Source organism: Microtus oregoni, unplaced genomic scaffold (assembly GCF_018167655.1).
Source record: "Microtus oregoni isolate MIOR12 unplaced genomic scaffold, Mior012 000013F_ref0000133, whole genome shotgun sequence".
NCBI classification, from domain to species: Eukaryota; Metazoa; Chordata; class Mammalia; order Rodentia; family Cricetidae; genus Microtus; species Microtus oregoni.
The window spans coordinates 8,878,856-8,949,553 of NW_024543072.1; the positions used below are offsets into that span (position 1 = coordinate 8,878,856).

The 70,698-nt window shown below is 47.2% G+C and overlaps 2 protein-coding genes across 7 annotated transcripts; one reads left to right on the forward strand and one right to left on the reverse strand.

The window, feature by feature from the left end:
* Positions 1-846: 846 nt before the first annotated feature.
* Positions 847-6,347, forward strand: Ppp2r3b (protein phosphatase 2 regulatory subunit B''beta). 3 transcript variants are annotated; one of them, XM_041662642.1, is made up of 13 exons: positions 847-1,244; positions 1,370-1,555; positions 1,759-1,862; positions 2,104-2,206; positions 2,482-2,556; positions 2,809-2,895; positions 2,977-3,133; positions 3,570-3,618; positions 3,932-4,021; positions 4,283-4,458; positions 5,010-5,128; positions 5,211-5,317; positions 5,642-6,347. In XM_041662642.1, exons 1-13 carry the CDS (start codon positions 978-980, stop codon positions 5,778-5,780), a joined length of 1,659 nt encoding a protein of 552 aa, XP_041518576.1. In that variant the 5' UTR covers positions 847-977; the 3' UTR covers positions 5,781-6,347. The 3 variants fall into 3 exon arrangements, with proteins under 3 accessions (XP_041518576.1, XP_041518577.1, XP_041518578.1); XM_041662643.1 differs by lacking the exon at positions 2,809-2,895; XM_041662644.1 differs by lacking the exons at positions 5,010-5,128; positions 5,211-5,317; positions 5,642-6,347 and adding an exon at positions 4,547-4,967.
* Positions 6,348-12,647: 6,300 nt separating this feature from the next.
* Positions 12,648-53,441, reverse strand: Galnt15 (polypeptide N-acetylgalactosaminyltransferase 15). Of its 4 annotated transcripts, XM_041662238.1 has the most exons (10): positions 52,368-53,441; positions 44,019-44,185; positions 43,054-43,258; positions 36,594-36,761; positions 33,392-33,509; positions 31,976-32,170; positions 30,387-30,518; positions 29,904-30,008; positions 26,824-26,967; positions 12,648-14,609 (listed from the first exon to the last, which is right to left on the reverse strand). In XM_041662238.1, exons 1-10 carry the CDS (start codon positions 52,889-52,891, stop codon positions 14,466-14,468), a joined length of 1,902 nt encoding a protein of 633 aa, XP_041518172.1. In that variant the 5' UTR covers positions 52,892-53,441; the 3' UTR covers positions 12,648-14,465. The 4 variants fall into 4 exon arrangements, with proteins under 4 accessions (XP_041518172.1, XP_041518175.1, XP_041518173.1 ...); XM_041662241.1 differs by lacking the exons at positions 44,019-44,185; positions 52,368-53,441 and adding an exon at positions 43,506-43,556; XM_041662240.1 differs by lacking the exon at positions 12,648-14,609 and having other exon boundaries at positions 26,833-26,967; positions 30,400-30,518.
* Positions 53,442-70,698: the final 17,257 nt, after the last annotated feature.

The window sequence follows — 70,698 nt, forward strand, 5'->3', positions numbered from 1 at the left end:
GCATGGATATGTGCTTACCTTGTATAACTTGGCCACAAATATTAGATTTTTAAATGCAGGCAGATGTTCTCATCCCCTGAACTCACTCTGAAACAAGCCTGTACAGATGTGGATGTAATTATGAAGATGCCCGTGGTGGACTTAACTTAGAAAAGAAAATGGCTAGAAAGTACATAGTGTTGGAGGCTACAATAAGTCCTGTCGTGGTGAAGGAGATCTGTGTGTTTGGATATGGGAAAATGTTCAGAGATAATGTCAAATAAGAAAGTGCAGCGTTGACGCTGAATGCATCTTCTCTATAAAAAGACTGGGAGATGCAGTTTATAAATTGAGATGCATGTTTGTATGCACCGATGTGTATTTTCCAGAAGCTGTAAGCAGCAGTTTTCTTTGGAAGGCAGAGTGATCGCCTTGGGAGGGAAAAAGACCTCGCTTCTATGACTTATTTCACTCTCTAGACCTTTATGAAGGCGACACGCTAGGTGGATGGAGCAGAGATGACGAATGTCTCTGTGGACGCGGATGACGGCTACTGATGACGCGCACGCTAGGTGGGCGGCGCGGGGAGATGACGCATGGCTCTACTTGCCCGGAGCACCTGGTTTGAAGCCTGCTCGCACAGCAGGCGTGATCGCGTACGCCGTCGCCATGGAAACGGTCGGCGCCTTCTGATGACGCATAAGAATGTGGCCAGCGCCGCAGACGAGACAGTTCTGAAACGGCACTGCATAGGGGGCGTGTCCGCGCGTCAGTCACCGCCACCAGGGCCCGCCATGTTGTTGACCGGCGCGCTGTGATGACGCAATCCTCTGTATTCCCGCTGTGATGACGTAGTTCTCCCGCGCCGTGGATGCGCCCGTCCTAAAGCAACGCAGCAGGCGTGTCCGCGCTTCTGCTACCGCTGCCCCCGTCCGTCTGCTTTTCCGGTTCGCGTGTTCGTTGCCCTCCCGGTCCGTCCACGCGCACTTCCGCCCGTCATGCCGCCGCTGCAGCCCGTCCTCAAGCGGAAGGTGGATGAGCTCTTCCTGCGCTGGCTCAGCGACCCCAACACCCAGCGCGCGCTGCACGACGGCCTGCGCCGCATCCGGGACGCACCAGGGAGCTATGACGTCACCCGCGGGGGCCCGGGAACACCCCCTGACGTCACCAGCTACAGACCGGAGCCACCTGATGTCACCTGTGTGCTGCCCCTCGCCTGCTCCCGCCCTGTGCGTGCCTCCTGCAGGAGCCCGGGACACAGGAAGGTGAGTGCACAGGACGGGGACCCCGGGGACATGCCTGCAGACGTGTTCACACGTGCAGAAACACACACATGTTCACCGTGCTCGTGTGTGCTCACCCTGTGCTTACCATGACCCCCGATCCCCAGGTGCAGCCTCCCCAGGAGGACCCGCCCCCACCGGCCTCCAGTCGCTGCATCCCCGCTTTCTACTTCCCACATGGGCGACCGCCTGAGACACTAGACGTGGACGCTGTCCTTAACCGTATCAAGCGAGTCTTCGCGGAGTTTCCGCAAGAGCGGGCCACCGTAGAGGACATGGGTCGCGTGGCCAAGGTGGGTGTTGGGGGTGCATGGGAACCACAGGATATGCCATGGCAAGGGACATGGGATGAATGACCAAGGTGGGGATGGAGGCCATGGGTACTAGCCAGCCATGGATGGGAAAGTTGCCCCTCCCACCAACCCCACCCCTTGACAGCCCTACTCCTCCTGCCAGCCCCACCCACCAATCCTCCCGCTCTTCCCCCCCCCCCCAGGCCTGCGGCTGCCCACTCTACTGGAAGGGGCCACTGTTCTACAGCGCAGGCGGGGAGCGCACGGGCTCCGTGTCCGTGCACAAGTTTGTGGTCATGTGGAGGAAGTGAGTGAGAGCGTGGCTGGAAGTGGGGGCGGTGACATCGTCGGAATGGGCGTGACTGGAAGCAGGGGGCATGGCCGGGAGCAGGGCTGGTGACATCATTGGCGGGGGGCGTGGCCAGGATCCATGTCCCTGCACACTTTCGTTGCCCATGGCCCACTGTGAAGGGAGTGCGGCGAGGTTCATGGTCACGTCTGGAAGCGGGGTGGGCGTGTGACATCGTTGGATTGGGCGTGCCCCCCAGGATCCTCCTCACGTGCCACGATGAGGCCGCCAGGTTCGTGCAGCTGCTGATGGCGCCGGGGAGCGAGGGGCTGGTGCAGGAGGATTTTGTGCCACTGCTGCAGGTGCGGGGGACTGGGGAACACAGATGTGTGGACAGGGGAACACATGGACAGAAACGTGGACAGACAGACAGGCAGGCACACAGTTACCCAGGCAGGCACAGACATGCACATACGGACAGACGGGCACAGAAGTGGAAGGACAGGCAGACAGACTCACAGAGGGAGATTTGCACGCGGACATAGACACGGACGGACACGCAGACTGATACAGAACTGACAGACGCACACGCACACGGTCCCTCCCCCAACCATCAGGGCCCCTCCATGTTCCCCAGGACGTGGTGAACACGCATCCTGGCCTGTCTTTCCTGAAGGAGGCGCCCGAGTTCCATTCCCGCTATATCACCACGGTGAGTAATGGCCACGACTGCATGATCCCCGTGACCCCCTCCCCATGATCATCACTGTGGGGTTGGTGGACGGGCCTAACATTGGCTGTCACTCAAAGTACGTCACCATGGAGAGTCACGTATCCGTGACTCCATGCCAACACCGCCACCCCACACAGACACCATAACCCCCACCCTGACCCCAGACCGACCCCGTGACCCCCTGACCCCTGTGCTGACTCCCTGACCCCACATTGAACACGCAACCCGCAGGTCATCCAGAGGATTTTCTACACAGTGAACAGGTCGTGGTCTGGTCGGATCACGAGCACCGAGCTGCGGAGGAGCAGCTTCCTGCAGGTGGGGGCGGGGCCTGGAGCCAGTGGGCAGGGCCTGGAGCCAGTGGGTGGGGCCTCCGTGACCTCACCCATAAATCCCCAGAACGTGAAGCTGCTGGAGGTGGAGCCTGACATCAACCAGCTGACTGAGTTCTTCTCCTATGAACATTTCTACGTCATCTACTGCAAGTTCTGGGAGCTGGATACGGACCATGACCTGCAGGTGGACGCGTGGGACCTGGGTCACCACTCCGACCATGGTGAGGGGCGGGATGGGAGGGGCTGGACCTGAGTGGGAGGAGCTTCAGGTGGTGTGAGACCTGGGTGGGGTGTCTTCAGATGGTTCGGGATCTGGGGGTGTGGGTGGGGCTTGAGTGGGAAGAGCTTCGTATGGTTATGGGGTCTACAGGTGGATGAGCAAGACCACAGTGAGGGGGAAGAGGATGAGGCCTGGGGGGTTGGGCGGGGCCTGGATGGGAGGGACTTGAGTATGTGGGAGGGACCTGCAGGTGGGCACCCAGAACCTAATGTGCCAAGGCCACAACAGTCAGCTGTGGAGGAGGGGCAGCTACTGCATTGGGGCTGAGTGGGGGTGGGGCATTGGATGGGGCGAGGCCTGCAGTACAGGGGCGTGGCTGACCCAGGCCTGTGAGTCATCAGCCGTGACCCTCCAGCCCTGCCTGCTTTCTCCCACAGCCATCTCCTCCCGGATGATTGACAGGATCTTCTCAGGTGCCGTGACGCGGTATGTGTGGGGTGGAGAAGGGTGTGGGGGAGCAGCAGGTGGGTCCCTGGGTGTGGGCGGCACTGCTCATGGTCTTCATCACATGACCAAGGTTGTGACATCCATGGGTTTAGGTGTGGCCACTGGGCTGTGATGTTGCTGGGATGTGGGCATGGCCACATGGTGATGTCACTGGGAGTGTGTGAACTGGGATGCCACTCATAGGTGGGCGTGGCCCCATCTCACATTGCTATCACTGGGTGGGCGTGGCCGCTCCACCAGCTGTGACCCACCCCCACGCGAGGCCCCTGTCCTGCCTACCCCTCCCCCCCAGAGACCGAAAGTTGCAGAAGGACGGGAAGATCAGCTACGCAGACTTTGTGTGGTTCTTGCTTTCCGAAGAGGACAAGAAGACTCCAACCAGGTGGGCATAGCCCCATGCTGGTTCCTCCATGGCCTGTGGGACCCTTGTGTCCCATGTCCGTGACCCATGTGCGGTGCATGTGCTTGTCACCCTGTGCCCCATTGAGGGTCGCTGCATGTCTCATGCCGTGGGCCCACATGTCCGTGTGTATGGGAACCCTGTTCCATGTCTATAAACCGTGGGTGCATGTATCTGTTTGTGTTCCTGTTGCCGTGTCCCTTGTCCGTGTCCAGGCTGACAAGGCCCCCCTACTCCCCACAGCATTGAATACTGGTTCCGCTGCATGGACTTGGACGGTGATGGCGTGCTCTCCCTTTATGAGCTCGAGTATTTCTACAAGGAGCAGATGCAGCGCCTGGAAGCCCGGGCCATCGAGCCGCTGCCTTTAGAGGACTGTGTGTGCCAGATGCTGGACCTGGTGCAGCCACGGATCCCAGGTGAGTGTGATGCGCGTGACTGGGTGCTGTGCTCTGTGGGCATAACCTGTCATTCATGGTCTCCTCTCCCGTGTCTGTGTGATTCCAGGTGAGTATCACACGTGTAGCTGGGTGTCATTCCCCGAGGCTGTGGACCCGTCACACTTGGTCACCCCTCCTGTGTCTGTGTGATCCTGGGTGACTGCCACACGAGTGGCTATGTGTCGTTCCTCATGGCTGTGACTCCCACCACATGTGGTCAACCCTCACGTGTCTGTGTGGTCCTGGGCGAGCAGGATACGAGTGGGTGGCTTTCCACATGGACTGATCCCTCTACATGGCTCGGATTCATGCTGTGTGGCCACGCCTCCCACGGGGCTACTTCCACCTACCTTTCCGTGAAACCCAGTCATGAACCCCATGACCTCCACAGTCCCACTGCCCCCTCCCCCTGTCACTCCGTGGCCCTACCCTCCTTCCCCCGTGATTCCAAAGCCCCACCTTCCTTCCCCTGAAACACCACAGCCCCACCCTCCCGCTCCCATCACCCCACGGCCCACCCACCCCCGCAGGGAAGATCACACTGCCTGACCTGAAGCGCTGCAAGCTCGCCCACGTGTTCTTCGACACGTTTTTCAATGTGGACAAGTACCTGGACTACGAGCAGCGAGAGCAGGCGTCCCTGCTGCGGGTGCGTGTCCTGTGTCCCCCTTGTGTTCCCGTGCGAACCCCCACACTCCTCCATCTCTCACGGATTCTCTTGCACCTCGCAGGAGAGCGACCCCGATGGGCCTGAGCTCTCAGACTGGGAGAAGTATGCGGCGGAGGAGTATGACTTCCTTGTGGCTGAGGAGGTGTCCGGGGACCCGTGGGATGATGAGTGAGCACGTGGGCTTGGGTAGACACCTGGTGATGGGTGTGGGCATGGGGTTCTTGGGTGGGCACCAGGTGATGGTTGTGAATGGGTCTCAGGTGGATGCATGGGCAGGGTTTGGCTGGACAAGGGGTGAGCATGTGTGACTGTCTGTCCTTGGTCATGGTGTTGCTCCAGTGAGCCCTGCAGCATGTGGTGTCTGTATCACGTGTCTTGGGAGCCCCAACACCCTGCCAGGAGACTTCCAGGAACAGCGGGTGACTGGGCTCCTCTGCTCCCACCCGACACTCTAGCCCTGCCCACAGCCCTGACCCTGTCGCCTCCCCACAGCCTCCCCTCTGAGCTCAGCCCCATGGAGCAGAAACTGAACACACTGTGGTCCCCGCTGGCCCAGAGGTCGATCGTCCAGACACTCCCCTCGTCGGGAAATGTGGACCTGTATGCATGTGTGGACAGGGACCACGTGTGACTGGGGAGACCACATGACATGGGAGACACCGAAGATTGCCTGCTGCTGCCCTGCCCGCATGGTCACATGACACTGGAGGCAGATGACTGCTGCCCGCCCTGTCTGCGTGATCACTTGACATGATGGGACTGGCCCAGGTGGCCACATGTGGGTCTTTGTGGACAGACTTGTTTCATAAACTGCTATTTATTTGACATGGAATTTTTCTGTGCCTCCCTTGTGCCCGAGGACATCATGGGATCCTCTGTGTGTATCCTGGTGGGTACTGTTCTGTGTGTCGGCGTGGACTGTGGCCCTTGTGGCACTATCGTGTGACTATGTGGATAATGGCCCGTGTGACCACGTGGACCACAAATGTCATGTGGCCGCGTCCACACAGCTGTGTGCATGTGGGACAGTGTCAACGCGGACACATGATAATGCCACACAGGACACAGTCCACACGGTCACATGGGCCAACAATCTGCCATGCTCTTGGGTCAGTAGGATCAACATAATAAAAATGGCAATCCTACCAAAAGCAGTCTGTAGATTCAATCCAATCCCCATCAAAATCCCAACACAATTCTTCACAATCAACTTTATATGGAAAAACAAAAAACCCAGGATAGACAAAACAATCCTATACGATAAAGGAACTGCCTGAGGCATTACCATCCCTGACATCAAGCTCTATTACAGAGCTACAGTGATGAAAACAGCTTGGTATTGGCATAAAAACAGATGTTGACCAATGGAATAGAATCGAAGACCTGGATATTAATCCACAAACCTATGAACACCTGATTTTTTGACAAAGAAGCTAAAATTGTTCAATGGAAAAAAAGCATCTTCAATAAATGGTGCTGGCATAACTGGATGTCAACATGTAGAAGAATGAAAATAGATCCATATCTATTACCATGCACAAAACTGAAGTCCAAATGGATTAAAGACCTCAATGTAAGGTCTGACCACAATGAACCAGAAAGAAGAGAAAATGGGAAGTAGCCTGCAATGCATGGGCACAGGAAACCACTTCCTACATATAACCCCAGTAGCACAGACAATAAGAGCAACAATGAATAAATGGGACCTCCTGAAACTGAGAAGCTTCTGTAAAGCAAAGGACACAGTCAATAAGACAAAAGGGCAGCCTACTGACTGGGAGAAGATCTTCACCAACCCCGCAACAGACAAATGTTGCCCTTAATGTCTGTGCTGCTGGGCTTATACGTAGGAAGCGATCTCCTGTGCCCATATGTTGTAGGGTACTTCCCACTTTCTCTTCTATCAGGTTCAGTGTGTTCAGATTGATATTGAGGTCTTTGATCCATTTGGACTTGAGTTTTGTGTATGGTGATAGATATGGGTCTATTTTCATTCTTCTACAGGTTGACATCCAGTTGTGCCAGCACCATTTGTTGAAGATGCTTTCTTTCTTCCATTGTATACTTTTAGCTCCTTTATCGAAAATAAGGTGTTCATAGGTTTGTGGGTTAAAATCCGGGTCTTTTATTCGATTCCATTGGTCGACTTCTCTGTTTTTATGCCAATACCATGCTGTTTTCATTACTGTAGCTCTGTAATAGAGTTTGAAGTCAGGGATGGTAATGCCTCCAGAAGTTCCTTTATTGTATAAAATTGTTTTGTCTATCCTGGGTTTTTTATTTTTCCATATAAAGTTGATTATTGTCCTCTCCAGATCTGTGAAGAATTTTGATGGGACCTTGATGGGGATTGCATTGAATCTATAAATTGCCTTTGGTAGAATTGCCATTTTTACTATGTTGATCCTCCCAATCCAAGAGCAAGAGAGATCCTTCCATTTTCTGGTATCCTCTTCAATTTCTTTCTTCAAAGACTTAAAGTTCTTGTCAAATAGATCTTTCACTTCATTAGAGTTACCCTAAGATATTTTATGCTGTTTGTGGCTATTATGAAAGGCGATGCTTCTCTGATTTCCCTCTCTGCTTCCTTATCCTTTGTGTATTCTGTTGCTATGCTTGTTTCTGTAGACTCTGTTTTTTTACTTAAATTTTCCATGTCCAGCCAGCCCTCTGTGATTTCTTTTTTGCCTCCATTTCAGTTTTCAAGTCTTGAACTGTTTCCATTATCTGTTTGATTGTTTTTCCTTGGTTTTCTAGGGTATCATTCACTGATTTATTCAATTCTTCAAACTTTCTGTTATATTTCTCATCCATTTCTATAAGGGCGTTCTTTACATGCTGTTTAAGGGCATCAATCACTTTCATAAAGTCAATCTTTTCTACTTCTTGATTAAGGTGTTCATGTCCTCCCGTTGTGAGGTCGCTGGTTTCTGGTGGCTTCATTTTGCTTTTCAGATTGTTGGGTGAATTCTTGCATTGGCGTCTGCCCATCTCTTCCTCCAAATGCTCCCCTATGGATCTTCTTTTACCGGATCAGGTCTCCTTGCCTACTGATGTACCTTCCCAGTGATGACTCTCCCCAGTGATGGTTCTCCTGGTGCCGAGATCAGATCTCCGTGCCCAATGCTGGCTCTCCCCAATGTTGGCACTCCTGGCACCCAGATCAGGTCTCCATGCTGGTTGGGTAGCTCATAAACAAAGCGCCTACCTTGCTTGGTGCAGGCAGGCTATAGAAACAAAGGAACTCCCGCCTGCTTGGTTGCCCTGAGGATTCGGACCCAGTGCCCAGACAGGCTGGGCTGGGTGATGTTATGTGCCGAAAGAGGGCAGGGGGGCTGAAGTGGGGAGGGTTCTGGATGCAAGCTGGGTGGGATAGGAAGAAAGAGGCAGTATGCAGGGAGTAGAGGCCCTGCAGAGAGCCCAAGAAGGATAGGGGGTTGAGGAACTTCTGAGTTCCCTGTCCTGGGCTGGCGCTGCAGGGTCAGAAACTCACCCCAATGTTGGCTCTCTTGGCGCCAAGAGATCAGCCTTCGCAGCTCTTAATATTCTTTCTTTATTCTGTATGTTTTGTGTTTTGATTATTATATGGTGAGAGGATGTTTTTCTTTGATCCAGTCTATTCAGTGTTCTGTATGCTTCTTGAACCTTCATAGGTATATCTTTCTTTAGGTTGGGAAAGTTTTTAAAGTTAATAAATATATTTTCTGGACCGTTGAGCTGCACTTCTTCTCCTTTTTCTACTCTTATTAGTCTTAGGTTTGGTCTTTTTATTGTGTCCCAGATTTCCTGAATGTTTTGTGATGAGAGTTTGTTGGATTTGCTGTTTTCTTTGATCAGTGTGTTTATTTTCTCTATGGTATCTTCAGAATCTGAGATTCTTTCTTCTATCTCTTGTATTCGGTTGGTTATGCTTGTTTTAAAAAACCATTTATTATCTGTGCAAAGGGCTCTTGGAACTTGCATATCAGCACAAGAGTTTGTAGGACATTCAAAATCTGATCAGGAGTCTCCAGAAATGTCCACATCTTCCCAAGAGGAATTTTTTTTTAGCTCAAGAGGCTTTAGCACATTCATCATCTACTCCACGAGATTGTGGACTTTCTCAATCTTTAAAAGATATTTTAGGAACATCGCTATCTACACAAGGTGCTAGAAAAACACCATCATCTGCCCAAGGGTCTATAGTAACTGCACCATCAGCTCAAAGTGTTGTAGGAATTCAGACGTCTTCGGAACAGCCTCTGGGTACTTCCCAGTTTGCTTTAGAGACGTCAGAACCTTTGCCATCTTCTGAAGAGGTTTATAGTATTTTAAAATCTATCTCAAGGTCTCTAAAACTTTGACATCAATCCTAGAGACACTGAGACTTTCAACATCTGCCAAAGGTGCAGTGGGCCCCTCCATAAATGACCAAGTGATATTGAGATCACCAACAGTTTCCCACAAAGCTCTGGAATTTCTCCATCTGACCAATGGTTTGTGAAATCTGCCTCATCTTAAATGGGGCCTATTAGACCTTCACTAATAGATAAAGGTTTACAGGAAATGTCTTCGGGTGAAAACGAGACTTTACAAGATTCACCACTGCCGAAAATCTATTCAGGAAATGCACTGTCTACTCAAGGGGCTCTAGGACTGTCCATATCAGCCCAAGAATCTCTTGGACATTCACCATCTGCTCAAGGGTCTCCAGATACTTCCTTGTCATCTGAAGAGGCTTCAGTCACTTGTTTAGACCAAGGGCCTCTATTTAGGATGGTCATTATCATTATCTGATCTAGGAGATCTTGGACTATCTGAATCTTCATAGGGGACACTAGAAACAGCACCATCTAAGCATAGCACTCTAGAAATACCATCTACCCATGGAATTATAGAAACTTCACCACTTGCTCAAGACTCTCTAGGGAATCTGCCTTCTTTGCTGCAGATTCTACAACAGTATCCCCTTATGCCAGAGACATCAAAACCTCTGTCATCCACCAAAAAGGCTTGTAATATATCAGACTCTTTCCTAGGAACTTCAGAAACTTTTCCACCTACCCCAGGATCTCTGGGAATCTCCTTCTCTGTCCAAAATACTATGGGATCTCCCATATCTGAAAAAGAAAATTTAGGACCATCAGTATCTCCTGAAGAACCCTGGGACCTTCTCCTCCTGAACAGGGTCTCTGAGACTGGGTCACTCTCCCCCTCAGAACAAGGTTGTCAGGAAATATTTTCAGGTGTACAAGGAGATTCACCATCTCAGCAAGGCTATGCAGGAAATCCATTACATTCACAAGAGGCTCTGGGACTGTCCAGATCATGCCCTGGGGAGTCAGACTAGGAAAGCTGTACCCACCTTTGCACCAGCCAGCATAACCAGGGCATACCATGCAGCAGGGAGTCAGGATACAGAAGAAACAACCCACTTTTTATGGCTGGCATGTGCAAGTTCTCACAGACCCTGTGGAGCCAGTACAGGTTTCCTGAGCTCTCCTCTTCCATACCTGGTGTTCAGAGGGTTATACCATACCTGGAGAGGTGGGGCAGGGGATTTGCTTCCATGGCTGGCCTCTACAGGGCTGGATAGAACCAGGGAAGCCAGGCCAGGTAAATGCCACAACCCTGTCCATATCTGGCCTTCCCAGGACAGGGCCAGTCCTGCGGTGGCAGGCAGATGATTCTGCATTCCCACTTCCATGGTTGCCCTAACTTGGGCCAGTGATACCCTGGCCTTGGGATACTGGTTCACACTGGCCTCAGCCTGTCTCCCCAGGGCCTGCCCTAATTTGTGAAGGCAAGTTGTGGAAGAAGGGGGGCACAGCTTCCCCGTTCTGGATCCCCAGGACTTTTCTGGCCATGCAGAGGCCAGATATGGAGGAGAATAGTGCATCTTTCTCAGCTTGGCTCCCCAAGAACTGTCAGGCTCAGCCATAGAGGAGGGGGTGTGCAACAACCCTGGCCTGACTCTCCAGGCCCTGCCTCATCCTCTGGAGGCCAAACGTGGAAGAGGGCTAAGCATTTTCCCCAGTCTGACTTCCCAGGGCCTATCCTGTCCTGGAAAGGTCAGTCATCAATGATGGGGCACACTTTCCCTGGCCTGGCAGGCCCTGGTCAAGCTACCTGTGGAAGAGGTGGTGTAGATTCCCTGAATCACCAAGACTTGTCTGATCTAGCAGAGGCCAGCTGTGGATCCCAGCCTGCTCTCCAGGACCTGTTCATCCCTTTCCGGGCCTGGCAGACCCTTTGAAGGCTAGCTGTGGAAGAGGGGTGGTACCTTCCATGGACTTGCCAGTCCAGGTGAGGCCAATGATAGAGAGGGAGCACAAGCCAGCCATAGAAGATTGGGCAGTTTCCTGTCTGACACCCCAAGGCTGTCCAACCCAGGGGAGGCTAGTAATGGAAGTGAAGGCACAGCTTTCCACGCATGGCTCCCTAGGAGAGGCCAGTTGTGGAAGATTGGGGTGCAGATTCCCTGACTTTGGTCCCCAGGGCCTGTGTGACCCTGTGAAGGACAGCTGGAGAAGAGTGGGGTGCAGCTTCCCTACTTATCTCTCCATAGTCTGTCTGTTCCTGGGGAGACAGGACATGAAAGAATGGATACCCTTTCTTCGGGCAGGTAGGACTCTGGAAGGTTGGCCTTGGAATATTGTATGCAGCTTGCATAGACTTGCAGGCCCTGTTGAGGCCAGTCATAAAAGTGGGAGCAGAGATACTTTGGCCTGGCACCCCAGGGCATGGTTGGTCCACGGAAGGTTAGCCTTGTGGGAGGGTTTGCTGGCTCTCCAAAGCCTGTCTGGCACTATGGAGGCCAGCCTCAGAGGAGGAGGGCACCACTTCTCAGGAGTGGCCCACCAAGGCCTAACCAAACCTGAGGAAGCCATTTATAGAAGAGAGGTGTGCAGTTTCCCTGGATTCCCCAGGGCCTATCTGGATTTGTGTAGGCCATACATAGAAGAGGGGTGATTCACAAGCCTGGAATCACAGCACAAGGTTGGCCCTGGGGAGTCCACAGGAAAAGCCATACCCTGGGTTGCCAAGCCAAGGAAGCATCTCTCCCTATTCCCTGGTTGTCCTCCCCAGAACCAGCCATGACTGAGGGATTCAGGCTGAAGAAACCTCACACCCTTCTTCCATGGAAACAACCACTTAGAAAACCATACATTAATTCAAACACTGCTTGGCCCATTAGCTCTAGCTTCTTGTTGGCTAATTCTTACATCTTAATTTAACCCATTTCTATTCATCTGTATATCACCAAAGGTTATGGCCTACCAGCCAAGTTTCAGCATGTCTATCTCTGGCGGTGGCTCCATGGCATCTCTCTCTGACTCTGCCTTCCTCGTCCCATGCTATAGGCCAAGCCAGTTCTTTATTCATTGACCCATAAAAGCAACACATAGACAGAAGGACCTCCCACACCAGGCTGCTAACATTAAACATACCTAGAACCCAGGCTTTGTGCTCTGCAGACCTCCCAAGGTGTTAATCACCACCAAGTACAACTCACACAACAGAATTTAGCCTTTTATTTAATTATATTAATTTATCCCAACAGCTTCAGCTACTGACAATGCTAATCACAGAATTCATTTCAGAATAGAGATCTTTTTTTAAATGTTTGCTCTTCAACCGTTACTGCCCTTTACAAGGTTATCATCTGAAAGCTCCATCCCTGCCTCAACATGTCAGGAGAATTCATTTTAAATACAGACAGGTCTGAAGTAAGAAGATGGTGGGTAAAATTTCTTCCATACTCGGGAATGGGTCTAGCCAGTGCTATTCAGTAATAAAGTCTGTGATGGTGGGATATTTTATAACTGTTCTCAGTTTAGTAGCCACTAGCCACAGCTGGCTACTGAACTCTTGAAATGTAGCCAGCACAATCAAGGAACAGTTGGAAAATTTCCTGAATTGTACAGAATTTCCATCAAAATGGCCACAGTGGGTTTGTGGCATCATATTGGATAGTGTTAGTTAGTATAGATCAATTCTAAGGTTGGAGAAACACAGTGGGCATTGACTTGGAAGAAATACATACGTGTTGGGTATTTTAGAAATGCAAGCTTCTTTCCTAATTCTTATTTAAAACAACTGTTCAAAGACAGTCAAAAGGTCAAAGGCATCTTTAATATGAAATTTTAAGTTTGCCATATACAGAGCTAATTACATCCAGAGAGAAATGGGCAAGAATGTTTTTTTTTTTCTCAACAGCTTCCTAACTCACTCAGCAACACTTGTGGCTATACCTTGGTTCTGCTCTGGCTGAGGTGGATATCACTCAACCATGAGCATTCAACAGGAATCCACATTTAGGGGGTCCTTGGCATACATTGTTGGTTCATAGATGGCCCCACCAAGCTTCAAGAATATTCAATAGCCACATCCATTTTGCCTTGTAAAGATTTTGGCTGGAGTGGTGGCATTTCCATTCAAGGGAAGGTTTTCCTTTTTCAAAGCTTGCTATTTCTCATCGAGCCAGCACAGCTCTCCTACCAGGGCGTCAAGGGAGTTTATCTACCATGATACTTTTGTTCATGAGAATGCTCAGATGTGTTGATCCTTCCAGCACTGGTGACTCAGAAAGACTACACTGTGAGGAAATCTGGTTGTGCACGGCTGAGCTAGAGAAGGCTAGAGCAGGTGAATGGAGGTAGAGAGTTTCAGGGGGCTGTCTTGAAGATGAAAAACTCTTACCTAGCTCTGTTCACTCTTCATGGGCCAACCTGAGCTGGAGAGTCAGGACAAATCTCTTTCCAGCCTTCTTCCCAGCCCCACCCCATTCCTCTCCATTCCCTTCTGCTTCCTCTTGAGCTAGAGCTCAATAAATGAGAAAATATATGCTAGTAAGCCTAATAAAATGGTTTGGAGCATAGACCATTAAACACCCTTCACTCTAACTTTCACACTGGACCACATATACCACACCATCCAAGTAAAGGCTACTTGGGGTCAGATAAAGTTATCCACTGCATTTGATGTCTCCTGGAAGATCTGTCAGACAATGTCTATGCCTCTTCCACAGTCAGGGATAAAAGCAAATGTTAAATGCTTGGTAGGTCAAGAAAGGACTCTCCTGTATTTCATGATGAACATTTCTGAAGATGAATACAATGACTCCATTGCTTTTCCTCTATAAATACAGCTATCAATCAATGACATGAGGCACAAATATATATATATATATATATATATATATATATATATATATATATATATGTCATTTTCTTCTCTCCTATACCGGCAACCTGGGCACAGTGGACGGCTCAGAACACACAGGAGTAGAAATGTGAAGCTGATCATTTGCTTTGCTCTCCGTCACTGTTACTCATCATTCATCCACAGGGTGGACCTGGTCGAATCGCCACAGCTGGCTGCTTTTACCATCACACTGACTCAAGTGCAGATCCTTACTGTCTCCTTGAGCCCCAGCTTCCATGCATCTCCCAGAAAGGATGTGAATGATCGTTCCATCCTGAAAAGAGAAGGAAGGAAACAATTCCGGACAAAGTCAGCAAAGGAAGACATTTTTAAGATTTCTTCTGAGCACTAAAAGACTGATGGAGGTGGTATGTACTAGCCTGGAATGAGTGGCAGGATTTTAATTAATAGAAAACATAATTTAAATATTTCTAAAATTTAGATGTCTTTCAAGTCTAAGCGATCCTGATCCCAATTATATTGCTGTTAAATGATTGTGTGCTGTAGGAAGTGGTAACCCGCCCACTGGGGCGTGGCCTCTTATACTATATATGCTGATGCAGAGCATACCTCCACTCTCTTTCTGGCCTCTCCCTCTGTTCCAGTTGTGGATTTCAGTTTCTGATCTCTGATCAAGCGGAGGATTCTGATTCATGAGTTTACCCCTAAGTAATAAATAGCCATCTATTTCTCTGTTCTGAGCTAGTGTGGGCTTCCTGTTAGGTGACTGTCCTCAATGTGTCATTTCTTAGAAAGTTCTGGTCAGAGTGACTCTGGTTAGGGTGTGTTCAGTCTTTGTGCTGTCTTGTCAGTCACTGTTATCACTACATTCACAAATTTATGCTATCAGAGCCATTTCCTCATTAGTGCTACCTTCTGCTAATCCTGCAATCTGAAATTGTGGCCACTAGGTTGCAGTAAAGAGTAAAACTGAGGCTATCCTGAAGGTCTACTTAGACATCCACGTGAAAGGTATGGCTCGGGGCACTGGGTCCGAATCCTCGGGCACCCAAGTGGGCGGGAGTCCCTTTGTTTCTATGGCCTGCCTGCACCAAGCCGGGTAGGCGCTTTGTTTGTGACCTGCCCACCAGCACGGAGGCCTAATCTCTCGGTGCCAGGAGAGCCAGCGTTGGGGTGAGTTTCTGGCCCCGTGGCGCCAGCCTGGGAAGGGGAGCTCAGAGGTTCCTTGGCCCCCTATCCTTCTTGAGCTCTCTGCAGGGCCTCCACTCCCTGCATACCGCCTCTTTCTTCCTAGCCCACCCAGCTTCCATCCAGAACCCTCCCCACTTCGGCCCCCCTGCCCTCTTTTGGCACATAACATCACCCAGCCCAGCCTGTCTGGGCACTGGGTCCGAATCCTCGGGGCACCCAAGCAGGCAGGAGTTCCTTTGTTTCTATGGCCTGCCTCCACCAAGCAGGGTAGGCGCTTTGTTTGCGAGCTGCCCAACCAGCACGGAGACCTGATCTCTCGGCACCAGGAGAGCCAACGTTGGGGAAAGCCAGCATTGGGTAGGCAAGGAGACCTGATCCGGTAAAGAAGATCCATAAGGGAGCATTTGGAAGAAGAGATGGGCAGACACCAATGCAAGAATTCACCCAACAATCTGAAAAGCAAAATGAAGCCACCAGAAACCAGTGACCTCACAACGGGAGGACATGAACACCTTAATCAAGAAGTAGAAAAGATTGACTTTATGAAAGTGATTGATGCCCTTAAACAGCATGTAAAGAACGCCCTTATAGAAATGGATGAGAAATATAACAGAAAGTTTGAAGAATTGAATAAATCAGTGAATGATACCCTAGAAAACCAAGGAAAACCAATCAAACAGATAATGGAAACAGTGCAAGACTTGAAAACTGAAATGGAGGCAAAGGAGAAAACACAAACAGAGGGCCGGCTGGACATGGAAATTTTAAGTAAACAAACAGAGTCTACAGAAACAAGCATAACCAACAGAATGCAAGAGTTAGAAGAAAGAATCTCAGATTCTGAAGATACCGTAGAGAAAATAAACACACTGATCAAAGAAAACAGCAAGTCCAACAAACTCTCATCACAAAATATTCAGGAAATATGGGACACAATAAAAAGACCAAACCTAAGAATAATAGGAGTAGAAGAAGGAGAAGAAGTGCAGCTCAACAGTCCAGAAAATATATTTAATAAAATTATAGAAGAAAACTTTCCCAACCTAAAGAAAGATATACCTATGAAGGTTCAAGAAGCATACAGAACACCGAATAGGCTGGATCAAAAAAGAACATCCCCTCGTCATATAATTATCAAAACACAAAGCATACAGAATAAGGAAAGAATATTAAGAGCTGCAAAGGAAAAAGGCCAAATTACTTATAGAGGTAAACCTATCAGACTCACACCTGACTTCTCCATGGAAACCATGAAAGCCAGAAGGTCCTGGATAGATGTACTGCAGAAACTGAGAGACCATGGATGCAAGCCCAGATTACTATACCCAGCCAAGCTTTCGTTCACTATACGTGGAGAAAATAAAATTTTCCAGGATAAAAACAAATTTAAACAATATGCAGCCACAAATCCAGCCTTACAGAAAGTAATAGAAGGAAAATCACTAACCAAGGAGTCCAACAATGACCACACTAACTTAGACATCTAGAGACCCTTCACCAACACAAATCAAAGAAGGGAAACACACAAACTCTACGACTAAAAAAATGACCAGAGTTAACAACCACTGGTCATTATTATCACTTAATGTCAATGGACTCAACTCACCTATTAAAAGGCACAGGCTAAGAGATTGGATACGAAAACAGGATCCAACATTCTGCTGTTTACAAGAAACACACCTCAACCACAAAGACAGGCACCTACTCAGAGTAAAGGGCTGGGAAAAGGCCTATCAAGCAAATGGACCTAAGAAACAGGCAGGTGTGGCCATACTAATCTCTAACAAAGTTGACTTTAAACTTAAATCAATCAGAAGAGATGGAGAGGGGCATTTTATACTCATAACAGGAACAGTTCATCAGGATGAAGTCTCAATCCTGAACATCTATGCCCCTAATATAAAAGCACCCACGTACATAAAAGAAACATTGCTAAAACTCAAGGCAGCCATCAAACCGCACACACTAATAGTAGGAGACTTCAACACTCCTCTCTCACCAATGGACAGGTCAATCAAACAGAAACCTAACAGAGAAATAAGAGAATTAATGGAGGTAATGAATCAAATGGACTTAACAGACATCTATAGAACATTCCACCCAAATAGGAAAGAATATACCTTCTTCTCTGCAGCTCATGGAACCTTCTCGAAAATCGACCACATAGTCGGTAACAAAGCAAACATCCACAGTTACAAAAAAATATTAGTAACCACCTGTGTCTTATCAGATCACCATGGATTAAATTTAGAATTCAACAACAATGCTACCCCCAGAAAGCCTACAAATTCATGGAAACTGAACAGTCAACTACTGAACCATACCTGGATTAAGGAAGAAATTAAGAAAGAAAGTAAAGTTTTCCTGGAATTCAATGAAAATAAAGAAACAACATACTTAAACTTATGGGACACTATGAAAGCAGTCCTCAGAGGAAAGTTCATAGCAATAAGTGCCCACTTAAAGAAAACAGAGAAAGCTCACATTGGAGACTTAACAGCCCACCTGAAAGCTCTAGAAAAAAAAGAAGCAGACTCACCTAGGAGGAGTAGAAGACTGGAAATAATCAAACTGAGGGCTGAAATCAACAAAATAGAAACACAGAAAACAATCCAAAGAATCAATGAAACAAAAAGCTGGTTCCTGGAGAAAATCAACAAGATTGACAAACCCCTATCCAAACTAATCAAACGGCAGAGAGAGAATTTGCAAATTAATAAGATCAGAAATGAAAGGGGGACATAACCACAGACACAGAGGAAATTCAGAGAATCATTAGATCTTACTACAAAAGCCTATATGCCACAAAACTGGAAAATATAAAGGAAATGGACACTTTTTTAGATAAATACCATATACCAAAGTTAAACCAGGACCAGGTGAACAATCTAAATAGACCTGTTAGTCGCGAAGAATTAGAAGAGGTTATCAAAAACCTCCCTACCAAAAAAAGCCCAGGACCAGATGGTTTCAATGCGGAATTCTACCAGAACTTCCAAGAAGACCTAATACCTATACTCCTTAATGTATTTCACAATATAGAAACAGAAGAGGCATTGCCAAATTCCTTTTATGAAGCTACAGTTACTCTGATACCAAAACCGCACAAAGACTCAACCAAGAAAGAAAATTATAGACCAATCTCACTCATGAACATCGATGCAAAAATCCTCAACAAAATACTGGCAAACCGAATCCAAGAACACATTAGGAAAATTATCCATTATAATCAAGTAGGCTTCATCCCAGGGATGCAGGGCTGGTTCAACATACGCAAATCTATCAATGTAATCCAGCATATAAATAAACTGAAAGAAAAAAACCATATGATCATTTCATTAATGCTGAAAAAGCATTTGACAAAATTCAACATCCCTTTACGATAAAAGTATTGGAGAGATTAGGGATACAAAGGTCATACCTAAATATAATAAAAGCTATATACAGCAAGCCGACAGCTAACATCAAATTAAATGGAGAGAAACTTAAAGCCATCCCACTAAACTCAGGAACACGACAAGGCTGTCCACTCTCGCCATACCTCTTCAATATAGTGCTTGAAGTTCTAGCAATAGCAATAAGACAACATAAGGGGATCAAGGGGATTCGAATTGGAAAGGAAGAAGTGAAACTTTCGTTATTTGCAGATGATATGATAGTGTACATAAGCGACCCCCAAAACTCCACCAAAGAACTTTTACAGCTGATAAACACCTTTAGTAATGTGGCAGGATACAAGATCAACTCCAAAAAATCAGTAGCCCTCTTATACACAAAGGATATGGAAGCAGAGAGGGAAATCAGAGCAGCTTCACCTTTCACGATAGCTACAAACAGCATAAAATATCTTGGGGTAACTCTAACCAAGGAAATGAAAGATCTATTTGACAACAACTTTAAGGCATTGAAGAAAGAAACTGAGGAGTATACCAGAAAATGGAGTGGCTCCCAGATGCCCAAGCCTAGGTCCCCAGTTAGTTCCTTGGGCAGCTGAGGATAGGGAACCTGAAATGACCCTATCCTATAGCAAAACTGATGAATATCTTGCATATCATCATAGAACCTTCATCTGGTGATGGATGGAGACAGAGACAGAGACCCACACTGGAGCACTGGACTGAGCTCCCAAGGTCCCAATGAGGAGCATAAGGAGGGAGAACATGAGCAAAGAAGTTGGGACCACGAGGGGAACACCCACCCACTGAGACAGTGGAGCTGATCTATTGGGAGCTCACCAAGGCCAGCTGGACTGTGACTGAAAAAGCATGGGATAAAACTGGACTCTCTGAGCATGGTGAACAATGAGGGCTGATGAGAAGCCAAGGACAATGGCACGGGGTTTTGATCCTACTTAATGTGCTGGCTTTGTGGGAGCCTAGCCAGTTTGGATGTTCACCTTCCTAGAAATGGATGGATCGGGGAGGACCTAGGACTTACCACAGGGCAGGGAACCCTGACTGCTCTTTGGACTGGAGAGGGAGGGGGAGAGGAGTGGGGGGAGGGGGAGAAGGGTGGGAGGAGGGGGAGAAGGGTGGGAGGAGGAGGGGAGGGAAATGGGAGGCTGGGAGGAGGAGGAAACTTGTTTTTTTTTCTACTTTTCTCAATAAAAAAAAGTTAAAAGCACTCTTTTCTCAATAAAAAAAAAGTTAAAAGCACTCGGGAGGCAGAGGCAGGCGGATCTCTGAGAGTTCGAGACCAGCCTGGTCTACAAGAGCTAGTGCCAGGACAGGCTCCAAAGCCACAGAGAAACCCTGTCTCGAAAAGCCAAAAAAAAAAAAAAGTTAAAAAAAAGAAAGGTATGGCTCTACTCCAACAGAATCAATATTGACCATAACATCTTCTTTTCAAGGAAATTAGATTTCTTTACAAACTTAAACAGCTTTAGCCATGTTACAAATTCTTGCTCATTGTTGAAATTTTCCAAAAGATAGACTGTAATTGTCCTTATTATTTTCCAGAATCTTTCCATCACTGCCAAAGACACCACTACCCATTAGCAGTCATTTGCCCTTCCCGGCTCCTACTAGCCACTGAGAATTACTGGTCTCATTTCTGTGGTTATGCATTCACCTAAACTGTTGGGACACACACAGAGGTGATCCTGTTCCACCTTGTCTGAAGGTCAGAGTGTCTGAGCTTACTTTTGCTCTTTCAAATTGTTGACAACAGGTGTGGCTACAAAACAAGATATCCTGACCTAGGGTGTGGTTACTTGGTGTTTAGGACATTAAGATGGCCCATAGAGGTGGATCCACTCCACCCTAACCAAGGGCCAGAGAATTCTAGCACACTCCTGTGCTCCTTCATTTAAAACAGGAGGTTTGACATAGGGAGTGGTTGCCTATAGGATACTTGGTCTAAGGTGTGTTCACGGTTCCAAACATCAAATACTTTACTCAGGTATTAAAGCAAGTAACTGCTCTGGTTGTCTTCTGTGTTATGTTAAAACAGTCTTTTACCTTCACCCCCCTCTTGGATATTGGGGTATAAAAGAATATGAAAATTAAAAATTAAACACAGGTGAACTCAGAATTCAACATTAAGTTTTCACAGAGTTGCCATCCCGTTACTATCCGTGTCTTTGTGTTTCTTTCTTCCTAACATTTCTAATCCTCATGCCTCTACCCTGGAACATACGAACCCACTGTGGCTAGACTGCAGAAGTCATTCCCCAAAAAGGTGACTTATGACACTAAACATTTCATGTAAATAAAATTCTGTAATATGGTTCCTTTAAATTAGCCTCTTTCATTTTGTGTGTTCTTCTGATTTATTGTGTTAGAGCAAAATCTAGTACTTCACTTCCTTCTTTCTTTTTACTATAGAAAAACACACCAAAATTTAGCACTTTTAAAACATTTTCAACTATAAAGTTTAGAAAAGTTAAATACATGAATTTTTCATACTATTTTCATTGTGAAAAATACTCTCTACTCATTAAACAATAATTTCCCTTTTCTTCCTTACCCAGCCACTGGTAACCACCATCCTTCTATGGGCTTAACTGCTTTACATAAAATGAATAAAGTGGAATGATACAGTTTTGGGATGTGTATGTATGTGTGTTAGTTTTTTAATCTAGTTTAATATCCCCAAATGTCACTCTTGTTCTACCACATGACAGAACTTCCTTCTGTTTTAATGCTGAGTAATATTTCACCACATGGAATCACTTCTAGGATGTAGATAACTCTAAGTGGAAAGCTTCAGGATAGATGTCCACATTTTTTCTATATATCTATAGACAGATGGTTAGATTGCCTGCAGCACTTTTATGTTATAAATAGTCCAGTAGAATATTGGGTGAATTCTTGCCTTGGCGCCTGCCCATCTTCTCCTACCGATGCTATCTAATGGGTCTTCTAAAACAGGATCAGGCTTCCCTGCTGGCCAGGGGCCCCACTTACAAAATGCCCCGCTCTGTTTCCTGGCTCCCGCTGTGGGCCAAGATCCCTCTCACCACTCAGAAGGGTCTTCAGGAACAGGACCAGGCTCCCCGTTCACCAGGGATCTCGCCAACAAAAGGCCTACCACTCTACAGGCCAGTCACCAAAACAAAGAAATTCCTACTGCCCTCTGCCCCAGCACCCGACCCAGTGCCCAAACAGGCTGAACTGGGTGATCCTGCGGCCCTGCCCCGTGGAAGAAATGGAGAAGGAAGGAAGCCCCTGGGCGCAAGCTGGGATGGGCCAGGGATAGAGAGGTCACAGCAGAGGAGGAGCAGCCCCAAGCAGAGGGGAGCAGCCCTTGCAGACTGACGGACAATGAGGACTACTGAGAAATCAAAAACAATGGCACTGGGTTTTGATCCTACTGCACATACTGGCTTTGTGGGAGCCTAGGCAGTTTGGATGCTCACCTAATTAGACCTGGAAGGAGGTGGGTGGTCCTTGGACTTCCCACAGGGCAGGGAACCCGGATTGCTCTTGGGCTGATGAGGGAGGGGGACTTGATTGAGGGAGGGGGAGGGAAATGGGAGGCAGTGGCAGGGAGGAGGCAGAAATCTTTAATAAATAAATAAATAAATTTAAAAAATAAACAAATAAATAAATAGTACACTAGAAATAGTGCCTTCTTCCTTTTCTGACTGAACAATAACTTTCATATATCTTTCTCCTTACCCATTCTGGACACTGGCCCCAGGGCCTTACATCCAATGGGTAAGTGCTCTAGACCAGTGAACTAAAGCCCTAGTCACATCTCCTTTCTTTTCTTTCATTTCTTTTATATTTTCTTTCTTTCCTTCTTTCTTTCTCATTCAGTTTTTAAAAGCAGTGTTTCTTTGTATAACTTTTGCTGCCCTGGTACTCTTTCTGTAGACCAGGCTGGCTTCAAACTCACAGAGATCCACCTATTTCTGCCTACTGAGTGCTGGGATTGAAGGCATGCACCACCGCCACCTGGCCCATATCTCATTTCTTAATGTCTAGAAATAAGTTATGTGTATCTTTTGGTTTTGGTTGCTTGTTGAAAATTCAGCTTAAGTTTTCCATGATGGGATTTCCCTCTTCTCTGCTCTATGAATCACCAGTACAGAGTTCCATTAATTTTACCCTCTTTACTCTCAACCACAATTTGAAGAGAAGAAAGACTATAAATGTATATATCTCTTTGCCTAGTGGTACACTAATTCAGCTCAGGAAGGATTCTAATGGAGAATACTCCATGGCCACATATTGCAGATGTGGCAACCTTGGTACTAATACCAAGAGAATGGTGGCCAAAGAGACCCTCACCAGAGCAGAACAAGAGGGACGCACAGAACTGAGGTTTGGGGATCACTTTCTGATAGTTGTGTTGCAGCAAGAACTTGTCTCATGGTCAAATCCACAAATCCCTTTCCCTATTTTGTACCTGGGACCAGCTCACTCATCTAAGTACATACATGATGTGGGATGTTCCTCTATATGCTGGGAATATGTTTTATTGCCTTTGTTTAATAAAGAAGCTGCTTTGACTTATAGCAGGGCAAAACATAGCCTGGAGGGGAATACAAACAGAGATATATAGAAAGAGTAAGCAGAATCAAAGAGATGCCATATAGCTGCTCAAGGTAAAGATGCCCATAACCTTTCTGGTAAGTCACAGCCTCATGGTGATGCACAGATGAATAGAAATTGGTTAAATTAAGATGTCAGAGTTAGGTAGGAATACTCTTGAACCATTTGCCAAGCAGTGTTTCAATTAATATCATTTTTGTGTGATTATTCGGATCTAGGTGGATGGAAAATAAAGAGCAGTCTCCACTTAACAAATGACATCCAATGTGGGACTTGGATCAACAAAGACCTAAAGAAGTTTAAGAAAAAAAGAGGGCTCCAAGACCACAAAATGGGAGCCAATTGCAGCTTGTTTGTAGCCACATTTTTTTTTTCAGATAAGCTCTGCTTGCTGGCCACCAGCAGAGGCACGACTCCTTTAAGAGAAGGCTTTCTGGTTTGTGCTGGTGGCATGAATTGCTCTGGTTCTTTCAGGAAGTCCTGGTATGGAGCACTTAAATAGAGTTTTGAGCAGAGTGTTACAAGTTGCATATTGGCAACATAGACCTGCTGCATCCCTGGAATTGGGGCAGTGAGCATGACTCACAGAGACTGTAATCATACCTTTGCCATGTTGGACTAGGCAGGGCCAACAGGCAATGCTGCAGCCTTAATCCTAGCCATACCTGCTTAGCATTTAAAAAAAAAACTCTCCTGGTCAGAAAATGATTATATTTACACAATAAGATAGATTTAAAAAACTCTGAATGGGTCACAGTGCTGAATAAATGTACATGGGCTTATGAGAGAGAAGAAAGAGTACAGAAAGTCATAGATTAAAGGATTAAAGATAATAAAATAAATATTAAAAAGAAATAGAGTTTTTAAAAAAGCCATGTAGTCAAATAATGGGAAACACACAGAAAGTCTGGATTATTTATATTATTGTGTTTTCTTTGTATTTTTAGACTGCAGAGAAACATTTGATTCTCGGGGGTGTAAAGCTAAACCAACACATGTATTTTAAAGGTATCTTGACTTTAAAATTTGAGTCTAAGGATATGTTACTTTGGAAAAGAGTTTCTGCTTTTGTTTCTACAAAAGATGAGAAACTGTGGATTCATTCCAGGCTAATTTGTTTAATGGATCAAGACCACTGAAGGACCTCCATTAATTTTAAAAATTCTTCACTCCAAAACAACAGGAAGTAGTTTGGAGAAAACCGTGCCCAAATTTCCATATTATTTTTTAATGGACTTTGGTTTATTGATACAAATGTAAGGTTAATTTTCTTATATGTATATTTCTACTCTTGTTTAAGGTATTGTGTTTGTGCAGTTCATTTAAAAGTGTAATGTATAGTTAAGAAATATAGATTAATAATAGTCATTTATGATAGTCAAACTTATAGTCAATCATGGTGTAGTCAATTTATAGTAATGTTTTCTAGATATACAGAGATATATTTCAGTTAGATAGATAGTCTTCAACACTTCAAAGATCTATAAAATATGACATTTAAAATGTTTTAAAGAGTTAGATTTTTCGCAACAGTGAGACATTTCTGTTTCTGTCAGCACCAACTGCTTCAGAGAGGTGGATGGGCATTGAAGAAAATCGGTATAGAATTTGCCTTCAGTGTGACAAGGCTAGCCATTTGGAAAAAAAAAACTGCTCTTGCCTGGACTGCTTAACAATATGCTGTATAAACTGGACATGCAGGATTCATGGAAACATGACTGCCTAACTTGCCAAAAGAGGGTGAGACAGTTCTTCAGGGCTCCTGCTCCACCAAAGAAACTGCCAGACATTTTCTTTTCTTTTCTTTTTTTTGAAGCAGGAAGACATTTTCAAGACATAAAAGAAAGTGACTGACAAACTGCCAACATAGGCAAAACAGTCTTTCAAATTTTTTGCTTCATGGAAAAGTCTGCCCAAATATTATGGGGCTGTAGGCTAAAGATGAATGCTCCAATGGTACAGAAGAACTTTGGGTGACTGTCCAGGCAGTGAGATGTCTCTGTCAATTCTAGAATTTTGAAGGTTGTTTACAAAGCACTTCCTGTTTACTTAGGTAATATTACATCCTTCTGGGATTTTTGATGGAGTTGAAAACAGATAGTTATAGTTTTCCTTAGTTATGATAAAAGATAAATTAGATTTGAAACTTTAGATGCATAGAGAAATAATGTAACTATAATTAAGCTTGATACCTGTTTTGTTATATGTAATTTTACTCTATTAAAGTTTAAACCTTCCTTTTTATTAAGACAGAAAAGGGGAGATGATGTGGAATACCCCTCTGTATGTGGTGACTATGTTTTATTACCATTGGTTAATAAGGAAGTTGCTTTGACCTATGGCAGGGCAGAATATATCCAGGAGGGAAATCTGAACAGAGATATATAGAGAGAGTAGGCAGAGTTAGAGACACGCCTTGTAGCTGCCAAAGGAGAAAGATGCCTGGAACCTTTCCAGTAAGCCACAGCCTCATGGTGATACACAGATTAATAGAAACAGATTAATTTAAGATGTAAGAGCTAGATAGGAATACTCTTGAACCATTTGCCAAACAGTGTTGTAATTAATATCATTTGTGTAATTATTCATGTGTTGGTGTCTGGGAAATGAAGAGCAGTCTCTGTTTAAACTTATATCCCTCTCTTTTCTCTCTGTTGGTGTATATCCTCTGGGAAGGTTCTAGAACTTCCTTACTGGAAATATAGGAGTAAAAAATTTCAAGAAATGATGAAATGCTCACAATTGGATATTCATTATAATGAAGAAAATAACAGACTCATATTTATATGTTAATACTTGGAAAATATTGATTTATTTTCATTTTGTGTGTATAGATACCTGAGTGCTAGCAAGTACACCACTCGCATACTGTGCCAGCAGAGGCCATCAGGTCATCTTGAACTGGAGACTGGTTATTTGCCCCACAAGTGGGGTGCTAGGAATCGAACCCCATACTCTGGAAGAGCAGCCAGCACTCTTAAGCTCCAGCTCCAACAGCTACATATTTACATATCAATATCTACTTCTTTTCAGTTTTACTCTGCATCACTCCCCAGTCCACACCACTGAGTGGTTGTTTCTGTAACATGCTTCTCCATCCCACCTGTGATCCAAGCTAATGACCTGTAATAGCCGAGGACAAGTTAGTACATATCCTGAGGCTGGGTTGGTTTTACCTTCACCAGAAACTCCAATGTCAAGCCACTAAGCTCAACAACAGGAGTGTGTCATGGAGAGTACCTGGTGTCTCGGAAGAGCCCAGGCTGCCATGCTAAGAAGGTCAGCTGCTTGGAAGTTCCCTGTGATCAACTGGTATTTCCGGAATGGATTAATTACCTCCTGAAAGTCCCAATGCTGTTGATGAATGGCAGGGCCTTCCTCCACGCAGTTCTGCAGAATCACCTGTTCTTGTCTGACATCAAAGCACAGATGCTGTGGGCTGCCGAAGAGAATCTCCTTCCTGCTGGTGTGCTCCAGGTTCTGGGACAGAGGAGATGGCAGTTAGAAAAGCCCAAAAGACACCTTCTCCAGAGCCATGAGGAGACAAAGGAACACACAGCAGGACTATGTTCTTCAGATTTGACAGGGGAAGCCAGCAAGGCTCTTCCTGGGTTCTGAAGCCCCAGTACCTTGGCCTTTCTCACATTCCTAATTCCACATCCTGGCATGCTTCTATGGTGTTCATTCTGCTCCCTGTGTGCAGATAAGGTCATTTAAAAGGCTGCAAGTGCTGGATGCACACTGCTGGAAGGGCAGGCGATGGAGCTCTCTGAGGCCTAGGTAGATTTCCTTCTAGGGACACCTTCCCTGCCCCTGACTAATTCCACTGCTTTCACTGTGGTGTCTGCAGACTCTTGGTCATGGTTCCCATTGTCTCTCCATCATGGTTCCCCTTGCTTATATCATGGTTCCCATTGTCTCCATCATGGTTCCCAGGGCCTCCGGAGTTTTATAGAGCTAGACTGTGTGGACCTTTACAGAGGGTCTTTAACTGTGAGGCTCCTGTGCTTACCAATTGGATGGTATGTTTTGGCAAATCGATCCATCTTCTGTTCATTATTGCCTGATGTAGCCTAAACTGATTTTTATGTTAACTGTGTACTCTGAGCCAGCTCCCTGCACAGTCACATGAGCCCTGTGCTCAGACAGTTTTCATGCTCTTGGTTCAAGCTATGCCCTGCTGCCACTGTCTTGAAATTCTTAATAACTGTTGAATGAGCGACATCACATCTTCCATTTGCACCAGGCCCTGCTAATTTGCCAATTAAATATAGTGGTGTGCCCTGCTTAAATATTCCCAAACTGTAAAGTTAGCATAAGTTTAAACCCTAAAGAAAGGGGGTAGGAAGGGAGGGGAGCAGAGAAAAATAAATAGTTCAATAAAAACAATTAAAAAAAATTTGAACCCCAAGCATATCCCACATACTTGTAGGCAATTCTCAAGGGAGAGTAATGTTTTTTCCTACTCAAAATCCCATCAGTAGACAGATGACTTCCTGGTTTTCTTGTGGTCATGGGAGAGATATTTTTAGTGCAGCTTTGTAGGGACAGGCTACTCTGTGATGGTCAAAGCTGGCTAATATGAAGTCTCATCACAACCTCATCTCTACTGAGCTGAAGCTGAGCTCTTCTTACTTCTCTCTCCTGCAGCCACACTCCTGAGCTCCTGAGGTTGTTGGCCACGGACCCTGTCACCTCTCAAGAAAGCCCAGCATACACATTGAGTTTATTTTCAGTTGCCACTTGAGTTCTAGTTCCTGGATATTTGTTTCCATTTCTTTCTTGTGAGCTCAGTGACTGTATGGAAAGGGGCATTTCATCCTCTTTTAATCTAGGCTTTTTTCCCCCTGGTGTGGGTCAGTTTACTGACTTTCCAATTTTGCAAGTTCCAGAGACCTTACTAATAAAAAAAAATACACAGAATAAATATTCTCTCTGTTTAAAAGAAGCCTACAGCACACGAAGAAACCAAGACTCAGATGATAATAAGCCTGCCAAGATCTCACAGCTAGCCAAAGGGAACTTGATTCAAACCTGGCTCCAAATGGCAGTAAAGCTTGAACAGTTATCACCCTGACATGTGACTTCCTCACTTACTCTTCATGTGCTCATTCCTGTGTTCAGTGTTATGGTTTAAACATGAAGTAGTCCCTGTAAGCTCAAGTTTCACATGCCCCAATGCCTGACCCTGCTTTGACAGCTGAGGGGCCTCAGGAGGTGGGACCTGACTGCTGGAAGCTGATCACTTGAGCAAAGCCTCTGAGGGTTTTATGCACCTAGCTCGCTTTCTCTGCTCCTTAGTCTGCACCATGTGAGCAAGCTACCAACTGTGTCATACTTCTGCCCCATAGACCAAGCCACTCCCACTGCCAGGCCCTTCCCATAGTAAAACTGAAATCCTCCTGAGACTGTGAGGTAATAAAACCACCACCACCAACAACAAAACAATATAGCAGAAAAAGGAAACCTTTTCCTCCCATGCTTCTGTCAGGAGTTTAGATTGTAGGGATGTGGAAACTCACTAATATATCTGGTATAAATGCACACTGGTATTTTAGGAAAGAATGGTGAACTACATAGATAGAAGAGACCAAGTGAATCTTGAGTCAACCCCTTCCCTGTGTACCCTCAGTCCGCAAGCCTATGCTCAGCACTCTAGGCTGCTCTGCAAGGCTGGACCAGCTTCCACAGAGATGTCCTAGGCTTGCCCTGCAAGGCTGGGCCCCAAACTTCCTGTGAAGATGCTTTCCCCTTCTCCCCAGGCTCTCTAGGTCTCCCTTAACTGTTGTTTGCTTTTGTTAGGTAATTTTGATGTATGACAGATCAATTCAAAGGATCCCCCATCACAGTCTGAATTAGATAAGGGGCCAGTCTACAGTGAGGAGTTATTCAAGTTGTAAAAAGAAGTGGACCCATGGCCCCTCAGCCAGGATGGACAGCTTTCAGCTACCTTGCCCAGCAAATAAGAGCACCCTAAGGGTCACAGTGACCTTCCTAAGGGTCACAGTGACCTTCCTAAGGGTCAAAGGGTCCATGTGACTCTTGACTCTTCTTCCAACTTTATTACTTCTTTTCTACTAAGATTCTTGGACCCTTCCTCAAGCCAGGAGGATCTGAAGTAGAAATTTCTGGGCTGGTGTTTCTATGACAGTTTCCCCTTCTGCCAGTTTCAAGAACTGACTAAGCAGCCTGTTTCTTCTAAATGAGATGCTCCATTCTTTGATGCTGGTCCAGATCTAAGGTGAGGATGATGTGGGTGTACCTGTGACGTGTCCTCACAGTGAGAAACCATGGCCTGTCAAGGGACATGGGGCCACATGGAGGAGCTACTTTGAAGGGAACTGAAGGGCACCCGAACAAACAGCATCTCTTGCCTTTCTTCACTGAAAATCATCTCAAGGATTATCATCACCCACCTGTTGTTGCCGGTTGTTACTGCAAGGGGCTAAAGTCATAGGGCAGCCCGGGATGTCACTTTCTGCTTGGCAGTCTGCACAGAAGCCGAGTCCAGTGTTGTGGAGCTGAAAATGGGCACCCACAAAGATGTGAATCTGACCTCTACTCTGAAGATGCCATGAAGCAGACTCTAATCCCTTGTCCTCTTTAGACCTTATCCTGATGTATGTGGCTCTGACATGGTAAGCTGGATCAAGCCCAGGTCACTCATCTTAAGACACAAACCTCCATAAGGAGTCTGGCCACACTCATTTTTGGTGAAGGGATCTGGCAGGGGATATAGGGGAACACAGCTGCTTTCCTCTGGCTGGCAGGAGGCTGGAACATGGAGTCCAAAGGCCTCTGAAGCCCTGCTGAGGTTGCCTGGTGTAAGGGATGAATGCTCATGTATTAACAAGTGACCCTCACTCTTTCTTTCCTTTCTCCCCTGAGTCATGCCTTGCCTTTCCAGAGAACCTGGGTCTGTGCTCAGATGGATACAGCTCAGGGTAGACATTGGCCAGAAACCAGTGGAATGTCCGACAACCCAACCTCCTTTGCAGCTTCCGGCGTTCCGTGCAGTCTGGCTTTGCAACCTGCAGGTGGAGGAGGACATGGGGAGCAAACCAGGAAAGCTTGTTTCCCACAAACCCAGACAGTATGAGAGGAATGGAGGTAGACGTGAAGAGACAGAAGGACTGGGACAGGATTGCAATGGAGGAAGACTCATATGTTGAGAGAGGTATAGAAGGTACAGAGTCAAGTATCTTCTCTGGAGAGAGGTGTAGAACCAACAAGATTGGAAGCAGTACTACCCCTTCTCACAGATCCCCAAATCTTCAGCCTACAAAGACCATGGTGTCTGAGCCGTAAAGTCTTTTCTCTGGAATGTGAAGAAATGATGGACTCTGTACCTGGGTTGTAGCATGAGTTGGACCAGAGGTAGTGGAGATTAAATCAGCAGGGAAATTACAAGGGTGGGGACTGAGGAAAGGCAAGTTGATTTTTCTTCTTCCCTGAGTTTTAATTTTCTCCATTGGTGAAGCATTTATTTGAGCTACATTGGCCCCTCCCTTTATATACAACTGTAGGAAAATGAACACCAGCCCTCAACACTAGTTTACTGTTTTAGGCTGTGTTGGTAAGATATGAAGAAACCCATCTAGAAGGGTAGTATAAATTTCCTGGAACAGAGAGGATTTAAGGTGGTGCTGGAATAATCAAACATGGAGAGATGGGGTGGGGAAGGAGGAAGGAGGGAATGGGAAAGGAGAAATAAAAAAGGGAGGGGGTAATTTCCATGTTTATGTTCCCTCTTGGTTGTCTCTGGTTTTCAGTAAGACACAGAGGGCCAAAAAAGCTGTAAATATTTTACATGTTATGTTGGGCTAACCTCATCCAAAATGCTGTGCTCTATTGAGCCTGTCTAGAGCCCAGGTACATCAGAAGCCTGGCTAGTTCTTTTTATGGGTTCTTTTATAAATTAAATCTATATTGACATTAAACAAGTGTCCCTTGAAAATAAAGAGAAAATACTAAATTGATATCCATTACATGAGAGTGGAGAAAATGATGCTCAATACAACAACAACAACAAAGCCCAAAGATTAAAATCCTCAGTGACTCTGGGGGTCCTTTCATCCTGAGGGGTAATCAAGGACTATGGAATAACATTAATTACATGTTTTAATTTCAACTTTTCTGTGACTTTTTTTGGTAATTCATATTTATTTTTATAATCAAATCTTTTCTTTGCCTTGGTTATTCCGTAGTCCTTGATTACCCCTCAGGATGAAAGGACCCTCAGAGATGTGGTTCATCCGTTATCTCCCTCTGGTTCCCAGCATCCTATAGCAGTATGGGAATTCCAGGTCAAGTGTGAGACTCCAGGGAGGTGATGGGAGGGACAGAGGACAGCCACACCAGGTAGAAGGATCACTCTAGAGGGACAACTCAGAGAAGCTCAAGCCAGAAATAAGAGAGGGACCTCCTTGGCTGACCCAAAGCTAGTGAACTTATGTTGGTCAAAGACTCCCTAGCAGCCCCTCTTTACCTTGCTCAGGGAAAGGGCCTCTGGGCTGTGCCTGTAGAAGGTTTCTTTGAAGGACCCCAGCCAGGTCTCAGCAACGTGGACCTTGTTCCTCAAGATGACTTCAGGGTCAGCCCTGGAGCTGACATCTTTGCTTTGGTAAATGTGTCCCACTCGAGAGCAGGGAAGGATTTCAACGGAGCCGCCACAAAGCCAGGTCTGTGATAGAAGGAGAAGGTGATTGGCTCTCCTTTCTACCTCTCTGTCTGTGAGCGACTGACAGAAGACCAGGAAGTCTATGCCAGAATGACCAGTTCATATCCTTAGAACATAGTTCCTCAATCCTACAGTGTGGGGAGCAGGGCAGTGAGGTGAGAGGGACAGAGGGCAGTTGTCCTAGAATGAAATTGAGGGGTGATGGCTGACCCCTGTGACCTGCCTGGACACGCCACCTGGAAATGTGCAGACCAGAGGATGCTTTCCCAGGGAAAACATGTCTGCAGTGGCCAGGGAATTTCTAAGAGCCAGTGATGTCTCCTGCAAAGACGCTAGAGATGAAAGCACAGCTTCCTTAGTCTTCTTCACTCCATTCAGAAGCTTCTCCCTGACCCCCACTGCTCAATGGACAAGAATCCTTTATTCCATACTTGGTGACAGAAATTACAATTGAATCATGCTGGGACAGGCTGTGGTTCAAGAACTAAAATCACACTAGGCATGGGGTTCTCAAACACTATGCCCCAAGATACCTCAGAAGACTCAAAGAGAACCTCAGACATTTTTCAATTTTTAGAGAAACAGACAACTTAGAAATTATGCAAACTACAATCTTGTTGTAATTCACACATCCACATTAGATTGGCCTGCCATGGGAGATGATGGACATCTTTTCTGGACTAGGTTTGGGGCAGTGGGTATGACAAAGGCAAGAATAATGCTAGGAACAGTGTGGAACAGAAAGTATGGGTGGTGCCTGTCCACACAGTTCCCAGGACAGAGAGGACAGCTATGCCCAGCAGGTCCTAAGTCAAATGAATACCCATTGTTTGGAAGGAACTACACAATGCCAAGAGTGGTTTCACATTTGGCAGGTGGGTACCATAAAAGATTCCCTAGATGCTAAGAGTGCCATGAACAGAGAATGTACCAGAAGCTCTGGATTCTCTGCACTGAGATGTGAATGGCTGATAGTATACCTTCTCCTGATGAGGATTCTGAAAGTCAAGTTCACAGAGGAGACTGAGAGTAAAGTCAAGATAGGTCGCAAGAGTCATGGCCTGGGAGGAGACGGGAGGTTTGACACATCTTGATGTAATGACTTTATATAACTTCCCCACAAGTTTATTCCCAACACCTGCCCTTCCTAATGTCTACCTCTGAGCTGACTGCACACATGGTTCCAGAGATACCACCCGCATCCACTGTTAACGTAGAACCTACCTTGAAGGACATCTCAAGATTTTCCCCACCATGAGGTGACATGAGAGGATCATAAGCTCCAGAGTTTTGGAAGTAGTATCTGTCCACGGCCACCACCTCTCCAGATACCACAGGGCTCCTACACAGAGAAGTCAGATAAGAGACTGCAGGGCAACCCCAAGCACAGAGACAGAGCCGAGGTGGGGCTTCCCAGAGCAGGTTCAGTGAATGAGACAGCTGACCCTGGGGCTCTGAAGAAGCTCATCATTTTGAACCACAAGACTGGAGCAGAGCAACAATGTTTGAAATCCAAGAGTTTTATAAAGAGAACTATGTGCTGGAGAGATGGCTCACTGGTTACGAGTGTTCGCTGCTCTTCCAGAGGACCCGAGTTTGGTCTAGCAGCCATGTCAAACTGGTCACAGCTGCCCATAACTCTATCTGCCTACAAAACCTGCACACACAGCATGTTCTCACACAGACAATTAAATAAAAATAAGACTGAAGATTAAGGAACACTAGACTGGCCTGGGTCTTTGTAGCTCGTCCTTAGGCCTTTTTCTATAGAAGGGAGTAGTGATTGCACTGAGTCTCTCCAGAGAGGTGTCTGAGGAGAAGGTTCTAGCTAAAATAAGACACCTCAAGAGAGGCAGTTTCCAGGCCCAAACCAAAGGCTCTCTGTGGCTTGAGTGTGAAAAGTCTCCCATGGGCTCCTGTTTTGAACACTCTGTCCCCAGACTGCAGCAGTAACCTGAGAGGCTTGGAGCCCTTAGGAAGTGGGACCTCGCTGGGAGAAGGTTACTAGCAGTGGGCCTTTGAAGGTTAGACTCATCCCTGGCTCTGGTCTAGTTTCCCATCTGACCAGGGCGAACAGGCCACCACCACCTCAGGCACATGGAGAATTGACTGAGCCCCTCCTGCTGTCAAGCTGTCCTGCCATGATAGACTGAGACCTTTGGAACCATGAACCCTTCCTACCTTAAGTTGCTTCTGACAGGTGTTTCCTCAAATAAAAGAAAGGTAATGCACACAGGCTCTTCCTGCTTCTCTTCTCCCTGCCCCCTTCTTATGTTTTCTTTTTTCATCTATTCCCTCCCCACCTTTAAGATGAATCTAACAGGAGTTCTGTAGATGGGTTCCCACCCTTCCTGGGTGGAAACAAAATGGCTTATACATGCAGAGAATGGGAAACTCTGGGCAAGGGAATGGATGGGAATAACAGTTCTCAAAATGGCTTAATGCAAACTAGCTGTGGTGGTGCACATCTTTAATCCCAGCACTTGGGAAGAAGAGGCAGGAGGACCTCTGTGAGTTTGAGGCCAGACTGGCTGGGCAGATGTGGTGAGTTATAGAATAGCCAAGGCTATACAGTGAGACACTGTCTCAAAAAACAAAACAAAACAACAAAACAAACAAACAAAATAGTTCATAGCTGCAGTTTGTGGGGGATTGAAAACAGAAGTTCCATGCAGTGCCAGGCACCATCCTTGCCATATTTTAAATACAAAGCTGTACAGTTCTGTGGTTTGGGAAGTCCTTCTGTGATGCTTTTATTGGTTAATGAATAAAGAAGCTGCTTTGGCTTGTGATAGGACAGAGTAGAGATAGGCAGGAAAACTAAACTGAATGCTGGGAGAAAGAAGGCAGAGTCATAGACAAGCCATGCAGCCCCGCTGGAGACAGATGCCAGGATGAACCTTGCCAGTAAGCCACACCCACGTGTCAATACACAGATTAATGAAGATGGGTTAGTTTAGGATGTAAGAACTAGCCAATAAGAAACTAGAGCTAATAGGTCAAGCAATGAATGATTTAATTAATACAGTTTCTGTGTGGTTATTTTGGTTCTTTCTGAGTTCGCTATTCCTCTCTTATGTTTGTGGTGCTGCAGTATAGGAGTTCCCTCTGTTTGTGTGTTGCTTTTATTGAATAATGAATAAAGAAACTACCTTGGTCTAGTTGATAGAACAGAACTTAGGTAGGTGGAGAAGACAGAACTGAATTCTGGGAAAAAGAAAGCAGAGAGAGAGAACCACCATGGAGCAGCCAGAATCAGACATGCTGAATCTTTTCCGGTAAGCCACAACCTCGTGGTGATATACAGATTAATAGAAATGGGTTAAATCAAAATGTAAGAGTTAGCCAATAAGAGGCTAGAGATAATGGGCCAGGCAGTGATTTAATTAATACAATTTCTGCGTGGTTATTTTGGATGTAAGCTAGCCAGGCAGCCGGGACAAACAAAGGGCCACCCTCCTAGTGCAACATTGCCGTTGTTTTTCTCTGTTTCTGTTTGCTTCTCTGACTTTGCTTTGTTTTGGTTTTGGAGACAAGGTCTCACTGGGCAGCACAGGCTGGCATCAAACTCTCGGGTGTGACCACCAACCCCTGGCTCCTAGTGTGAGTTTTAATTCAGAATTTTTGGATTTTAGAAAGGAGCGTACATGACACACTGCCCTTCAGCTTTGGTTGCTGCACTTTGTGCGGTGCACTGACATTTCTTCAGTCAGGGTGTCACTGCTCTCAGCGTGGGCTCCACCACATCTGCATTATGACAACAAGCTTGGTTTTCAGAGGGTTTGGAATTTGTGGTTATCAGTTGTAGACTGCAGATGTGTACCAGCCACCCAGTTTAGTACATCAGGGAAATAACTGGTCCTAAGAGCCGGTTACCTGGATTTCCGCTGTCATAATGTTGGGAATTTAATCTTGGGCACAGTGGAGTAGAGACAGCCAGCCTGGCTGAGTCACTCCAGAGCTCATGACCCACAGAGTCTGGGAACCTGAAAAATAGCTGTAGTCTTAAACACTAAATTTGAAGTGGTTTGCTAGCTGGTAGAAAATTTCTTTAAAAAAAATACTTAAAAAGATAATTGTTCGGAAATCGAAACAGGACACAGGAGTAGCAACTTTCAAGGCTGGATCTATTTTCTTCCTTTTTACTGAGCAGGGACTCGAGACCAAGGTATTTGCTGTGTTATCTGGGGCCAAGGTCAGTCATCTTCCTCCTCATCCTCACCTTGGGCATCCACCGAAGCTTCTGGAAGGGTTTCACTGGACTCCATTGGTATCACAATGGTAGCAGCATTGCAGCTGGCTGACTGCTTTTTACACATTGGCTTGTTTGGTTTGCATACCCATCCCATATGCTAGGCACTGTCATCAGGAAATGGGGACTCAGGTGAAATGGGTCCCAGGTGTGGAGATCAGAGAAGCCCCTCACCTGATAGGGCTGATGGGGGATGGGAGGGCCTCCTGCTCCTGTTCCCTCAGGGGCTCCCATCGGAAATCCAGCTTCCAGTCCAGCACCCCTCGTTGCAGCTGCTTGACTGCAGAGTACTGAAACGTCTTCCAATCAATCACGTCTATGACTGGAGACACTACTCGGCTCCTGGAAAGAACGGAGGATAAACAACGATGCAGGCGACTCACTAGCTGGGGACAGGAACAAGGTCTATGTGATGTGTGGTCCAGGGCAGCAGGCATAGGCTGTTTGCCCCTGTCAGCCTTGAAGCTGTGCTTTGTCCCAGCTAAGAATCCCAATATAGAAGAGTTAATAGGAAAAAAGAATGTAAAAACTTTCAATAATTTTATATTGATTCCACACTGATATTGCATTTTAAATATGCTATGTTTACATTATTAAAATTATTTTCAGCTGTTTTTACCTTATAACATGACTGTTTTTATTAAACATGTGACCCATGTTGCATCTCGTCTGTATGGCTTTGCTATATCTGAAGGACTTGATGTACCTCCGACAGGACCCTGGGCAGTCAGAGTGGGAAACAACCTGGCCTGGTGCAGTCATTTAGCTCTTCCTAGAAACCTCCCCTTTCCTTTAGAAACCCCCTTATTTAGAGGTGTGATTCTCTGCCTTGCTTGGTTAGGTGTTAGAGCTGGCAGACAGAACAAGGCAGCTGGAAGCTGGATGCGGCAGATAGCCTTGGTCTTCCACATTGCAGCTCTATAAGGAAGCTGCCACTGGTCAGCAACCCCAGACCACCCCAAAGCAATTGTTTTGGTGTAGGATTGCTTTGCACAGTTATAGGGATTGTGTACCTACCACTCAGACCCAGAGAGCACCTCAAATATTGTACATATTATAAAATAACATATTTATTTTTACAATTTCCTTAAATAAAAGAAAAGGCTGAAACGTCTCATTCCAGAACTGGAGAGATGGCTCAGCTAGGAAGGGTGCTTGTGCCTCTTTCAAAGAGTCCAGGTTCAGTTCCCAGCACCCATGTCAGGAGCTCACAAGGCCCTTAATTTCATTCCGATCCAGAGAAACTGACATCCTCTTCTGGTCTCTGTGATCATAGAACACTTGTGCTACACATAAATACACATGCATGCACATATATACAAATACATGCATAAAAATAAATAAGCCTTTAACAGTAAGAAAGAAAACTGTCTTGTTATGATATAATCAGTGTATTCTGGCAAATGTTTGAGGAGAGAAAAGGATAGTGAGGCATAAACATTCAGACAAAGCTGCCCCTTGGCTAGGGCCAGAGCTAGCTCACTGTCAGGATCAGGGAACCAGGGCTGGTAATGGACTCCAGAGTCTGGGACCAGGCTGTAGAGGAAGCCATGACTCTGCAAAGCAGCTGCCTGGCTGCCACGCTGTCTGCTCTATACTCCTTCTGATCCTGGGTAATGAGAGCTCCTAGAGACTTTTCCTCCTTTGGAGACACTGGGTCCCCATCTGTTGAGAGAAAGTCTCCTGAAAGAGGCTGGAGAGGCACAGCCTTGCCCACCTTCTCTCTCAAAGCACAGTTATAGCTCTGGCACTCAGACCAGAGATGTTTCACTTTCACTAAGGTTTGCTGTGCTGTGCTGTGCTGTGCAGTGGTGTGGTGTGGTGTGGTGTGCTGTGCTGTGCTGTGCTGTGGTGTGCTGTGCTGTGCAGTGGTGTGCTGTGGTGTGGTGTGGTGTGCTGTGATGTGCTGGGGTGTGATGTGGTGTGCTGTGGTGTGCTGTGCTGTGGTGTGGTGTGGTGTGCTGTGCTGTGGTGTGGTGTGGTGTGGTGTGCTGTGGTGTGCTGTGCTGTGCAGTGGTGTGGTGTGGTGTGGTGTGGTGTGCTGTGGTGTGGTGTGCTGTGCTGTGCAGTGGTGTGGTGTGCTGTGCTGTGGTGTGGTGTGGTGTGGTGTGGTGTGCTGTGGTGTGCTGTGGTGTGGTGTGCTGTGCTGTGCAGTGGTGTGCTGTGCTGTGCTGTGGTGTGGTGTGGTGTGGTGTGGTGTGCTGTGGTGTGCTGTGGTGTGGTGTGGTGTGCTGTGCTGTGCTGTGGTGTGGTGTGGTGTGCTGTGGTGTGGTGTGCTTGCTGTGCTGTGGTGTGCTGTGCTGTGCTGTGCTGTGGTGTGGTGTGGTGTGCTGTGGTGTGCTGTGCTGTGCTGTGCTGTGGTGTGGTGTGCTGTGGTGTGCTGTGGTGTGCTGTGGTGTGCTGTGCTGGGCTGTGGTGTGCTGTGGTGTGGTGTGCTGTGGTGTGGTGTGCTGTGCTGTGCTGTGGTGTGGTGTGGTGTGCTGTGGTGTGCTGTGCTGTGCAGTGGTGTGGTGTGGTGTGGTGTGCTGTGCTGTGGTGTGGTGTGCTGTGCAGTGGTGTGGTGTGGTGTGGTGTGCTGTGCTGTGCTGTGGTGTGCTGTGGTGTCGTGTGCTGTGCTGTGCTGTGCTGTTGTGTGCTGTGCTGTGCTGTGGTGTGCTGTGCTGTGCTGTGGTGTGCTTGCTGTGCTGTGGTGTGCTGTGCTGTGGTGTGGTGTGCTGTGCTGTGGTGTGGTGTGCTGTGCTGTGGTGTGGTGTGGTGTGCTGTGGTGTGCTGTGCTGTGGTGTGCTGTGCTGTGGTGTGGTGTGGTGTGCTGTGGTGTGCTGTGGTGTGCTGTGCTGTGGTGTGCTGTGGTGTGGTGTGCTGTGGTGTGCTGTGCTGTGGTGTGGTGTGGTGTGCTGTGCTGTGGTGTGGTGTGGTGTGGTGTGCTGTGGTGTGGTGTGCTGTGGTGTGCTGTGGTGTGGTGTGCTGTGCTTTGCTGTGCTGTGGTGTGCTGTGCTGTGGTGTGGTGTGGTGTGCTGTGGTGTGCTATGGTGTGCTGTGGTGTGCTGTGCTGTGGTGTGGTGTGCTGTGCTATGCTGTGCTGTGCTGTGGTGTGGTGTGGTGTGCTGTGCTGTGGTGTGCTGTGCTGTGGTGTGCTGTGCTGTGCTGTGGTGTGGTGTCGTGTGGTGTGCTGTGCTGTGGTGTGGTGTGGTGTCGTGTGCTGTGCTGTGGTGTCGTGTACTGTGCTGTGCTGTGGTGTGGTGTCGTGTGCTGTGCTGTGGTGTGGTGTGCTGTGCTGTGCTGTGGTGTGGTGTGGTGTGCTGTGCTGTGCTGTGGTGTGGTGTGCTGTGGTGTGGTGTGGTGTGGTGTGCTGTGCTATGCTGTGCTGTGGTGTGCTGTGCTGTGCTGTGGTGTGGTGTTCTGTGCTCTGCTGTGGTGTGGTGTGCTGTGCTATGCTGTGCTGTTCTGTGGTGTGGTGTGGTGTGCTGTGCTGTGCTGTGGTGTGTTGTGATGTGGTGTGGTGTGCTGTGGTGTGGTGTGCTGTGCTGTGGTGTGGTGTGGTGTGCTGTGGTGTGGTGTGGTATGCTGTAGTGTGGTGTGGTATGCTGTGGTGTGCTGTGGTGTGGTGTGCTGTGCTGTGGTGTGGTGTGCTGTGGTGTGCTGTGCTGTGGTGTGCTGTGGTGTGCTGTGGTGTGGTGTGCTGTGCTCTGCTGTGCTGTGGTGTGCTGTGCTGTGGTGTGGTGTGGTGTGCTGTGGTGTGCTATGGTGTGCTGTGGTGTGCTGTGCTGTGGTGTGCTGTGCTGTGGTGTGGTGTGCTGTGCTATGCTGTGCTGTGCTGTGGTGTGGTGTGCTGTGCTGTGGTGTGCTGTGCTGTGGTGTGCTGTGCTGTGCTGTGGTGTGGTGTCGTGTGGTGTGCTGTGCTGTGGTGTGGTGTGGTGTCGTGTGCTGTGCTGTGGTGTCGTGTGCTGTGCTGTGGTGTGGTGTCGTGTGCTGTGCTGTGGTGTGGTGTGCTGTGCTGTGCTGTGGTGTGGTGTGGTGTGCTGTGCTGTGCTGTGGTGTGGTGTGGTGTGCTGTGGTGTGGTGTGGTGTGGTGTGCTGTGCTATGCTGTGCTGTGCTGTGGTGTGGTGTGCTGTGCTGTGCTGTGCTGTGGTGTGGTGTTCTGTGCTCTGCTGTGGTGTGGTGTGCTGTGCTATGCTGTGCTGTTCTGTGGTGTGGTGTGGTGTGCTGTGCTGTGCTGTGGTGTGTTGTGATGTGGTGTGGTGTGCTGTGGTGTGGTGTGCTGTGCTGTGGTGTGGTGTGGTGTGCTGTGGTGTGGTGTGGTATGCTGTAGTGTGGTGTGGTATGCTGTGGTGTGCTGTGGTGTGGTGTGGTATGCTGTGCTGTGCTGTGGTGTGCTGTGGTGTGCTGTGCTGTGGTGTGCTGTGATGTGGTGTGGTGTGGTGTGCTGTGCTGTGCTGTGGTGTGGTGTGGTATGCTGTGCTGTGGTGTGCTGTGGTGTGGTGTGGTGTGCTGTGCTGTGCTGTGGTGTGCTGTGGTGTGGTGTGCTGTGGTGTGGTGTGCTGTGCTGTGCTGTGGTGTGCTGTGGTGTGGTGTGCTGTGGTATGCTGTGGTGTGGTGTGGTATGCTGTGGTGTGGTGTGGTGTGCTGTGCTGTGCTGTGGTGTGGTGTGCTGGGGTGTGCTGGGGTGTCTTGTGTTGTCACGTGCTGTGCTGTGCTGTGGTGTGGCGTGCCATGCTTTGAGCAGATGTCAGGCAGCTCAGGAGAGCTTCTGGGCCTAGTCCTTGAAGAAACTGCACAGACTAGGAAAGGGGATCCTAGACTTGCCCAATGTTCAGTGTGCCACTGTGTGGAGTCCAGAGAGGATCACTCAGAGTGCAGATTTGGCTTTCTTTCATGCTCTCAGTGAGCTGGACAAGACGGTCCTGAGAAAAGAGAGTGGGCCAGGAGCCAGGAAGAGGCTGTGAGAGGACATAAATATGGTGGAATCCCAGAGAGCAGTGATGAGAAGACCATATCAGACACCCAAGACCAGAGCTTCTGGGGGCGGGCCAGAGAAGTAACAGGATTGTCAGAAGAGAGGCTCCTGGAATTTCTGAGGGTGTCCTGTGAGTAGCAGCCAATGCCCTGCTGCATACACCTGCCTCTGCCTACAATGAGGACTATGGGGCTCTGAGGGGCACTCATGTGGAAACTGACAGGAAGGAGATCCGTGTTTAGCATCCCAGCACCAGGGAAAGGGTAAGCAGGACCATTTCTCTTTGAACAGCCTCAGTGGTTCTGAAGGAGAGCTCATACTCAGTACCAGACAGCCCGAGAAGACATCCGTCCTTCACACCCTTCACACACGGTTTCACCTCTCTGGGTCTCAGTTTCCCTCCTCGCAAAACAAAGCATGAACACCTGCCTAAGCCTCTCCACGGATCAGGAATGGGAGTTGCTGAAAAGTGGGACATGAGTCAACAGCATTGCTTAGTTCCCAAAGAGATTTTCAACATGAGATCATGAGGTAAGGCAAGATGATCTCCAAGGTGCTCCCGAGTCACCCGTCTGTGACAGCAGGGTAGGGATTATTCACAGTGAATGGTCTGGAAATCTGATCTGCAAGGGATTAGGATTTTGAGGGAGGTGGTACTTGGAACAGAATCAAAGAAAGCCTCCTTTTAGGCTTGGTGAACTTTCTTGTACTCAGTCTGTTGCTAAACTTAGTACACAATTCCTTTCTTTAGTGGGCTATGGGCCAAGAATAAGTGGAGATGTCCATCATGGAATTGGGACAAATGGTTCTGTCTTGGCTTAGAAATTTTTCTCTACTGTGTGATCACCCCAACTTAATGAGACCAAGCATAGAGTGCAAGAACAAGAACCAGGAGCTCTGGTTCTGACAGTTCCATCCAGCTGGGAGCCAGGAGGTCCTACCGTGGCTCAGGCCAGCTTGAGGGCATGGGTGTTGACTGGGTGAGCCTCTCCCCACACTCCTAGGGGAGCTAGTTACCAGGGTTAGGTAACTGAATACGATAGTCATATTGAGGGGCATGACGGATAGGTCAGGCTTAGGAAGAAGTGGAGATGAGAAAGAGGGAGTGGAAAAGATAGCATGATAGGGTCAAAGCAATGCTAACTTGTGGGATGTAGTATGACCCTCTCAGTTCCACATCCCCCAGGGCTCAGTTTAGTTAGAAAATTAGGAGCATTGTGGACACTACAGAGGAGTAAAGAAAGTTAGTTGTTGGGAAAACCAGTGATGGGGAAATCTAATGCCTTCTCCCTGGGCATAGGTGACCTGTGCTCTAGGCTGGTTTAGGAATTTGTTCCCCCAACAGAAGCTGGCAAAGTCGGGGAGTCATGGCAGGCATGGAGTGTTCTGCCCTTCCTATGCAGCTTAGCCGGACTGGTGTGTGCCACCCTTCCTATGCATCTTAGCAGGACTAGTTCATTTAGACATTGTAGAAGCTGTTTTCTAGCCTTCCTTCCAACGGTAACTCCCCACACTTCTTACAACACCCAACTGTCTGGAAATCCCAAGGAATAGCGATCAGTGGAAACCAAGGTGCTTCTCAAAGGGTGGATAGATACTCTGTTCTTAGAGTAACTGTGCCTGGGCTGTCTCTCCCAGACCCACTCCTTGCTTTGAAGGTCCTGGGTGGAATGAATTACCTGTCATCAGCTATTCTGCTGAGGAGAGGCTCCAGCCATCCAGGGTGGCACTCACAGTGGGCATCCATGAAGACCAGCACATCCCCTGTGGCCATGGTGGCCCCCAGCATCCGGGCTCCGATAGTGCCAAGCCTCTTGTTGCTCCTGAGCAACTTCACAGCCTCCAGCCTGGCCACATAGTCACTGAGAGCAGACTTCAGTTGTTCTGGAATCGACAGGGTCCTGTCAATGGGGGTCGTGGATGCCACAGGACTGTGATGAGCATTGCAGACTTAGAGACCCCAGTGGGTACCAGATTCTGAGCCTCCAATGTGTTACTAACGGTGGTCATTTCTAAAGTTTGGGATGGTGCATAATTCTCTGTATTAGCCAACAGGGTGGAGGAGTGGAAAACCAGGAGAAAACTGCAACTGAGATCAAGACCACCGCGCAAGAAAACCACTTGCTCTTACATTCCAGTTTTAGCTCCCATCCAGAGATCCCCGCTGAAGACAGCAGACAAGAAGCTTAAGAACAGAGGGTCATGAAACTGCAGCTGGCAGCCACTGAGGTGTTTTCTCAGAGGTTTCACCCCGTGGCAGGATGAGTCTGAGAAGAGGATGTAGAGGAGATTAGAAACCACGGGCACTTCCAGCTGTGGGTTTTGGACAGATGCAAAGGCTGTGGCTTAGCTGCTAGCCAAGGATCCAGAAGGAAGGATCAAGTAGGAAGGGCTGAAGCTGAGGACTTGGGAGGAAGCTTGTCTTAGGTTTCTATTGTTGTGATAAAACACAATGACACAATAAATTACTCACAGTGGAGTATCTGTTCCCTTGTCACCTGAAGCTCCACAACCGGGGAACCTTGTCTATGGCCTTGAACTCTTTCTTTTAGGGAACTCCCCCTCCCTCTCATCTTGTCCTTCCCTCCTCCCTTCTGGCTGAAGGCCAACCACTCCCAGTGATCCAGAAGCCAACTTCAGTTACCTTGCTGGCTGAGGTCATCTACAATGATGATCTCCTGCAGCAAGGCCTTGGGTGCTGTGTCCAGGATGCTGTGTACGGTTCTCAAGAGCAAGGGCCAGGCTTCATCATGGAAGCAGAGAATGACGCTGGCTGTAGGCAGGCCATTTGCAGGGTGCTGCTGTAGACACCTGCAGAGGAAGAGAGTTAGGGAGCCCCCAAGGAGGCGATTCTTCAGAGAAGTCAGCCCAGGCCCCTCACTCCTCAACCCTGGCTGGCCCACTACAGCCACATCACTGTTACGATTCGGTGGCTCTCCTGGGATTTCATCAAATAGCCAGCCACATAGAGATCCCCACACATTACAACTGCATTTTCTAACTCTCGACCTCAGATGTCAGAGCTCTGCTCTGCTGAACCCAGCACCTTAAAAAAAAAAAAAAAAAGCTGATGCTTCATGGAATAATATCTATCTGAGAAGTTAAATATCTGGTTTAGTTTGTAATTTTTTTATCTTGTGATAATTTAAGACTCCCAAGAAGTTACAAACATTGTACAGTTAAACCTGGTGTGAAAAAATAAACATATGAGCGCGAATCGTCAATTTTCTAAGTTTTTGATGCTCTATCGTCAATTTTGAAATCATCACCAAAACAAACAAAATCATCCTCAAGATAAACAAAATAATCTTAACATACCCAGAGGGAACTGTCCTCCCTATAAGGTTTTGGGATTGGACAAAGAGTCGTTTGTATAGCTGGTAAGTGACCTGGCTCCAGGACCCAGCAACAGAGGTAGCAGCCCACTAGGGGTAAGATTAAGGGTTATACACTGCTTGCTAGTCAGTACCACGCGAGAAGCCAGGCTTCTCTGGTCGCCATGCCTTTCCAGTCGTGGTCGACTTAATCCCATGAACCGTGAGCCAAAAGAAACTCAAATATGTCCCCCTTCCTTATGGTGCTTCTGTTAGCTTTTCAGTCGTAGAGATGAGAAAAGTAACCACTGCATCCAGCGTTAGTAGGGTTTTACGGGGTGGGGGGACACACATGCCTGGAGGTCAGAGAACAGCTTGCTGGAGTTCTCTCCTTCTTCCATGTAGGTTCCAGGGATTGAGCTCATGTCTTTGGGCTTGGCGGTGAGTGCCCTTAACAGCTATACCGTTTTTCTGGCCTTGCTCAGTGCTTGGAGGTATCAGTTTCCTTATTTTAAAAAGTAGGATGATTTTTTCCTACTTGAGCCTAGTGTGAGAAAACAGTGCAAGCGTGAGTGCTCCGTCATCAGTTTGTCAGTCATGGTTTATATACGTATGTATGTATTTATTAATTTGTCAGTGCTGCATGGAGCTCACTTGCTTAGGGGAGTGCTCTACCACTGAGCTACATGGCTAACCCTTATTATGTAATATATGTATGTATGTATGTATATATGTATGTATGTATGTATGTATGTGATAGGTCTTACTATGTAGCTTAGGCTAGTCTTGAAGCCCCAGGCCTCTTGCCTCAGCCTCCCCAGAGGTAAGATCACAGCATGGACCACCATGGTTGTTGAATACTATTATTTTGTTGTTGTTGTTGTTGTTATTATTATTATTTGTCTGTCCTGGAACTTGTTTTGTGGACCAGGCTGTCCTTGAACTCACAGCGATCTGTCTGCCTCTACCTCCCGAGTGCCAGGATTAAAGGTGTGCGCCACCACCACCAGGCCAAATACTGCTATTTTACCAACTGCTCTGCAGCATGGACCCTCACTGGCCACTTCCATGTTAGGGTTCCCTTCTCCTCAGGACGGAAATGCCCACAGATGCCATTGCAGAGCTTTTGTGAGCAGCAAGTCCCACAGGTGCTTAGCATCAAGTCAGGGACACAGCTGCAACCCCTTTGGAGGAGGCGGTCTCTCTGTTCTAGCCTCCTTCAGACAGTTGTCACTGTGGATTCTGCAATCAGGAGCTATGAAAGAGCTGAACATTCAGGCCACTGACTTCTGTTTGATCTCCCAGAGCATCCTCTGTAGCACGGAAGTCTCTCCGTCACCGGCCAGCTATGCAGATGACCCTGGACTTGTTGCTTGTTTTAGATTGTGATGATCTCCTGATGGGAACGATAACACCAGCTTACAAAGGTCGCTGTGAGGTTGAGTGGCCCTCGTAAAGCCCCAGGAAGGACATGTCTGCTGCTGTCCGTCTCCATAGCCATGCTTCGAGAGCTGCTGCAAAGGCCCTTTCGGTCTTGGGATTTGCTGTTCTTGCTTTTTGTTCTATTTTTTTTTTTTTTTTTTTGGTTTTTAGAGACAGTCCCTCACTGTGTATCCCTGGCTGTCCTCAAACTCATTCTGTAGACCAGGCTGTTCTGGTACTCACAGAGATCCACCTGCCTCTGCCTTCCAAGTGCTGGGATTAAAAATGGCTTTTGTTCTTGATTCTTTAAGGTCCCTTTTCTAGCAGGCAGACACTCTGAGAAGGTGCGATTTCAAAGAGTGTCCTGTTTCCAAAATTTCTGAGTTTGATGACCAGGCCTAAGTATATTTTTTTTCTTCACAGTGAGAGAGGTGGTGGGGAGATGGATGGGCAGTATGAGTGGCTATACCATATAGGCAGACACGGGTTCTATTGGTTTGATGGGCAATGAGCGTAGGCCCCATCACAACCAGGAGGGTCTCCTGCGACCATGTGGACAGGCTCTACCTCCTCTCCAACGAAGAAGTTCTCACAGTCTTCAGGATTCACACAGGCCACATGGACCACCTCCTCAGGTACTAGGAAGCCAGAAGACCACCGTGGACTGTTTGGGTGTATCACGGAGGACTAACAGAACTCTGAGAGGGCTCTGCCTATGGGGCGTGTGCAGGCCCAGCTCCCTCAACACACCTCTTCAATGCAGAACCAAATATTGTGAATTAAACACTGGCAGAGTCCTGTGGCTCAGAGCATACCAGATGGTTCTAGGAGGAACAGAAATCTATTAATTTGCTCCTGGTGGCCAGAGGGTCTGAAGAAGGGGCCCATGGGCGAGGCAAGCACAGTGGCCAGAAGGGGGGTCAAGTTCATGTGCAGTTGGAGTGGGTTTATGGGCCTAGGGATGAGCTCAGTCCACTATGGGCATCGAGAGGAGCCTCACTGTGCCCATGGCTGGTGGCGCAGTGGAAACGGTGTAACACAGCCAGACTCCACTTCCACTCACTTTGCTGAGGGCATCTTAGGAGTTTCATCCTGTATAGCCAGCAGAGAGGAGACCAAGGGTAGCCACAGGCTTCAACTCCTGGGCCATTCCCTTCTGAGATTCAGAAAAGTGAGGTCACATCTCTGAGGACCGCACTTCCTCCAGTTGTCTCCAAGTCATCTGCTGTTTTAGTAACTCATCCCCCTTTAACAGTTCTTTTGATTCATTAGTTCTTCCTGAATATGCAATATATATATAACCTCAACTTCCTCATCCATAAAACGGGGTTATGGGAAGGAGCCAGCGAATCATGCCCCAGGCATCACAGGGAACTGAATGGACTTAGTGCTGTCTGCCTGACCGCACAGCTACCAGCAAAGCTTCCCTTCCCCATGCCGATCCTGACTCAGAAGAAGACACCCCTCTCCAGCTCCCCTCTACTTTCAAGGCTGGGGACCACTAGTGCAATTAAACCCCTGGTTTTCAGTCTGGCTGCATGCTAGAGCCACTTTCCTTGGATGAATCAAATATGAGGCGGGGCACAGAATCCAGATGTCTGTGTTCTAACACACATGGTAGGCAAACAAACCGCGCACATTCTTAGGACTCGCTGGTGTAGCCCCTGGCTGTGGTAAGTAGGGCCTGTGGACCACTGCAGCTTAGCATCTCAGGCGGCAGCCCCAATCCCCTGAATCCAGCTCTGCCTGCCAATGCACTGCTCTAAGTTCAAGGACCCCTGCTCTGGCCAATCTGGCCCAGAGAGTTGAATTTGAACAGGGTTCCCATAGCATCTTCAGAGCAGCTGTAATGCCCAGGAGCCCATGGAGGATCCTGGACCTATGACAAGCCTTCTGGGTGCAGGGATGGCAACACAAGTATTAAACACAGAGTGGCAGAGCCCCGGGCCTGGACTTTGACTGCAAAAACGCTGCCTCCCTGGGAGAGTCTTTGATAAGGCCCCCTCCTTATCTACTCTGGAAGCCAGGGCAATCAGAAAGGCAGTGGAGGTGGGGTAACTGGGAGAACTTTGCAGGCTGTCAGTGATGTGGGACACTAGTAAGCAGGACACATGTAACTCTTGGTCCTCAGTGCCAGCAGTTTCAAGGTCTAGTTAACCCCATGCCTCACTCAGCTTCTGGCTCCCATCAAGGGTCTTTCTCTTTATACTGCTTGTGTGTTTTGGTGTGTGGGTATGGGTGTGTGTGTGTGTGTGTGTGTGTGTGTGCATGTGTGTATGCGCGCACATGTGTTTGTGTGTGTGTCCCTTCCCCATAGTACAGCCATCACAGTGAGTTTGAACCGTCCTGTAAAGCGTGGTGGTATGCACAGTTTACACTCTCCCGTGGATGTTGCCTTGGGGGCCTCTGGGTCTGGCTTTTGCCCTCAGCAGGATCTTTACAAGGCGCCCTTGAAAATGGATGAGTCTCTAGAGCAGCTATAGTGCCCAGGAGCCCATGGAGGATGCCTGAACCTGTGACTTCAACAAGCTTTCTGGGAGCTTGGATGGCTCCGTAAGTATTAAGCCAGATGGGCATTGTTGTAGGTTGCGTGTAGCCCTCCAGCATCCCGGATGAGACATTGGGTAACTTCAGCTCCTAGGTGCCACTGTGGGCACTGTGGTAGTCATCAGCCTATGTGCTCTCAGGGCCGAGGGAGGTGGCTGGCTTGAAGACTGGCAAGCTTAAATGCTCGCAGCCTAGGTGACTTGCCCAGGTTTGATCTGGGAATTGGCAGATCCAGAGTCCATCGTGATGGCATCAAACAGGCGGTCAGGTCACGTGGCACCACTCCATTCACCTCTCTACATCTTGATCTCTCTCATTCATAAAACGAAACCCGCTGCACAGATCTGTGAAGCTGATTGAGGAAGTGAGCCCCACTCACTAGAGTCTCCAGGGTGTATTAAGTGTCCACTAAAAGCTCACTAGAGTTTTGCCTCTCTTTCCTGAGACGTTTGTTCTGAGGCAGGGTCTCACTGTGTAGCCCAGGCTGTGCTCAAACGCACAATGCTCCTGCCATAGCCTTGCTTTGCCAAGCGCTGGAGGCAGAGGCGTGCACCATCATGCCTGGTCCCAGAGCCTGTCTTTTGGCTCCATTTACACTAATATTTTACTATTTCCATCTTGTATTATCGGTGATTGTCCTGAATGCCTCCTATGCAAACTGACCTCCAGCCATGGTCCCAAAGGAGATTTGGAACCTAGCAAGGGGACTGACAAACGCCAGGGCAGGGCGGGGTCTGGGTGAAGGTTAGAAGGATGTGTCTGGGTTAGGAGTCAAGGAGCTCGCAGGAAGCCTGGAGACTGGAGGAGTGTGGGAGAGAGGACACAAGAGGCCCTGGGAGGAAAGCTCAGGGCCCCACACAACAGACAGATGCTTATATGCAGCATTTCTTGTCTTTCCATCCACTGGAAGGTGGAGGGAAGGAGAGCGCTGCCAGCTTGGATAGAGGATAGGGGTTTCGCCTGGCTTTGCAGGAACTCTTGGGTATCCAGGAGCCTTCTGTGGGCTGGGAGATCTGGGGTCTGGTAGCAGATGGGAGCTCTGGCAGCACCAACCGCACTCGCTGATGACAGCCAACAGAGGGCGCTGTCCACCGCTACATAGCGCTGGTAACTACGAAAACCCTGGGATGGAGAACCCAATTATGTGTTTCCCTTGAGACAGAGAGGTTTCTTGACTGCCAGAGTCTTTCAGGGTTAAAATGGTCCAGACAACTGAAATGCAGTGATTACCATGGAGGGAAGAAAGAGCCAACAAAGTGTATACAAATGTACAGACTTGTTTATGTCTAACACAGCAGGTGTATCTGTATCTGCTTGTACCACCAATCCTCCCCCCAATTCACACACGCACATCACACAACAAAGCAACACACTCGAACACAAGCACATGACTATTGCAAGAAACATTTTACAATACAAAGACCACACATGTGCCCCGTATAGCATGGAAAATAAACAGTTTTATGATGTATACGTATGTACAAAGGCGCAGTACGTGTGCACATCACATCAAGCACACAGCACATACTATAGGTATGTGCAGTCTACTCATGTGCCACACATCTACACCTGTGCATGGCACTTGTGCCATGAGAGGCACCCACTTTGTACTACACTCACAACATACCATTTACTATTACTACATCATAAATGCATAACACATACACATCTGTCTCACACACAGTGCACATAGAACACATTTACAACACATAAAGTACTTACAATACATACACTGGCACTATGCACACAAAGGCACATAATACATATAAAACAGGCACAGCACAGCACACACACATACTACATAAACACATAGAAGACAAACACACATCAAACACACACAGTTCCACATAATACATGCTCCAACGCACAATAGATACCCTGCATACATAGGTATGCACTGTACACATCAGCAAACATCCACAACAAGCAGACACACATGACGCCATACCTATATAGCTCACACCTGTGCCCTATGATGATGGGTGGTATGACCACCACACACAGCCTGCATGGACAAAACCCCAAACTACTATACACAGGTACTACATACAACACACCTTTATTTAGTATACATAGCATAATATGCACCCCACACATGGTGCATGCGCAGTGCATATGTGCACATGCACACGCGCAGTTCACACACGAGTGTGCATATGCAGCGTGCTCTGGAGACAGAGTCACACCCACATCCCCAAAGCCAGAGCCAACGTTTCTTTATTCTGTTTACAGAATAAAGTCCTTCCCATTTTCTCTCAGCCAATGACAACACGCATGGACAGAGCTGGAAAGTTGCTCCTTCGTCCAGCACTCATTTTCGTACAGGGAGCTGTGTGCTGGCTGCTGAGACATGCAGTGCGCAGCTGTGCTGACCTTCTGCAGGCTTTCGGCACAGTGGCAGAAGCAGGCACGGCACAAACAAACACGGTGATGGCTATTTAGTGTCTGTTCTATGGCGTGCTGTGAGTTCAGAGGGAGCCTCAAACTGGAGCGGGGGAGGGGTTCTGGACAGAACTTTTAAAGCCAGGGTGTGAAGTCGGCATCACAGAGCTGGGACTATGGGCAGGCGAGTGCTCCAGGATGCACAACCTCAGGAGATCTGGGCTCTTAGGTAATCAGTGACGGGGGCAGCCAGGCTGAGAGCAGTCAGGGGTCCAGAGTCTCATGGCCCTGCTCCCAACTGTCACTGCAGTGTGTCCTTTCACTTCCAGGGGTAGAAGATAAGCTTGCTTTCCAGAAACTCAGTGGGCTGTGGAGTCGTGGCTTCTAGGGCAGGTCCCAAGGCCACTCTGGCTGTCCAGCTACACTGTGTCTGGATTTGGGTAGGCAATCTCTTGCCTGTGTCTGGCTGTCCATGGTGGGAGGGGAAGCAGGGGCTAGAGAATGAACCACCACCATCTCCCTGGGTACAGATCTGGAAGTCACAAACACTTCCCACTCCTGGGGTGGGGCACCCAGCAGGCTGAGCTGGTCAGTACAGTATATGAGCTCCCAGGCATGGGAACTGTTCTTTTCTTGATGGGATGGGAGAGGGTGGTAGAGGGTGGTGCTTCAGGCCCGACTGGTGCTTAAATGCCTGAATTCGAATTCCTACTTTGAAGCTTATCAGCTGTGTGACAGTAAGAAAGCCATGGGGCCTCTCTGTTCCTTGCTTTTTACCGTACAAACTAGGCATGAAGCTAAAGTAATGCAGAGAACTTTCTAGGGCCTTCTGGGTTGCATGCAGAAAGCTTAGATTAAAACCAGACACACGGCAAGAAGTAAATAAGCATTTCTTACCATGTTTGCAGTTCCTTATTTGATCCCAGATAAAGGCAAACACTAATAATAAACCAATATGAGAAACTGAACGTCCAGCACGAGAGCTGGGAGGACCCTTGAAGAATTGTGCTTCCATCTCCCTATTAAAGCCTCGTGACCCAGGGGCATTAGCAGGGGGACTAGACCCTAGGACTGGGAAGAGATTGTCTCTCCTTCAGGACTTGTTAGAGGCAGATCTGTGGATCTGAGGCATCTGGCTGAGCAGGTCTGAGATGGGATTTAAGGATCTTTAATTTTATCACTTCATCAGCAAAGCTGATGGGGACCACATCTCAGGGGCCGCTGTCCCAAGGATGGGAGAGGCAGGTGACAGATAGTCAGCACCCCTGACTTTGCTATCCCTGAATCACACAGTAGACCAGAGAAGGGAATGCAGGGGTCTTACTTACATCGGGTGCCGCACCTCAGGCAGAACTCTCCTCGGGGACAGGTAGTCACTGAGTGCTTTGTTGAGGTCTGTGTCCAGGCTGAGTAGGGTCAGCGACTCCTCTGAGTCCTCCCCATCTTCCTCAGTCCTCCAATCCCTCTCAGGGGCTTCCTCATCCCGCCTCCTGCTCGGGTGTTTGATGAACTGGTAGCTGCCCCGTCTCGGGTGCTGGCTCTGATTCCTCTTAGCCACAACCACCAGCAATTGATCCTCCTGCAGGGAGATGAAGGGCAGAAGGCCATCCAAGAAGCTGTACTCCTCACTCTCGTCTTCAGCCTCCAGAACCCATTCTTGGGAGTCCCCATAGTCCAGGCGATACCCAGTGTCAGAACTGTGTTTGCTGGCTTGGGTTGTGACAGCCTGGTGCAGCGTGGGCGGGGGAGGATACAGCATGGTCACCATCATCAGGACACATCCGAGTGTCAGCAAGAGCAGGAGGAACTGAAGTCTGCAGCGTCTGTTCCTGGGTCTCTTCCTCAGGAGCATGTCGCAGCCACTTGCCCAGAGCAGCAGGTCCTGATCAGGTCAAGCTTGTCATTGAGTCTGGGCTGTTCATTGCAGCCAGTCACCTGCTCCTTTTATTCCATCTAACACTTGCCAACAGCAGTGGTAGGACCCACTTCCCTTGGAACCAGAAAGCCACAGGAGCCTGGGGCTGCCCCTGGTCCTCTCTGGATTTTGTCAATTGTCTTCTGAAAAGGGTCTCTGGTCGTGTTGCTTGCCCCTTCTCACCCTGCTCTTGTCCATTCTGCTCTGGTGGTTAGTCCCGTGTTTCTTCCCCCCCTCTGCATGAATGGTAAGGTTCTAAGGGATGTCTGGGGCGAGTGGCTGGGGATTCAGTCAAGCCAGGATGACAGACATCCTCCTTTGGACGCCTCGAGTCAGGCCAGACCAACAGACGTAAAGCCTAAAGCCGGCAGGCACTGCCCCGTTTCCTTTCACACATAGCTCCAGCTCTCCACGAACCCTCTGCCAGACACCATGGGAGCCAAGCGTGAGTCTCGCTCCTGGTCCTAATGCCCTCACTGTTCCAGGCTTTGCACAACCACAAAGCATCACCCTGAGAGCCAGTCCAAAACAGCATCCTCCCTGGAGTTCAGACTTGAGCCTTATTCACAGGGAGGCATCCTCTCCCCGCCCAGAGGAGCAGGAAGGAGAATTCCGCCCTGGCTCAACAGGCTGCCAAGGTGATGCAGATGCCAGGAGCCAGTTGTTGGTCAACACCTTCAACCTCCTGCAACAGTCCCGGCTATGCTGTGCTCTTTCCTGGTGTCCACTAGCCTTGCCTTTCTAAGGGTGAGGGGCTGAGGGAGCCCTTGGAAGTCTGGCCTCCTGAACCTCCCAGAGCACTTGGAGGCTGGCAGAGAGGCATGCTTCAAGCTTCCGGTCTTCCAGCTCTTCTCAGCTCACACACGTGTAATGAGCAGCTATTATATGCCCCCAAACTGCTTTCTGGACCAGGAGTACAGCACGAAGATAGTCGAGCTGGGACCTCGTAGTGCTTCCATGGCAGTGAGGGAGACAAAGAGATGATCCATTAGAGTATGAAAGACCAGGGAGAAAAGAATGAGATAGAGAGAGAGAGCTGGGAATACGGGCCGGGGGCTGAAAACCGATCTTAAGTGGTACCGCAGTTTTCCTAGAAGAGCCAGAGTCTGTGTAAGGAGGATAGCCGGGCAGAAGAAATAACACAGGTGAGGTTCTGAAATGAGCAAGCCTGGTGTGTGGAACAGCAAAGAGCCAGAGTGACCAGAACAGAGCAGGCCAAGCACAGTATGATGGGGCATGATGGGAGACGGGGCACAAAGGGAGATGCTGAAACAATGAGAGCCTGAGCTCAGAAGGAGACAGAGCATGGCCGGAGGTGGAATAAGGAGACGTGACACACGCTGGGAGATGGGGCATGATGGGAAGTGGGGTACAACAGGAAATGGAACATAACTGGAGGAGTAACAATGGGAGACAGCCCTCAGTAGGAGGTAGAGCATTATGGGAGGTGGAGGGCAACCAGAGGCAGGGCAAAGAGAGGGAGTATGGAACAATGGGAGTCCAGCAAAAATAAGAGATGGAACATGGCTGTGTGACAGACACGTGTCTACTCACCCTAGAAAAGGAACCCACGACTGACCAAAGTTATGACTGCACCAAGGTCCAATTTGGTGGGTCAGTGAGTCATTTTTGGGATCATAGGAGGAGGAGGATGCAGAAAAGCAGCTGCACCTTTAAGAGGCACACCCCAACATGAGTGACAGCGGCCACACTTAGCTCTTTGTACAGCATGCAGGCAGCTCCGGGGTCCAGCAAATCTCTGCAGCTCTACTGACCAGTATCCTTCCCAGAGGGAATCCCCAGGGAAGGACCCCCGAGAATCTTCCAAGTTCCCACTTTCCTAGACATGTGACCTTTTGATTCCTGTCTGGACTTTCCCCTTCCCTAGGAATGGTTTCCATTCAAGAGAAGTGGGGCCTGACTGTGCGTGGAGCTCAACGGGAAGTGACGAGCGTGGTGTGACGGGGGGGGGGGGGGAGGGGGGAGGGTGGAGAGGAGGTGGTCACTACACGAGACCACAGGGAGCAGGGGTGGGGAAGGAGGAAGGATATCTCAATGGGGCATGGAAAGGACCTTGGCTTTCCCTCTGAGTGAGATGGGAGCCTTTGGAGACCTAGGGTGGAAGAGAGACAGTCTGACTCGGGTTTTAACTGAATCCCTCTGCCTGTTGGATTGAGACGACAAAGGACAGAGGCAGAGGAAGCCATCACTGGTGAAGCTCAAAGTGACACCAACAGAGGGGAGAAGTGAAGAGCAGCAGATGGATTTTAAGAAAGAACCTTTATTGTGTAGTGATAACTCTGGGATGAGAGAGAGAGAGAGTCGAGTCACGGAAGGGTTCCGTGAGAAGTTGAAGGAAGGTGGGGAGCAGGTGGAAGGAGAATAGCAATGGATTTTCTGGGGACAGGTGACATTGGCAACGTCTGGCAGGTGGCCAAGGGTAGTAAAGTGTAGGCTGTGAGATCCATGCCCACTCGGTCTCCTGGATGGCAGCAGGGAGGGCCAGCTTGCAGCAGTGACACTTCATACTCAGTCACATGGAGACGGCGATGGGGACTGAGGTCCGAGGCTGCTGGGGGCGTGTGAAGGCCACAAGAGAAGGGATCATCCTAGCTTCATCTCTGTGGTTTCGATAAAATAGCATGATAGAACGCAGCTTAGAGGGAAAAGGAGTTTATTTAAATTTATAGTTCCAGGTTATATCCATCATGGTGGGGAAACCAAGGCAAGAACACTGTGTGATCCTGGACAAGCCTCTTAATCTTTAGTTCACAGGGCAATTGCTACCCCTCCCCAGTACTTTGAGCATTGATGGCATACATACTGCATACTGCTTGTAATATTCAGATTTTGCCTAAGAAGTTAAAATTTTTATTGTGTGTGTGTGTGTGTGTGTGTGTGTGTGTGTGTGTAGCTTGTGGGGATTTGTTCTGGAGACTGAACTTGGGTAGGGGTTGCCAGGCTTGGTACCAAGTCACCAGCTGAGCCATCTCAACAGCCCATGACTGAGCAGATCATACAGGACTTCCAAACTAGGCAATAGAAAAAAACGTGAGAAGATTCCTCCTGTCTGTATTAGTTACTGCCTTGCCATTGTAACAAATACCCAAGGAAAGCAGATCAAGGCAGCAAGGGTGTGGAAAGAGAGGGATGTGAACCACCTGGGGAAGATGCTTATTTTTGTCTCAAGGTGCCAACACCCCCTTAAATGCTGCACCATCCAGAACATTCCATGTAGAAGGACGGAGTAAGTTGTCTTCTGCCTGATTTGCTTCAGTGCAGGGTGTCTGTAAGGTTGAAAGCCTCATGAAGAAGCCCTGCACTGGCTCTCCTGTCTCCTCTGCATTTTGCCCCATGGGATTGACCAGCAGCTGAGTAGATCTAGGCTCTTCCTGGTTCTCAAAGAAACCGGCTGCAGCTGCCTACATGGAATCATGAAGGAGTTAAAGCTCCTTCCCTAGTGCCTGAGTCTCCTAATGAGCTGTTAGCATCTGGCACAATCTGGCTCCATAGTTGTGATCTGAGGATTTCCAAAAACTGTTTTGGGAGCTGGAAAGTTTCCCAGAGACCCAGAAGTGGGGTTACGTATCCTGAGCCTTCAGCCCCTCGCTATACCTGTGATTCCAGAGCCTATGCTGCACTTGATAAACCTTCCCAAACTGATGGAGAAAAGTCAAGAGGGGTACAAAGTGCTGATTAGGCCCAACAGGCTGCGATTTTACATGTATGTAAAGTGCTTACACTTCCAATGTGATACTCAAGGGATTTTTGTGTATTATGGAAAAAAAACAAAAAACAGAATATTTCTATCACTGTACAAAGTTTCCTGTCCAATCAGTAACACCTCACCTACTAACTCTATGCCACCACTCACTACTGATGCTGTCCCTCCAGGACGGTGTTTACTGAAGCCCCATCTCCAGCTGGATGCTGTTTGAAGTAGGGAATCCTTGGGAGTAATTAGGTTTAGAAGAGGTCATGAAGGTGGATCTCCAAAATGTGATTCACACTCTTACAAAAAGAGGAAGGGACAAAAACACACCCCCTTCCAACAAGAGGCCTTTGATCTACAAACCAGGAAGAGAGCCCTCACCAGGCTCACATCTGCCCACAGCTTGGCCTCTAGTCCACTGCTTTTTTGTTAAAGCAGCCTGAACTGCCTAAGACACTATTATTCTGACCTTGCTTTAGTCACACTTCTGTGACAAAAAAAATGCCACAGTTTTAGAAGCTAAAACTCAAAGGTCAAAGCTTTGGTCAGCTTAGTTTCCTCAGGTCCGATCTCTTTGCATCTTGTAACTTGCAGAAGGCCCTCCTCTCTCCATCCTCACAGGGTATTTTGTCTTAATTGCTTTTCTGTTGCTGTTTTAAAACCCCGTGACAGAAACAGCTCAGGGAAAGAAGGGTTTGGCTCCCAGTCCCTGGGAACATCAGCCCGTTGTGGCAGGGACAGCATGGGGACAGGAGCATGGGGCAGATGGCCACATTGCAGATGTAGTCAGAAGCAGAGGGGGAGGAATGGGTGCTGCTGTTCGGTTTGTTTCTCCTTTTTCTGTAGTCCAGGATCACAGCCCAGGGAATGACACTATCCACAGTGGACAGGACTTCTCTCTAATAGCCTAACCAAGACATTTCCTCACAGGCATGTCCAGAGGCCCGGATTCTCCGAGGGTCTATTGGATGACTGAGAGTAACCATCATGATGGTGATGGAAGAGTAAGGTTCCCTGTGGGCTTCCCAGTTTCCTTTAATAAGGACACTAATGCCATCGGATCAGGGTGCCATCCTTGTGGCATCTGTTACTTCAATTACTCCTTTAGAAGCTGAAGGTTTGAGTTTCACTGGAGTCTGGGTTCCACAGACGAATTTGGAGGTGAACATTCATCCATTCCACAACAGGCCTCTAGTACCTGGGTTAGCATCAGCGGTTCTAAAGCTCTGTGAAAATGGAAGCCTGCAGTCTGTTTTTTTGTCAGGTCGGGTTTCTCTCCCCACTCAATGGAATTATGTTTGAGAGTCATCTGTGTTGTTGCGTGGGTACAATGTCAGTGGTTCATTCGCTTTTTTAAGCAGAGAAGTATTCTGGTGTGCTAACCATACTTTGTTTATCCATTCTTCTACTGAGGGTCATTTTGGGTTGGCTCCAGATTGCCAAAAGCCATTTATTCAGTGTTGTGCACTACGTTAGCAGTCAGACTATAGAAAAATGTGAAGTATGATCCATTAGCAATGCGTGACCTTGCAAAACCACCAAGAAGGCACCAACACACAAAATAGAGTATGGCTGATTCGTGGGACAGAGTTGAAGTCGGGACTCAGAGGAAAGGCATGCTTTTGGGAGCGCTGGTAAGGTTTGTTTGCAAATGCTTGCACTTAGAAAATGAATAAGCAAATATATATATATATATATATATATATATATATATATATATATCAGCTTCCATGGAAAAGAAAGCGGTGCCAAGTGTGGGGGGAGTCGGCAGGTGCTAACCGGCTGTGCGGCACCTCCGGGAAACCTCATAAAGGTTTCGTCGCCTGTGTTCTAGGCCAAAGAGCTGCAGAGTGTCGGAGAAGGGTGAAAACAGGCCCCTTAGACTGAAACTGGCTCAGACTTTGTTTTTGTGGTTTCTTCCAAGAGGGTGGGGAGGGAAAGGTCTGCTCTCCACAGAACAGCCAGACACCGTGGAGCTCCTGGTGGGAGAGGCTCTAGGCCAGCTCAGACACAGATACTCTGAGTGCACGGGAGGCAGCTGAGTGGAGAATAGAAGTCTAGAGTCCCAGCTAGGGGTCTGATGACTGCATATTTACCACTATGATCCAATGGTGTGTTGGAGTCAACTAAATAAGATCTTTGGTACTGGGATTGGTGCCATGAAGTCAGGAGTGGGCAGATGGAACTCATGGTTGTTCCCCAAACACCTGCCCAAGAACCTGTGCACAGTAATATTAACGTTCCCATTCCTGGTTCTAGCGGTTGAGGTCTCCTGTGTCCTCATAAGCCTTCAGAAATCCTGCTGCCCCAAATCCTCCCCCATCATGACAGGGTCCCAGGCTTTCCTTGCTGCTATGGTTACCCAGCACCCCAGAGTCAGAGTGACATCAGAGCTCCAGAGGAGAGGGCTGATGGGCATAGGGAGCATGGGGGGCGTTCAGGACCACATGGATCATAATTGTTCATAACTGGTATCACATTAGAATCACGTGCAGTTTCCTCCGGCTCTAAGCTTTCATTTTGTAATATTTTTCATTGAAATGATGAGTTGTATTAAAAAAAATCAAGAAAACTTCCACACAATCTGTCCTAGCAGATAAACTCTTCTGCTTCTCATAGTGCATATGACACTTTCCTGAGCTCCAGCATTTTCTGTGTGGCTGTAATTGTCTCTGTGATGGCTGTATCTTTAGTTTCACAGTGCTAAATGCTACAATATGTTAATTACACTATAATAATACTAAGAAGTGCCATAATTTTCCATTTTTTCATTGTTAGACATCATACTGTCCAGAGTTTGCTACAATCTATAATTCCAAGATTGACTGATTCCTTTTATATAAGAATGTTTGGTTTTTCATGCTAGACCTGGGGAAGGGTCATCCTTTTCCTGTGGACCTGCTAGTTTGATTTGATTTTTGATATGGAGTCTCGGTATCGAGCCCACACTGACCTCAAACTTCCAATCTTCCTGTGTCTGTCCTCTGTGTGCTAGGATTACAGGACCTGCCCTCAACACCTACCCGTAACACCTGCCCACAACACCTGCCCGCAACACCTGCCCACAACACCTGCCTGCAACACCTGCCCGCAACACCTGCCCACAACACCTGCCCCAGAGCCGCATTTCTGAGAGTGGAGAGAAAACCAACAGTCGCCATGGAGAAGAACGGTCGCCAAGTCTATGCGTTTCCAAAGATACATCGTTCTCAGATAAATCAAACACACACGTACATAAATAAAAAGATGTTTTAAACTTTTTGAACGAGTAAGTAGTAATTGAACGAGAAGTTCAATGTTTGTTAAGATTATCAATGAAAATCACACAACTTTTCAAATTTTCCTCACAATGCTTAGACTTTTCCTGAAGACGCAGAGACCTGGAGAGGAGACTTTGTCATAACATCGCTTGTCCCTGTCTTCCCAGGATTTCCTGCATTGGAAAACAAGACGTTTATTATCTCAGGAATCTCAGAGTCCCAGGAGACTGTGATCCTGAGTCAGTGTGAGCTGCTGACAGTAGGTGCAAGGAAGAGAAATGTGTTCTCACGATCTGGAAGATGGGAGTCCAAGATCGAGATGCCAGGATGAGCAGTTTCCCAAGAACACCTCCCCCCCCCCACCCCGGCTTGTAGACAGCTGCCTTGCCACTGGGTCCTCACAGTGAGGTGAGGAGTATAAGGGGGAGACAGAGGAGAGATGAGAAGGGGATGGGAGAAGGGGAGGGGAGAAAGCTGGAGAACACCCATTCTGCCTTCTCTTTCAAGAGCATACTATTCCCATTGTGAGAGCTTGGCATACATTTCCATCTAACCTCAGTATCTCCCCCAGGTGCAATCCCAAGCACAGTCACCACGGACATTAGGGCTGAACACATGAAGTTTGGTGTAGCTCAGTGGACAGCAGCTGGTCACTCTAAACCCAACCCCACTTTTGTCTTGAACAAAAGTGAGGAGCACTGTTTGAAACCCTTCTGGCTCCTAGGTATCTCTCTCTCGATGTGTCCCTCACAAACACCCTCTTGACTTGGAAGGCCCGAGTCTCACACAGGATTTGTTTTTCCCCGTGTGCTTCATTCTGGAACAGAAGTGAGCAGAACTTCTGCATTTCTGTTTTCCAGGGAGGGATGTTTTCAGGCTTCTAAGGAGACAAGAATGGGATGCCTGTTTTCATGGACCAGAAATGAATCATGCCTGTTCTTTCAGAATGATAGGCTCAGGAAAGAAGTGACAGGAAGAAAATGTTCTGAGGTGGAGACTTTTGAGTGGAGAGCTGGCTTCAGAAAAGATGGATTGAGCATCGTGGGGTTCCTGAAGGACAACAGACCTGCCAGGCTCATTTGTACCTGGACACTGCTTCCAAATTATTTCTTTAGTTTTCCATCCCATTCTAGGGTCTTCAGAAGAAAAGACCAATGGCCAAAGAGAAGGAAGGAAGAAGAGCGCCATATTTATCTCCATGAGGGGTTTCTGAACTCACTCAGGGCTGCAGGCAGGAGCTCCAAAGGTGAAGCCGTCAATTTCCATGGAGATGGAATGTATTACTCAGAGAAAAGAGGTACCAAATATTATTCAGTCTGGTGAAAGAGAAAAACTCTTTTTAAAAATAAAAACATTTTATGTTCCTGTAAAAAAAAAGCATTTTTTCAGAGATGAAGGATTTGATTTCAACTGATGAGTCATCCCTGTGGTTTTTTTCCCCCCACTTAGCCAAAAAGTGAGGTTTTTAAAAACATGTCTTGTGACAAATTCTTCCCTTGCTTAGCTTGCCATCCTCTGAGAGACAAGGCCCCATGATCACTGTGAACCTCAATGGCTGCCCGAATTCACATGAAAGACTTTGGGAGGCAAGACTTATAGCTGTCAAGGTTCATTGTGAGAAAGTAGCCTTAATTTAATAGCCATGATCTAAAAGCAAAATGAGAAATGGGAAATGAAACCTAAAGCATGAATTCCAATGACCATTGAGTGTGTTTGGAAGTGACACCCACGGGCTGAAGGGGTGCTGCAAAGGGTTTGCCTGACCAAGGCAAAGACCTGCATGGAACCCCCGGAAACTGTGAAGAACAATGCCTGGTGTGGCAGTAAGCACTGGTAATCCCAGCAACCAGGACCTGGAGGCAGGGGAATCCCTGGGGCTTGCTGGACACCCAACCTAGCCTATTTGACAAGTCCCAGGCAAGTGAGAGACTCTGGCTCAGCCAATCAATGGATCAACCAACCAAAAAGGTGAACAGTCCCTGAGAAAAGACCCCAAAGATTATCCCTTGGCCTCTACATGCACATGCAGAAATTTACCCCATCCCCCCAAAAGACACAATGAGCGCATATCTGTAATCCTAGCTCTTGGAAAGCTGAGGCAGGAGGGACTCAGGTTTAAAGTCAGTCTGGGCTCTATAGTGAGATCTTGTCTTAAACAAGCAAACAGCACAGCGAATGTCAGAAAGATAAAAGAAACAAACAAACAAACAAACAAAAAAAAACCAAGAGAGCTCCATGCTCTTGATTGAGTGGGCGCCATAGTCCTACTATCAAGACGTCTATGACTCCTCTGCATACAATGGCTGGGCTGTTCTGATTGTCTGGGTGACATGTGACAGCAATGACAGTACAGATTTTCAACTAATTAGGAAAGGCCATGCAGGTTCTTCTAATCTGTGTTGGGATACTCTCTTAGAAAGTCACCAGACACTTCATGACAAGTCTGACCACATAAAAACTGCCACGCTGGACAACTCCACTGAAGGAACATACGCCAATAGAGAGCCAGATCAAGGGGGAGGAGGGGAGTGGGAGGAGGTCTTGGTCCTGCCTCAATGAGGTGATGGGACAGACTTAGTTGACTTCCCAGGGTAGGTTTTACCCTCACTGAGGAGTGGATGGGGGAGTGGTGGGGTAAAGGTAGGGGGAGAAGAAGTGGAGGAGGGGGGGAACTGGAATTGGTATGTAAAAACAATAAATAAAAATAAATAAGTGTTAAAAAATAAAAAAGACACAGAGATAGCACAAGAAGGATTGGAAGATAGAGACACGGAGAACAAAGAGAGGGAGGGGAGAGAAGGAAAGACAGACATGTAACATGAGGGCCAGGCTTGTCAGGTTTTCTGTCCTGCCCAGTTCCTACAGCCAGCAAGTCCCAAAGAAAATCACACAGAGGTCTCCATAAGTTATAAACTGATTGGCCCATTAGCTCAGGCTTCTTATTAGCTCTTGTAGCTTATATTAACCCATTATTCTTATCTATATTAGCCACATAGCTCAGTACCTTTTTCAGCGGGGCAGATCACATCCTGCTTCTTCGGTGGTCTGGGCAGGACTGCAAAAAAAGCTTCCTTCTTCCCAGAATACTCCCATTCTCATTGTGCCACCTCTACTTCCTGTCTGGTTTTCCTGCCTATACTTCCTGCCTGGCTACTGACCAATCAGTGTTTATTTAAAACATAATTGACAGATATAGAATTGTTCTCCGGCACCACAGAGAACTAAAAAGAGAGGGAGGGGAGAGAGGGAAAGACAGACAGAGAGAAACAGAGATACATGAATAGTCCAGCTGTTCTAGCCTCATCTAGAAGACTTCTCCAAGTTACAAACATACAAATGAGGAAAGCTCTGAGGTGATGTCTTACTTAGCCCCCGCCTGTAGAAGAGACCTGAAAGAGCTGAGTCCACCAGCAGCACCAGTTTGAACTGGTCGCCATACAACAGCAGCTAACCTACAGACTAAGAGTACGTTGATTAAGCATGATATGACATGATAATACTCTGCAGGTCCCCACTGGACACTTTGAAGTTGTTACATGTTTTTAAATCATAAACCTTGATCAGTGTTTGCAGCTACATGGGCTTCCTTACAGGTATTTCTACAGCCAAGAACCTTCTGAGCCTGAACCCACTATCTGGAATGTTCCTTTGCTTCACCTTTTCTTCCTCCTTCATCTTGGTAACTTCCTACCCACTCTCCAGGACCCTGCGCTGCTCAGCTCCTTCTCCTGAAGTCTTAAGTTTCTCATGGACACTTGTAAGGGATTTTCTCAAAATCACCACAGATGTATTTTTGACCCTACATGCCGTTCCCTACTTGGCCACTGTCTTATCAACTTTGGAACTTCATGAGTGTATTATTGATAGATTAGGGCAGTAGTGACATTGTGTGACTGAGTCTAGATCCCAAAGTGATCTGGCTCGTACCCCACTCCCCAGTACACCTACCTTGGGAACTCTGTCATCATATTGTTCAGCTTCAGAAATGGGCCTATGTGTGTTTCGTAAAATATCTCCCATGGACCCAGAAGACACCCACTATCAATTGCCAGACAAGTGAGATCATCCTCAGCTGAGTCCAGAAATTATCTATATGACACTCCGACCACTGTCCTACAAAGAAGGATGAGCTGTCCCTCCCAAGTGATCTTCAATACTATGTGGTCTTAGTGACATTGCTTTAAGGCTAAATTTAAGGGGTGCTGGGGAGATGGCTCAGTTGGTAAAACGTCCTGCCTCAGAAACATGAGGGATTATGTAGTGCTGCAATCTTGGTAGTGGAGGGTGCAGAAGGGAAGTAGAGACAGATTCTTGGAGCTTATTGGTCAACCAGCCTAGCTTTAGGTTCAGTGAGAAACTCTAAAGAATTAATGAAGTAGAAAACAATAGATGAAGACATTCAGTATTGACCTTTGGTCTCTATACATATGGATACATGTACACACAAGCTGTGTGCTCACATGCACATATACAAGATTAATTTAATTTAAATAACTAATAAAATGTAAATTCTATGCAAATAGTTGTTATACTGTATTATTTATGGAAAAATGACAATGATAAGAACGTTTACATATTTAGTACAGATGTAGTTTCCCCCTAAATCTTAAAAATCATCTATCTATCTATCTATCTATCTATCTATCTATCTATCTATCTATCTATCTATCTATCATCTATATCTATCTATCTATCTATCTATCTATCTATCTATCTATCTATCTATCATCTCTCTATATACATGTTTATCTCTGTCTATCTATCATCTATCTATCTATCTATCTATCTATCTATCTCTATCTATCTCTCTCTATATATCTATCTATCTATCTATCTATCTATCATCTCTCTATATACATATGTTTATCTCTGTCTATCTATCTATCATCTATCTATCTATCTATCTATCTATCTATCTATCTATCTCTATCTCTCTCTATATCTATCTATCTATCTATCTATCTATCTATCTATCTATCTGTACACATGCTACAGAGCACATGAGGAGGTCAAATAACAGCTTGGGGGAAAAGGTTCTCTCCTTCTACCATGTATATTCTGAGAATTGAGCTCAGCGTCTTTATCGACTGAGCCATCTGGTTGACCCTCTTGAACAGCTTGAACAGTTTGGTTGGATGCACAGAGGTAGAAATTGTGTGTCTTAGTGCAAGTAGTACTTTGCTTCGACTTCTTAAAATTGTACCAGCTAAAACTATATAAATTAGTTTAGTGAATTCCTCCATGTCTGTTTGTAGTTTGAAGGTATAGAGCACCATGAAAACCAGGTAACTAAGTGCCTTTTCATGGTATTTCATGCACTTGACCCTAGTTACTGCACAGAAGTGTCATATACGTATATATGTACATATAATGTACATATTCAGTAGCTCAGAGTTTCCCAACTTACACTGCTCAGAGTTTCCTTGCTCAGGGGAATTATGCCTCCCACAGTTGGCAGATCTTGCTGCATATATGGAATGAATAAATAAAATATAGAACAGCCTAAAAATAGTACATGGGTAACTCATCCAAGTGCCCAAAGATAGGAGCAAATCATTTTGACTATGGAAAGATGAAGGATGACACAGCTCAAGATGCTGAGCCAGAGGTATTACCACCAGTTCAAACCCAGCCTGCTCTGCATAGTGTGTTCTAAACCAGCCTGAACTACGATATGAGAACTATCCCATGTAGGCTAGAAAGAGGGCTCAGGACTTAAGAGCACTGGCGGCTTTGCCAGAGGACCCAGATCCATTCCTAGCTCACACATGCTGGCTAGTAACAAACACCTGTAGCTCCAGTTCCAGGGGATCTGAAGCCCTCTCAGACCTCTGTGGGCACTGGATGTACATGGCATACTTATATACAAGCAAAACACCCATACACATAAAAAAGTCAAGGCAGTGAGGGAGACTTAAAGAAAAGGAAACAGGAGGGAAGAAATTCCACATTGTGAGATGTCCATGGAGTTTACAGGCCCGGTTGTGGTTTGTTTTGCATTTTTACCAACCTGTTGTAGTACACCTGCTCTAACTGCGAGTTTGGCCGTATCCAATCACTCTAGAGTAATCACAGCACTGTCGTAATAAAAGCCTTTTATCATCTTTTGGGCCCTTTTGTATTCAGTGTAAGTTCTTGGTTCCAGAAACTTTCTTTATTTGTGTATTTGTAAAGGATATAAGCATAATTGCACATGCAAATAAAAATTACCCTCAGGGGTGGGGATTCTTCTGGGAGGGCAAGTTAAACTACACAGAGGAAAACATGTTTGGAGAAAAACATGTTTAAAGCCAGGCGGGGCTCAAGGAGTTGATAAGTGCTATTGCAAAACACTCAACTGTTGTTTTACAAGAACATGTGGGAGACTGTGGGGGGAAGGGGGCTGCCACAGTGTCCATCCTTCCAAAAGGAAACAAGTTCTGAAGAAAGGAGAAAAACAGAACAAAATACCAATTTATCAGTTTACAAACTCCAGACAGAACTAGGTCCTGAGCAACCAGTTTGGCTAAGAGAGAATGAATTTAGGGCCAAGACCAGCTGAAGACCTGTGGGAAGGAGGAGGTGTCTACTGGCTGAATAAACAATCTCAGAGTCATAGATGGCTGTAGCGGGACCTTCAGAGACCTTTCAGCATGGGTTAAACAAATCAAGTATGTCTTCTTAGAAACAGGACCAAGATTTGATAAAATTCCCTTCTACTGAGAGTAACAGTAAAAGCAGCCTTTAAAGTGGAGCCAATCAGCTTCCACTTTTGTGTGTCACGTGTTAGGAGGCCCACAAAACACAAAACAGCAACACACAAAGTTAGGAGGTTTCTTCTGTGCATTCACCTGTGTCCCGGAGCTTCTCACTAGGAATCAGGGTCACTGATGAACCCCATCCTTCCTGACTGGTAAGAGCAGGAAGCCTGGCTGGCTGATCTCTCCCTAACATCCAGGACTTACACTCCAATTTCATTTCTGTCTCTGGCCCAAATGCCACAAAAGGGTTTCCTTGGCTTACAAATTCAGGTTACAATTTATTTTTACAAGGTCAAGGCGGGAACTTAAAGCATCAGATCCACAACCCAGAGAAGAAAGAGACCAAAAGTGTGGGCCTTTATCCTTGCTTGCTTTCTGCTTTCAGCTAGCTTTCCTCTGGAACGCTGTCCAGAGGCCCCTTGCCCTGGGGAATGGTGGCTCTCACAGTGGGTGGGTGTTCCTGAATGAGTCACAATCAAGATTAACCCCTCAAGCCAGTCTGCTGTAGACAATTGCTCAGCTGAGGCTCTCCTCTCAGACGGCTCAGGGTTGTGTCAAAGTGACAATGAAAGCTACCCAGGACCCTGGTGCTTGGTAAATACTTGAGCAATTGAATCCTTGGGAACATTTTTGGAAGACAAAGTGTTAAAACAAAAGAGTAAATCAATGAGTCTTATTTTGGTCTCTTATGCTGAAAAGAGAGTTTAAGGTGAAAAACAAAATCACAGAGATGGTTAGAGAAATAGGAAGTGGAACGTTGTTGGTGGCTCCACGGAGAACAGAATTTGATCTGGAGGTTGGAGCCAATGGACAATTATCAGGTTGGCTAGTTGGAAGGTACAAGTGAGGTTTTTTGTTTGTTTTTGCTGGATATAATGTGTGTTCTCTGTATTCAAACAATGTAAAACCCAGCTTGAGAAAGGTAGATTATAAGTATACAAAGAGTCATAGAAAATAGAATGCTGACAAGATTTTTTTTTAAAAAAAAAAAAGTAAAAAACAGAGGGACACAGGGTTAAAATGCCCTGAAAAATAAAATACAGAAAAAAAATATTTCAATTGGCTGACTCTCCAGACAATGCTGAGCATTGACAAAGGCACTCTATTGTCACAGGGCATAGTAGCACAGGCTACCATCCCAGCTACTCAAGAGGTGGAGGCAAAGGATTTAAAGTGCAAGATCTGCCAGCGTGACAGTGAGGTTACAGCTTATCTGGGAGACAGAAAGACCCTGTCTCAAAAAAAAAGTTAAACGATGGAGAGGTTGAGGGGAGATAATAGATCAGGCAAAGCCATGAGAATCAATCCTTAGCAAACACACACACACACGCACACACACACACACACACACACACACACACACGCATGCATGCACATACACACATGCTGGCAAGTGGCACTCTGACCTTGGCTTAAAGTTTGTATCTGGTACCTCTCCTCAAACACACCCTGAGCTTGGCCTAGAAGATGGTAGTCTTTCAACCTTTGGATCATTTCTCCCACCAGTCATGCTACAAGCTTAAAACTTAACCATAAGTTTTTAACAGCATGGGGCCACATCCCTAAGATGACAACCCCAGGCCTCTTGAGTTCCTGCCAAGAAAGTTCAGTGCTGTTGAAAGACTTTACTATTTGTCCTAAAATCCATCAGCTCCCTCCCTCCCTCTCCCTGAAATAATTCAAAATGAAATGATTCAAGTAAACAAAATACTTCATCATTGTAAATCACATTTGTTTCCCTTTCTGGCACATCTTGTACAATTCAGAAACGTCCTTCCCAAGGAACCAGGAGCCATTGTAAACACCAAAAAAGATGGGGCTTCCCACTGCCCTGGCTCCTAGGCTCTGTGGGGAAATGGGAACCTATCTTCAGTGAGCTTCAGTTGGCCAATGTGAGAGGCCAAACCTCAGAACCTTTGCTTTAGCTCACCCCCTCATTTTGCTGGAGCACACCCCTTCTTCCCTGTGCTTTGGTAGAGCTAGCTCAGGCTATCTCCACTCTGGCAGTAGTCCTGAGCAATATCATTCTTGCTGCCTTTAACTGGGGTCTGGCTTTCTGACTATTGGATAGCTCTGACTTCAGCATCAGTACAGGTCTTAAAGAGAAAGGGATGACGTTGTACTATATCCTGTTAAGAGGACAGAGAGTGACATTTCCTAGGTAAATATCCCTTAGGGAGCTCCTTGAATATAAGAAAAAATAGAGATGACCCATCAGGTACCCAGTACACAGACAAGTGGCCCTGCCAACCTTCCTCCAACTCCACATCTTCCTTCCAAGGGAACTTGAAACACAAACCCTTCTGAGGCCCAGTTTTCTTTCCAGAGTTCAGACTGTCTTCAAGCCCTGCAATAGTTTCCAGGGACCCCAGATTTCTGAATGAGAAGAGAGCCTGGCCAGCTACCCTCATAAGTGATATTGAAATGGCCATGGTCTGTATGAGCCAATGGACGAGGTATACATCACTACACTCCCAGAAAGAGTTCTCTACCTTGCCCATACGGCCAGAATCTCCCAGAACCCAGAAGCACATATGATTGCCAGAGAGCCTAATTTTATGACTCAGAGTAAGCCATCTGCCAAACAGCTTTTAACTGAAGCTTCAAGAGCCAAAATTGACTGGAAAAAAAAATCGAGCAAGTTGATTCAGTAGGATTATCTTTGCTAAAAGAGTGTTTTCTGGGTTTAATTAGTTGGAAGCCATTTTGTCACGGGCAGATCATTTGGATGTGAGAGGTTTTGATTTCCAGCTTGTTCCCCCTCCCTCCACATTTGGGCCTCACAGAATCCTTGGTTAACACCAGTCTCTAGCCTTCCCTGCCCACGCTAAGCTACACTGCCCGTTTTCTGAGGCATCCGGCTTCACAGACGTCTTCTTGACACCAGGCAGGATTCAGGTGAGGGATTTCAGACTGGTGGAGGAGCCAAATGTCATCTGCTCTCAAGTACACCCTCTTAGTCAGTCACTGTGTGCTCAGAACTACGTATCTGTGGCTGCATGAATTTATGCCAGAGTCATCTGACAGGCATGAGCAGGAAAGTTAGCACCAAACAGTGGAAACACAGTCACTGCTGGGTTGAGTGGGGGGGTGGAGCTGGAGGGTTAACTCTTCCTGTGTGGGACTCTGGGGATGTCCAGGAACTTCACCAGCTCCATCTACTCCTGCTGAAGACGGCTGAAGGAGTTAGTGCCTAGCTAGTGGCTGCTTCCAGCAGGAATTTAGGTGGCTGTGATTCCTCTTCTGTCCTCAAGGCTCACAATATGAGATTTTATCTATAAAGTCAGGACATGGGCTTGGTGTGAGAACCCAGGTCCCACATGTTTGTCGCAAATGAACATGCTGGTCAAAACGCTTCTAAGTTTCCAACTGGGTGAGATAATTCAGGCAACATCTCCATTTTACACTTCGTTTATCCAGACATACAAAAGCAGCAAGAAGCCCTGGAGGATCCTACTATGCTTATCACCAGTTTCCACAACCATCAGCCTCCACAGCCATCAGCCTCCACAGCCATCAGCCTCCACAGCCATCAGCCTCCACAGCTATCAGCCTCCACAGCCATCAGCCTCCACAGCCATCAGCCTCCACAACCATCAGCTGAAGGCTCCTCTTGGTTCCGGACCTTCATGGATCTCTGCCCTGGGTCCCTATACTATATTACACACTTTCCAACTGAGAACACCAAGACGAAAGTGTCGGTGAGGAAGAACAATTTGAGACAGTTACGCTCAAGGGACTGGATTTAGCTTCAAGCTGAGAAAAGGGCAGATGCAGTATATCAAATTCTTTGTGGGAAAAGCTTGGCCTACTATACTCTATAACCTTTTAAAAATAAAGAACTTACTCTTTAGTTAGTATGCAAAATGATATTTCATAAAATGTTTCATACACTCATAACACTGTGCCTTGCTCATGTTTGCCCTCCTCTCATTCTTGTCCCTATGCACTATGAATATATAATTTTTTATCTACAGCATGAAAGCCATGGATACCGTTTTCATGATACAAATGACAGAAGGCAAAACCAGG

Bases quoted from the DNA above. Each gene is read 5' to 3' on its own strand.
- Ppp2r3b (XM_041662642.1), top strand. From the start codon at position 978: ATGCCGCCGCTGCAGCCCGTCCTCAAGCGGAAGGTGGATGAGCTCTTC. The intron at 2,207-2,481 runs GTGCGGGGGACT...CATGTTCCCCAG, and splicing joins ATTTTGTGCCACTGCTGCAG to GACGTGGTGAACACGCATCC. The intron at 4,459-5,009 runs GTGAGTGTGATG...CCACCCCCGCAG, and splicing joins GGTGCAGCCACGGATCCCAG to GGAAGATCACACTGCCTGAC.
- Galnt15 (XM_041662238.1), bottom strand. From the start codon at position 52,891: ATGCTCCTGAGGAAGAGACCCAGGAACAGACGCTGCAGACTTCAGTTC. The intron at 30,519-31,975 runs GTAAAGAGGGGC...CTCCACCTGCAG, and splicing joins AGGCCCTTTCCCTGAGCAAG to GTTGCAAAGCCAGACTGCAC. The intron at 26,968-29,903 runs GTGGGTGATGAT...CCTCTGTCCCAG, and splicing joins GTAACAACCGGCAACAACAG to AACCTGGAGCACACCAGCAG.